At 47.5% G+C, this 72,089-nt stretch overlaps 1 protein-coding gene across 1 annotated transcript; it reads right to left on the bottom strand.

The window, feature by feature from the left end:
- Positions 1-42,745: 42,745 nt before the first annotated feature.
- Positions 42,746-67,232, bottom strand: LOC126109427 (nematocyst expressed protein 3-like). Its single transcript, XM_049914461.1, has 4 exons — positions 67,046-67,232; positions 60,796-61,105; positions 58,507-58,620; positions 42,746-42,881 (listed from the first exon to the last, which is right to left on the bottom strand). The coding sequence occupies exons 1-4, from the start codon at positions 67,230-67,232 to the stop codon at positions 42,746-42,748; spliced, it is 747 nt and encodes a 248-aa protein (XP_049770418.1).
- Between the last annotated feature and the right edge of the window lie 4,857 nt (positions 67,233-72,089).

The raw sequence follows: 72,089 nt of genomic DNA, 5'->3' as shown, positions 1-72,089 counted from the left end.
ATACTCTGCAATGAGGCAATGATGTCCGACTCCATGTCTGTTATTCATTGTTTCACCCTCCTTTAACTGCTTTCCATAAATGCTGACGACAGTAGGACGCAGACAGACGACCAGCTTCATCATGTTCGAGATGCTCTTTCCCAGGCGACGAACCACAACTGTCTCTCATTTGCCAACCTGTTTGCGTGAGTGGATTTTCCAGTTTTCAGCCCGTATTGCCACTAGAATGTCGCCCCATTCTCTACTCAGCATCATGTGCCCAGCGCCTCCAGACAGAATTCTAACTCATGCTGGGTAGTGGTCACAATGTTTTGAATCGTTAGTGTTATGTACACTACTGGTCATTAAAATTGCTACACTATGAAGATGACGTGCTACAGACGCGAAATTTAACCGACAGGAAGAAGATGCTGCGGTATGCAAATGATTAGCTTTTCAGAGCATTCACACAAGGCTGGCGCCGGTAGCGACACCTACAACGTGCTGACATGAGGAAAGTTTCCAACCGATTTCTCATACACAAACGGCAGCTGACCGGCGTTGCCTGCTTAAACGTTGTTGTGATGTCTCGTGTAAGGAGGAGGTATGTGTACCGTCACGTTTCCGACTTCGATACAGGTCGGATAGTAGCCTATCGCGATTGCGGTTAATCGTGTCGCGACACTGCTGCTCGCAATGGTCGAGAATCAATGACTGTTAGCAGAATATGGAATTGGTGGGTTCAGGAGGGTAATACGGAACGTCGTGCTGGATCCCAACGGCCTCGTATGACTAGCAGTCGAGATGACAGGCATCTTATCCGCACGGCTGTAAATGATCGTGCAGCCACGTCTCGATCCCTGAGTCAACATACGGGCACGTTTGCAAGACAACAACCATCTGCACGAACAGTTCGACGACGTTTGCAGCAGCATGGACTATCAGCTCGGAGACCACGGCTGCGGTTACCCTTGACGCTGCATCACAGACAGGAGCGCCTGCGATGGTGTACTCGACGACGAACCTGGGTGCACGAATGACAAAACGTCATTTTTTCGGATGAATCCAGGTTCTGTTTACAGCATCGTGATGGTCGCATCCGTGTTGGCTACAACGCGGTGAACGCATTTGTCATATTCATACTGGTGTATCACCCGGCGTGATGGTATGGGGTGCCATTGGTTACACGTCTCGGTCCCCTCTTGTTCGCATTGACGGCACTTTGAACAGTGGACGTTACATTTGAGATGTGTTACGACCCGTGGCTCTACCCTTAATTTGATCCCTGCGAAACCCTACATTTCAGCAGGATAATGCACGACCGCATGTTGTATGTCCTGTACGGGCCTTTCTGGATACAGAAAATGTTCGACTGGTGCCGTGGCCAGCACATTCTCCAGATCTCTCACCAATTGAAAACGTCTGGTCAATGGTGACCGAGCAAGTGGCTCGTCACAGTACGCCAGTCAGTACTCTTAATGAACTGTGGTATCGTGTTGAAGCTGCATGGGCAGCTGTACCTGTACACGGCATCCAAGATCTGTTTGACTCAATGCCCAGGCGTGACAAGGCCGTTATTACGGCCAGAGGTGGTTGTTCTGGGCACCGATTTCCCAGCATCTATGCACCCAAATTGTGTGAAAATGCAATCACATGTCAGTTACAGTATAATATATTTGTCCAATGAATACCTGTTTATCATCTGCATTGCTCCTTGGTGTAGCAATTTTAAAGGCCAGTAGTGTAGATCCAGATATGCTTGTGCCATGTTAGAGTCACCTCGGAACGGACGAAGGCGTCGAGTTGGGTGCGGACACGGCACTTGCCGTCTCCTGGAATCGCTTTGTCTGCCAACACTGACAACAGCGCCGGGAGTTGAGACTGGGGAACGCAGCGCGGACACCGTGATGTGAGTTAATCTCCGCCCCGCGATAACAACAGGACCGCCGGCGCCGCCCCCACGACTTCCTTCCCAGGAGCAGCGGCTGTATTGTTGCGCCGCGAGGCCACGGAGAGGGCAGACATTAGCCGGCGCCGCCACCGGCGGCTATCGCCAGGAAGGAAGGCGGAAGGATGGACGCCGCGATGCGACTTGGCGGGACTTGGGCGCCCTCCCACGAGATAAGGGAGCCGGCGGCCTCGTCTCGGAACGTCGCGGACGCCTTCTGGCTGCCGCCTGCGAGCATCGACTGCATCATCCCTGCTACTGTACGGCGTCTGTGTCAGGTACTGCAGCCACCGCCCTGTCGTAGTACTAGGGCGCATCCACAATGTAAGACACTGTGCTGGATGTAACCTCTGGCGTGCCACAGGGCACTCTTATGGGACCATTGCTTTTCACAATATATACACTACTGCGCCATTAAAATTGCTACACCAAGAGGAAATGCAGATGATAAAGGGGTATTCATTGGACAAATGTATTATACTAGAACTGACATGTGATTACATTTTCACACAATTTTGGTGCATAGATCCTGAGAAATCAGTACCCAGAACAACCATCTCCGGCCGTAATAACGCCCTTGATACGCCTCGGCATTCAGTCAAACAGAGCTTCGATGGAGTGTACAGGTACAGCTGCCCATGCAGCTTCAACACGATACCACAGTTCATCAAGAGTAGTGACTGGCGCATTGTGACGAGCCACTTGCTCGGCCACCATTGACCAGAGGTTTTCAATTGGTGAGAGATCTGGAGAATGTGCTGGCCAGGGCAGCAGTCGAACATTTTCTGCATCCAGAAAGACACGTACAGAACCTGCAAAATGCGGTCGTCCATTATCCTGTTGAAATGTAGGGTTTCCCAGGGATAGAATGAAGGCTAGAGCCACGGGTCGTAACACATCAGAAATGTAACGTCCACTGCTGAAAGTGCTGTCAATGCGAACAAGAGGTGACCGAGACGTGTAACCAATGGCACCCCATACCATCACGCCGGGAGATACGCCAGTATGGCGATCACCAATACACGCTTCCAATCTGCGTTCACCACGATGTCGCCAAACACGGATGCGACCATAATGATGCTGTAAACAGAACCTGGATACATCCTAAAAAATTACATTTTGCCATACGTGCAACCAGGTTTGTCGTCGAGTACACCATCGGAGGCGCTCCTGTCTGTGATGCGTCGTCAAGGTTAACTGCAGCCGTGGTCTCCGAGCTGATAGTCCGTGCTGCTGCAAACGTCGTCCGACTGTTCGTGCAGATGGTTGTTGTCTTGTAAACGTCCCCATGTGTTGACTCAGGGATCGAGACGTGGCTGCACGATACGTTACAGCCATGCGGATAAGATGCCTGTCATCTCGACTGCGAGTGATTCGAGGCCACAGGGATCCAGCACGGCGTTCCGTAATACCCTCCTGTACCCACCGATTCCATATTCTGGTAACAGTCATTGGATCTCGAACAACACGAGCGACAATGTCGCGATACAATAAACCGCAATCGCGATAGGCTACAATCCGACCTTTATCAAATTCGGAAACGTGACGGTACGCATTTCTCCTCCTCACACGAGGCATCACGACAACGTTTCACCAGACAACGCCGATCAACTGCTGTTTGTGTGTGAGAAATCGGTTTGAAACTTTCCTCATGTCAGCACGTTGCAGGTGTCGCCACCGGAGCCAAGCCTGTGTGAATGCTCTGAATAGCTAATCATTTGCATATTACAGCATCTTCTTCCTGTCGGTTAAATTTCGCGTATGTAGCATGTCATCTTCGTGGTGTAGCAATTTCAATGGCCAGTAGTGTATAAATGACCTAGTAGATAGTGTCGGAAGTTCCATGCGGCTTTTCGCGGATGAGCCTGTAGTATACAGAGAAGTTGCAGCATTAGAAAATTGCAGCGAAATGCAGGAAGATCTTCCGCGGATAGGCACTTTCTGCAGGGAGTGGCAACTGACCCTTAACATAGACAAATGTAACGTATTGCGAATACATAGAAAGAAGGATCCTTTATTGTATGATTATATGATAGCGGAACAAACACTGGTAGCAGTTACTTCTGTAAAATATCTGGGACTATGCGTACGGAACGATTTGAAGTGAGATGATCATACAAAATTAATTGTTGGTAAGGCGGGTGCCGGGTTGAATTTCATTGAGAGAGTCCTTGGAAAATGTAGTTAATCAAGAAAGGAGGTGGCTTACAAAACATTCGTTCGACCTATGCTTGAGTATTGCTCATCAGTGTGAGATCCGTACCTGGTGAGGTTGAGAGAGGAGATAGAGAAGATCCAAAGAAGAGCGGCGCGTTTCGTCACAGGGTTATTTGGTAAGCGTGATAGCGTTACGGATATGTTTAGCAAATTCAAGTGGCAGACTCTGCAAGAGAGGCGCTCTGCATCGCGGTGTAGCTTGGTGTCCAGGTTTCGAGTGGGTGCGTTTCTGGTTGAGGTATCGAACATATTGCTTCCCCTACTTATACCTCCCGAGGAGATCACGAATGTAAAATTACAGAGATTCGAGGGCGCACGGAGGCTTTCCGGCAGTCGTTCTTCCCGCGAACCATACGCGACTGGAACAGGAAATGGAGGTAATGACAGTGGCACGTAAAGTGCCCTCCGCCACACTCCGTTGGGTGGCTTGCGGAGTATAAATGTATATGTAGATGTACTTAAGGGGAGTATCATGTCAAACGGGCCGACTTGGAGCAGGAGAGGCACCACAGGGCATTTTAATCTGCACTGTCTATACTTTTACAAATGAATTCATAAAGCTTTTCCAGGATGACCAGGAAAAATTCGGCATTCACACTCATGCAGTTGAATTTCATAAACATAAGAAAATAATATTTTTTTACATGTGAAATTTCATCATCTTCTCACTTACTATTGGCTGCTTTTGTTGCTATCTAAGTAAGTGAGATTATTCGATGAAACTTGCCCAGAATACAAACCATACTTACACGTTTATGAAACTACTGAATTTATTTTATTTATGAAAATATGAATCATCTGTTACATTTTAAACTTCATGTTTAGAAAGAACACAAATTTTATAGTTAATTATCTCAGTTGTTAGCACAGTTTTTAATAATTTGTAAAATTCTGGAGGAATTGTTTGTATGCTGTGCTAATTTCATCGGAGAGTCTCTCTTACTTATGAAGAAAAGTGTACCTATAGCAACAAATGCAGCCAACAGTAAGTGAAGAAAAAATGGTTCAAATCGCTCTGAGCACTATGGGACTTAACATCTGAGGTCGTCAGTCCCCTATAACTTGGAACTACTTAAAGCTAACTAACCTAAGGACATCACACACATCCACGCCCGAGGCAGGATTCGAACCTGCGACCGCAGCGGTCACGCGGTTCCAGACTGAAGCGCCTAGAACCGCTCGGCCATACCGGCCGGCAGTAAGTGAAAAAGTGATGAAATTTCAGGTATTAAAAAAATTATTTTGTTACGTTTTTGAACTTCCACTGCTATGAGTGTGAATTCTGAATCCTTCCTGATCATGCAGACAAAGTTTTATGAATTTCCAGAACGAGATTTTCACTTTGCAGCGGAGTGTGCGCTGATATGAAACTTCCTGTCGGATTAAAAGTGTGTGCCGGACCGAGACTCGAACTCGGGACCTTTGCCTTTCGCGGGCAAGTGCTCTACCAAGGTGCTGGCAGAAGTAAAGCTGTGAGGACGGGGAGTGAGACGTGGTTGGGTAGCTCAGCTGGTAGAGCACTTGCCCGCGAAAGGCAAAGGTCCCGAGTTCGAGTTTCGGTCCGGCACACAGTTTTAATCTGACAGGAAGTTTTATGAATTTATTTGTAAAAGTATAGCCAGAAAAAATTAAAATGTGCCATGGTGCCTCTCCTGCTCCAAGTCGGTCGGTTTGACGTCCTACCCCTCTTAAATGTGTTACCTAGAGAAATGTATTCGCAAAAATATCATTACTTTAGGTTAATTATTTTTCGGTGATGCGATTTTTCGCCATGAGTGTACGTGCAAAGTGAACTGCTGTCTCACTGTCCTGGGGAATTTGTGTCGAAGACTTAATTGAATTGCACATACGTAGTGACGTTTGCTGTCACAAATGGTGCCCAATTGAACATCTGTAATATGAGTTAAGAATAGGGAGAGATATTTTATCCTTTGATATGTGTACTTTTTCTGTATGTCATGTAGTTTTTGTGCAGTTATCTTCCGAAACCGCGGAGGAACGTATGAACAATCCTGTATTCCATCTACCAGCGTATATCGACAGTGCGCCACGGGCTACAAATTCGCATTTCCGCTGCGCTCGTCGCAACCGACTGTTGATCCGAAGAAATTCTGGCGACCGACGACCGGAATCGAATTATACGCCCGAGACGACGTGTGTGTGGGCTGCGCGGAGACCCGGCAAATATGGCGACCCCGCCAGGAGCCCATAACTGTTCTTCAGCGCCGACATTTCGAAGGAGGCCCAGCAACAGCGGCATCCTCCCCCATCTGCGGTAATTCACCCGCCTCCGCCCCCTGCTACCCGCATCAGCCATTTTTCCGCCGAACTGCGCTCGCTAGGCGGCGGGGGTGGGGGTCCTGGTTATTAAGCCGTTGGCACCGCTTTCTGGCGCCGTCCCGCAGAAAAGCTAAACTAGGTGGCGCGTTAGTGGCTGCGTCTAGGCTAGTAAAAGACTGAGGGGGGGGGGGGGTAGGGGAGGGGAGGGAAGGAGGAATTGTTGCATGTAGACCGCCGCCGTATGCAGCAGTAGCCGGCCGCTTTTGATTATAATATCTTCTGGCGGTGAATGCAATGTCTGGCCGTCTGCAATTTCTCGCCGCGACAGACAAATTACCCTCCCAGGATAGCTACAGGGCCGAACTAGGCTGCCTAGCCAATAACTAGCGTAAGAGTGGGCGGGGCCGGGGTGGAGCGCACACAACAGGAAGCATCCGGTAATAAAAATCTTGGCTCCTCGTCATGGCTCGCTCGTAATAATAAGGCGCCTTCCGTGGGAAGAGTTTTCTGGCAGCCGTATCGAGGACTCCCCGCTATACCGCACCCCCCCCCTCCCCCCCCCCCCCGCTCAGCCCACTCTCGTACCGTGCTCCAGCCCGCGCGACTGCATCTGTCTCGTCGACGTCTTTGTTGATATCGCTGGCAGCACTTGGCACGGAGCGGGTACACGCCGAGAAATTGCCCCTCTCGGCCGGTTTTGTGCCGTGTCGGCGAAGCGGCGCATTGGTGTGCTCTGAATGGCCGTGTTTCTTGCCGCGAGATTGGTGGCGTTGGTACGGAGGTGGGGTGGATGATGCTAGACGCATGTATCGTCTGCGCCGTCGCGCGGCGTCGCTTGTGTTCCGTCTATTAACTTTGCTTTACGTGTCTGCCTCTCGGAGCGGCCCGAAGTCTGCTCGGGGTCGCAGGAATATTAACGGCGGCCGTAGATAAAAAGGAGGCGAAATAAGTGGAAAATGGTCGCCCGTCTCTCCCGCAAAGAGAGAGGGGCAGAAAATGATGAGGTCAGTCGTCGGAATTATATGCACACCAGCATGAACTGTGCTGACGCGTCTTGGCTATTTACGACACTTGCGCCCCAACCTCTTTCTCCCTCTGCGTCTAGTGCGCCTGCTCACCACCAGAATCTCTCCACCCACTCCTCCTCCTCCTCACCCTTTATTTATTTATTTTATTTCCTCGGCCTTGCGTCGCCCCAGTTCTTGTCCCCTCCCATTCCAAACAGGCCCATCGCCGTGGACAGTGCGTGCGGTAGTAAACAGACCGCGACGACGAGCTGTAAATTTGGCCGTAAAATGTTTCCGTCGGATAATACGGAGCCGCTATTAGGCGTTGTTGCTCTTCTTGTAAGCGGTCACTCGGGAACTTGTAGACGCGTGTACTGACCGCTGGGACCGCTTCCAAATGGCCTTCCAGTGTCCGGAGGGCAAACTTGCAGGCGCAGATTACGGCCGCTGTTGAGGCGGGCCTCCGGAAGGGGAAAAAATGTCTCGAGTTCTGTGGAATCGGACGCCACACTGATACGTTCACAACTATCAAGTTGCTTCAGCAGAGATGTGGATACCTGCGACTCAGTGCAGATACCACACTCTGTCCCCCTCTTTAATCGTTAATCAATGTCATGCGGCCATGAACTAAAGCACGGCCATTTTTTCTGTACTCATCATCATCATCATCATCATTTAAGACTGATTATGCCTTTCAGCGTTCAGTCTGGAGCATAGCCCCCCTTATACAGTTCCTCCATGATCCCCTATTCAGTGCTAACACTGGTGCCTCTTCTGATGTTAAACCTATTACTTCAAAATCATTCTTAACCCAATCCAGGTACCTTCTCCTCGGTCTGCCCCGACTCCTCATACCCTCTACTGCTGAACCCATGAGTCTCTTGGGTAACCTTGCTTCTCCCATGTGTGTAACATGACCCCACCATCTAAGCCTGTTCGCCCTGACTGCTACATCTATAGAGTTCATTCCCAGTTTTTCTTTGATTTCCTCATTGTGGACACCCTCCTGCCATTGTTCCCATCTACTAGTACCTGCAATCATCCTAGCTACTTTCATATCCGTAACCTCAACCTTGTTGATAAGGTAACCTGAATCCACCCAGCTTTCGCTCCCATACAACAAAGTTGGTCGAAAGATTGAACGGTGCACAGATAACTTAGTCTTGGTACTGACTTCCTTCTTGCAGAAGAGAGTAGATCGCAGCTGAGCGCCCACTGTATTAGCTTTGCTACACCTCGCTTCCAGTTCTTTCACTATGTTGCCATCCTGTGAGAATATGCATCCTAAGTACTTGAAACCGTCCACCTGTTCTAACTTTGTTCCTCCTATTTGGCACTCAATCCGTTTATATTTCTTTACCACTGACATTACTTTCGTTTTGGAGATGCTAATCTTCATACCATAGTCCTTACATTTCTGATCTAGCTCTGAAATATCACTTTGCAAACTTTCAATGGAATCTGCCATCACAACTAAGTCATCCGCATATGCAAGACTGCTTATTTTGTGTTCACATATCTTAATCTCACACAGCCAGTCTATTGTTTTCAACATATGATCCATAAATAATATGAACAACAGTGGAGACAGGTTGCAGCCTTGCCTTACCCCTGAAACTACTCTGAACCATGAACTCAATTTACCGTCAACTCTAACTGCTGCCTGACTATCCGTGTAAAGACCTTTAATTGCTTGTAAAAGTTTGCCTCCTATTCCATAATCTTGTAGAACAGACAATAACTTCCTCCTAGGTACTGCCTCCTGAAAATTTTAGAGATTGGAATCCCTTACTTCCGTGATGCTTTCAGTCCATCTCATCCTTTGCCGCCCTGTCCCCCTTGCGCCTTCGGTCTTTCATAGCAGGTATTTCCAAAGACTCAGGTCTTCTCGTGACATGGCAAAAGCAGGACAGATTTCTTTCCCCTAGTATCGACCTCTTCGTCCTCTTTCCAATCCCATGGAACTCTACGGAGTCTCCTCCAAGACCAAAACTCAACGGTGTTCATTATACGCCGTTCAGCAATCCCCGCGATCCAGGTCTCTCGTCCGTACATCACAATGGGAAAGACTGTAGTCCTTGCTGTACGCATCTTTGACATAAAGTCACGTCTCTATGGCTTGAAACATTGTCACTGTTGGAGATTGCCTTGGTGCCAAGTAACAAGTAACTCTCTGTTTCATTGCTGCAGTCACCACCACCAGAAATCTAGGAGGTGAGATAGTTTAAAATAGAAACTCGACCTCCTGCATGCTAACCCAAAACCTTATCCACTGCACCAATTGCAATACATCCCGACAGCGATAGTTACCATATATGTGGTTGCAGTGTTGCCAGATTGCCACTCTTTAAAATACTTTTTCACGAAATTTTGTGAAAGACATTTTTTTTTATAGTTGGCGTGTGAGGAGTCGCGCTGCGAAGCCCGAGTGCTCGAATTTCGCTTCACCCTGTATACTGGTAGGAGAGACATTGTTGGAAACCAGACTGCACATCTGAGGAGATGGTAGTACTTTTCGATATGGCTATATTCACGGTTTTGTTTGCAAAAACTAGTGTGCTTGTGCTCCCAAGGGCTGCTCTAGGCGAAGTGGTCAGCGCACTGAACTCGCATTCCGGAGGATGGAGTTTCAGATCCCCGTCCGGCCATAGAAGATTAAATTTTCTCGGGTTTCTGCATATCGCTTAAGGTGAATTCCAGGACGATTCCTGTGAAACTGCGATGCTTAATTGCTCCCCTGTCGTACCCAAACCCAGCTCTAACACTTCGCGGTCAACGGGACGTCAAATCCTAAGCTTTCGCCCGCTCTCTTCATGGCTAGTCACTTCCTGACGCTATTGATCACGAGTATTTTCCAAAGCTCGAGTTTAAACTAAAAAATTACGTGGCTCGAGCGCCGAGAAAATTTGAGCCAAAGGAACCTACTGATACTGCAAATCGGCTTCGTGCCATGGCATAATGATATTGTGGTATGTGCCGTTATACGTGCACATACAAAAAGAGAACAGAAAACTGATTGTTGAAGTGGGTCGAACATCAAGGAGATTCGGTTCAAAAGAATCTACCGATACCGCATATCGCCTTCTTCCCGTGTTGTTGTTGTTGTCGTCGTCGTCGTCGTGGTCTCTGATCCGTAGACTGGGTTGATGTAGTTATCGATGCTACCCTGTTCTGGACTGAATGTGTCCTACGCCTTCGTTTAGTCAAGCGGCGCATACAAATTTCATTTCTCATTAGTTATGTTCAGTATCTTTTCATTAGTTATATGAGCTACCTACGTAATCTTCAGCATTCTTATGTAGCAGCACATTTCAATAGCTTCTATTCCCTCCTTGTCTAAACTGTTTATCGTCCATGTTTCACCTGCATACGAGACTACACTGAAGACAAATACCCTCATCAATTTATGTTCGACGTTAGGAAAATTTCTCTTCTCCAGAAAAACTATTCTAGATTTTGCCAATCTACATTTTATATCCTCTCTACTCTGGCCATTATCAACAATTTTACTGCCAAAATAGCAAAGATAAATCTGCTACTTTTATTCTCCAACTTACTAATTCAAACGCTTTAGCGTTGCGTGATTTAATTCGACTACGTTCCACTACCTTTGTTTTGCTTTTCTTAAAGTTAATCTTATATCGTCCTTTCAAGACACTGTCCTTTACGTTCAACTGCTCCTGTAAGTCGTTTGCTGTCTCTGACGGAACTACAATGGCATCGTAAACCATAAAGTTTTTGTTTCTTCTCCCTAAATTTTAATTCCTTCTCCAAATTTTTCTTTAGTTTCATTTGCTTCTTGCTCAAAGTACAGGCTGAATAAGATGGAGGACAGGCTAGAACCTTGTCTTTCAACCGCTGCTTCCCTTTCGTGTCCCTCCACGCTTGTAACTTTCAAATCAAATGGCCCCAAGCACTGTAGGACTTAACATCTGAGGTCATCAGTCCCCTAGGGTTATAACTACTTAAATCTAACGAACCTAAGGATATCACACACATCCATGCCCGAGGCATGATTCGAACCTTCGACCGTAGCAGCAGCGCGGTTCCGGACTGAAGCGCCTAGAACCGCTCGGTCACAAAGGCCGGCGCTTATAACTTTCGTCTGGTTTCTGCACACGTTGTAAACAGATTTTCAGTACTTGTATTTTATCCCGACTACCTTCAGAATTTCAAACAGAGTATTCCAGTGAACATTTTCAAACGCTTTTCTAATTCTACAATCATGTTACTGTAGCTTTGCCTTTCCTTAATCTATCTTCTAAGATAAGTCGTAAGGTCAGTTGTCCTCGAGACTTCTATTTCTCCAGAACCCAAACTGATCCTCTCCGAGGTCGGCTTCTACCGCTTTTTGCATTCTGCAAATAACTCGCGTCAGTATTTTGCAATCGCGGCTTATTAAACTGATAGTTCTGTAATATTCACACCTGTCAGCACCTTCTTTTTGGTACTAGAATTATTACATTTGTCTTGAAGTCTGAAGGAATTTTCCCTGTGTGAAACATCTTACACATCAGGTGGAGTAGTTTTGTCAGTGGCTGGATCTCCGAAGAATATCGGTAGTCCTGACGAAATGTTCTACGGGCCAAGTTTCATCTTATGTTGTGCCATGATATTGTGGCTCCTGAAGTGACATTTGCACAAACAGAAAAAATTGACCATTTTCTTGCGACTGTGGTATTTTCTGTGATGAGCTGCAGCTCATCCGAAGATCTATGTTAGGTTCGAAGCTGACTGTTCGGCTATGAATCGGCGAAGTGCTATAAAATGCTTCACTTATTCCAGATACACTACTGGCCATTAAAATTGCTACACCAAGAAGAAATGCAGATGATAAAAGGGTATTCATTGGAGAATATATTATACTAGAACTGATATGTGATTACAATTCTCACGCAGTTTGGGTCCATACATCCTGAGAAATGAGTACCCAGAACAACCACCTCTGGCCGTAATAACGGCCTTGATACGGCTGGGCATTGAGTCAAACAGAGCTTGAATGGCGCGTACAGGTACAGCTGCCCATGCAGCTTCAACACGATACCGAAGTTCATCAAGAGTAGTGACTGGCGTATTATGACGAGCCAGTTGCTCGGTTACCACTGGCTAGACGTTTTCAATTGATGAGAGATCTGGAGAATGTGCTGACCAGGGCAGCAGTCGAACATTTTCTGTATCCAGAAAGGCCCCTACAGAACCTGCAACATGCGGTCGTGCATTATCCTGCTGAAATGTAGTGTTTCGCAGAGATCGAATGAAGGGTACAGCCACGGGTCGTAATACATCCGAAATGTAACGTCCACTGTTCGAAGTGCTGTCCATGAGAATAAGAGGTGACCGAGATGTGTAACCAATGGCACCCCATACCATCACGCCGGGTGATGAATACATGCTTCCAATGTGCGTTCACCGCGATGTTGCCGAACACGGATGCGACAATCATGATGCTGTAAACAGAACCTGGATTCATCCGAAAAAATGACGTTTTGCCATTCGTGCACCCCGGTTCGTCGTCGAGTACACCATAGCAACCGCTCCTGTCTGTGATGCAGCGTCAAGGGTAACCACAGCCACGGTCTCCGGGCTGATAGTCCCTGCTGCTGCAAACGTCGTCGAACTGTTCGGGCCCGCATCTCGTGGTCGTGCAGTAGCGTTCTCGCTTTCCGCGCCCGGGTTCCCGGGTTCGTTTCCCGGCGGGGTCAGGGATTTTCTCTGCCTCGTGATGACTGGGTGTTGTGTGCTGTCCTTAGGTTAGTTAGGTTTAAGTAGTTCTAAGTTCTAGGGGACTTATGACCAGAGCAGTTGAGTCCCATAGTGCTCAGAGCCATTTGAACCATTTTGAACTGTTCGCGCAGATGCTTGTTGTCTTGCAAACGTCCCCATCTGTTGACTCAGGGATCGAGACGTGGCTGCACGATCCGTTACAGCCGTGCGCATAAGATGCGTGTCATCTCGACTGCTAGTGGTACGAGGCCGTTGAGATCCAGCACGGCGTTCCGTATTATCCTCTCGAACCCACCGATTCCATATTCTGCTACCAGTCATTGGATCTCGACCAACACAAGCAGCAACGTCGCGATACGATAAACCGCAATCGTGATTTTAATCAGACCTTTATCTGAGTCGGAAACGTGATGGTACGCATTTCTCCTCCTTACACGAGGCGTCACAACAACGTTTCACCAGGCAACGCCGGTCAACTGCTGTTTGCGTATGAGAAATCGGTAGGAAACTTTCCTCTTGTCAGCACGTTGTAGGTGTCGGCAGCGGCGCCAGCCTTGTGTGAATGCTCTGAAAAGCTAATCATGTGCATATCACAGCAGCTTCTTCCTGTCTGTTACATTTCGCGTCTGTAGCACGTCATCTTCGTAGTATAGCTGTTTTAATGGCCAGTAGCGCGGAGGCGTGGCAGATACCAGGTGGCCGTCATCTGGTGTAACCGTACTGCGCAGTAACAGGGGAAGTGGCGGGACGGCGGCAGCTAGCAGCGAGCTCGTCCCACCCGCCTTCGCTCGCACTTTGCCGCGGCAGCAGCTGAGGAACAGCGAGGTCCATTTCCGGCGACTTGGCGCGGATGTCCTGGGGCGTCTATTTCTTAGCCGGGAGCTGCGGGGGCGGCGGCGGCGGCGGCGGCGGCGGCGGCGGCAGCTAACCGCGAAGGGGTTGAGGGCGGGACGGCGGACCAAGTTTGCCGGCGAGTCGCCGCCCCGGGCTGCAGTCCTCCAGACTCCAGACACGCACCGGAAATGGCGCCAGCGGCTCCAGCAGCGGCGGCTGGCGCCCTCCAGTCTGCACGAGGTGTCCGCCGGCCCGTGCTGGAGGCGGAGTCGCGGCGAGGTACTGGAGGCGGCGGCGGCGATGTGGTGGGCGGCGCACAGTAGTTCTCGCAGAGGAAGCGGCGGGCACCGTCAACAACTCTCGAGACGTTTGCTCTGTGTTTCCGACCACGTCTCTCATACTAACCACGCGCAACCTCCCCTGTTCCACTACGCTAGAGAGTTGGTGTGTAGATGCGTGAGTTTGACGACATACCGGCCGGCCGGTTGGTGGCCGAGCGGTTCTAGGCGCTTCAGTCTGGAACCGCGCGACCGCTACGGTCGCAGGTTCGAAACCTACCTCGGGCATGGATGTGTGTGATGTCCTTAGGTTAGTTAGGTTGAAGTAGTTCTAAGTCTAGGGCACTGGTGACATCAAAAATAAAGTCCCACAGTGCTCAGAGATGGTTCAAATGGCTCTGAGCACCATGGGACTTAACTTCTGAGGTCTTCAGTCCCCTAGAACTTAGAACTACTTAAACCTAACTAACCTAAGGACTTCACACACATCCATGCCCGATGCAGGATTCGAACCTGCGACCGTAGCGGTCGTGCGGTTCCAGACTGTAGCGCCTAGAACCGCTCGGCCACACCGGCCGGCAGTGCTCAGACATTTGAACCATTTAGAGTACAATGATACAGACACTGATAGATATACACAGCAATAACAGCATTAAGAGACGAAGAACAATGTGCACAACTAAACGCACTGACAAACAGTATTTCAAAAACAACACATGAAGAGTATATGCGGACACGACATTACGGACATGCCTACGTGCAATGTAACAGCAATCTCCAGAGTATGGACAGCGATACCCACAGTGACAGCGAAAATTGTGACAATGAGGAGGAACAGGAGGAAGAAGCTGAGATGTGACAGTAAGTAAGCAGAAGGTGCTGGCGATCTAGCCAAGAAATCACCAAATGCCGTACATGGATGGGCACCTAAAGTAGTTAATACATACGAGTAGTAATAAATAGGATAAGCAACACTATTTCTCTACTAATAACTATATTTGTGTGTGTGTGTGTGTGTGTGTGTGTGTGTGTGGCGGTCAACGGCTCGAAGAAACCATTCCGAGGTATTCACCGTCGGTCACATTCGGTGACGGTACTAACAAATCTCTCCTCTATCCCATCTTCTTATTATATTCTTCTTAAAAAACAACAAAATTTTATTTTCTTGCGGTTCTAGGCGCTGCAGTCCGGAACCGCGGGACTGCTCCGGTCGCAGGTTCGAATCCTGCCTCGGGCATGGATATGTGTGATGTCCTTAGGTTAGTTAGGTTTAAGTAGTTCTACGTTCTAGGGGACTGATGACCTAAGATGTTAAGTCCCATAGTGCTCAGAACCATTTGAACCATTTTTTGAAAATTTTATTTATATTTCAACCTTAAATTATTGTTATTGTGGAAAGTATCATACTTTGTAAATGTTGTAGATGAAATAAAAAAAAACTCTAAAAAGATGAAAAAACGAAAATTGTAAGATGTACGACCTGTTTTAAACAACTGGTAACAGGTCTATAATTTGGCAATAAATAAAAATACTACCCACGCGCTACATCCCCTGTTCCACTACGCTAGAGAGCTGGTGTGTCGAATGTATGAGTCGACATTCCATCTGACTTTCGGAAAAATATCATCCACACAATTTCGAAGACTGCAAGAGCTGACAAGTGCGAGAATTATCGAACAAATAGCTCAAAAGCTCACGCATCCAAGTTGCTGACAAGAATAATATACAGAAGAATGGAAAAGATAATTGAGGACGTGCTAGATGACGATCACTTTGGCTTTAGAAAAGGTAAAGGAACGAGAGAGGCAATTCTGCCATTGCGGCTGATAATGCAAGCAAGAAAAATCAAGACACGTTCATAGGATCTGTCTACCAGGATAAGGCCTTCGGCAATATAAAATGGTGCAAGATGTCCGAAATCAACGATCAAATACAGAGCTGCGAGGTACTGGTTAAAGGTGGGGACACTAGATAAGGTACACACAATAACCGGTGTGCCCACAGAGACGATACGTCACCTTAAAAGTTGGCGTTTGGATACATGGCAAGGTGAGTGGGATGTAAGTGATAAGGGACGTAGACTGCACGACTTCCTCCCTGACATAAGGGAGCGGTTGAGAATGAGACATATCGATCCCAGCCGCGGTATGGTACATTTCTTAACCGGGCACGGACCTTATCCCATGCACTTAAACCGCGTGAGTCTGAGGCAGACACCTACATGCACATGCGGGGAAGAAGGTTCCCCAGAACACACTGTCTTTTTCTGCGGGCAATACGCGAACAATAGACATACACTACACTTAGATTACACAGATACAGACATAGATATATACACAGCAATAAGGGACAAAGAACAATGGGCACAATTAAACGCACTGACAAACAGTATATCAAAAACAACACATGAAGAGTATATGCGGACACGACATCACAGACATGCCTATGTGCAGCGTAACAGAAATCTCCAGAGGATGGACAGCGATACCGACAGCGACAGCGAAAATAGTGACAATGAGGAGGAACAGGAGGAGGAAGCTGAGATGTGAATGTAAATAAACAAATTGCTGGCAATCTAGCCAAGAAAACACAAAATGCTGTACATGGATGGGCACCTAATGTAGTTAATACATAGGATTAGTAACAAACAGGATAAGAAAAATTATTTCTCTACTAATAACCATTTGTGTGTGTCTGTGTGACTGGCGGTCAACGGCTCGATGAAACCATTCCGAGGTATTCACCGTCAGTCACACTCGGTGATGCTACTAACAAATCTCTCATCTATCCTATCTTCTTTTTATATTCTTCTTAAAAACAACAAAATTTTATTTATATTTCAACCTCAAATTATTGTTATTTTGAATCATTCTTTGTAAATGTTGTAGATAAAACAAAAGGAAAGAAAACTGTAAAAAGATGAAAAACGAAAATTGTAAGATGTACGACCTGTTTTAAACATCAGGTAACAGGTCTATAATTTGGCAATAAGTAAATAAATAAATAATGTCGGGAATTGACATACACTACACAGAAGTGGCCGAGCGGTTCTAGGCGCTACAGTCTGGAACCGCGTGATCGCTACGGTCGCAGGTTCGATTCCTGCCACGGGCTTGGATGTGTGTGATGTCCTTAGGTTAGTTGGGTTTAAGTTGTTCTAAGTTCTAGGGGGACTGATGACCTCATAACTTAAGTCCCATTGTGCTCAGAGCCATTTGAACCGCTTACATACTTTTGTTACCGCGTGAAGTGGCAGCACCGTCGCCAGGCGGATCCAACTTTGCGCCAGGCTGTGGTCATAATGACTCGGTTGATCAGTGTATGTGATAACGGCACACTCGAGACAGCTGCGGGAACTGCGGCGATGGATACGCACTTTGAGCGTATGCGTCGGCAAAGAAAATAATGACAAACTGCCTATTGGCTTCTGTCTCGGGTTCTTCGGCCGACGTTCATCTAATGATTTTTCTGACGTTTCGCCAGCACGAGTGGCTGGCATTGTCAAAGCTTCACCCTCCATTGCCGGTGGTGAACTGGAGGCGAGCTCGCGGCCGCAGGCTATATGTACCTGGCGCGCCAACGTCCGACGGCTTCTCCGCGGTCATTTCCGGTGCGTTTCTCCTCTTGCTGCCTGCGACGGTCGTTCGCTGCAGTACGGGAAGCCAGGATCCGTTTACCTTAAGGCTTTCCTCTTTCTTGTTGAAGCTGTTCGCGTGTTTTTGGATTTCTACAGCTTCTCTGAACAAGCGCGTGTGATAGCGCTTCTCTACAGCCGGAACTTCCGTGTCGGCGAATTTTATTACGTGGTCGGTCTCATTCAGTGCGTGCTCTGCCACGGCCGATTTCTCCACCTGCCCCAACCTGCAATGTCGCTTATACTCTTTGATCCTGGTGTTAATGGATCGTCCAGTCATTCCGACATAAACTTTTCCGCATGTGCAAGGTATACGGTATATTCCCGACATTGCAAGTGGGTCTCTTTTCTCCTTCGCCGATCTAAGACACTCTTTGATCTTCCTTGTCGGTTTGAAAATCGTCTTTACGCCGTGTTTGCGCAATATACGGCCGATTCTGTCCGTCACTCTGGGAATGTATGGCAGAAAGGCCGTACCCGACATTTATTTTCCTGGTTCCTTACTTCGCCGAGTGTGAGGCTCTGTTACACTTCTAATGTAATTTGTGGAGTACCCATTGCTCCTCAGAACAGTTTCCAGGTGTTGCATTTCTCGTTTGAGGTGTTGAGGCTCACATATTCGTCCTGCTCTCGTTACGAGTGTACTAATCATGCCTCTTTTCTGGCTCGGGTGGTGGTTTGACAGTTTGTGCAAGGTATCGGTCCGTGTGAGTCGGTTTTCGATACACGCTGTGTCCCAGGTTTTCGCCGTGCCTTGTGACCAGCACATCTAGAAATGGCAGTTTCTTGTCCTTAAGAATTTTGTAAAGAAAGTAATGATAGAAGATGCCAGGAAGTGGATTCAGCATTAACATGTGCACTGAATCAATTTTTAAGAGGAAAGCCCAGGGTTATGGACTGTACAGTTACTGGGATGCGATGGAAGAGCATCGGGCTGCAGCTGCACTTATAGTTCTGTTGCCAGCAAAGAAAAACGTAAACGACCGTGCTCATGTGGGATGAGGGGGCGGAGTAGGAGGCGGCAGGATATTGGAGCATGCGGGAATCTCATTGTAGATTTGGTGACTGAAGAAATACCCTTCATAATTTGACCCCAAACTGCCGATCTAGATACTTTTTGACTAAATCCATTAGTGCTGGAGACAGGCTGCTGGTGAAACTAGTATTTCTAGCATCAGCTACGTTTATTCTCTTCAATATTTGGTAACGTAATAAATAACGTCACATCAGTTACACATTGATATCAGTAGTTCAAAATCCTAACCTGTCTGGTTGGAAAGTGTACATGTGAAGAAGGTAAACGCAAAACTGAACGAGACAATGCGCTGCATTACTGGTTCCATCAAATCAACCCCGTGCCACTGGTTACCTGTACCGAGTCACATCCCTCCACCTGACTTAAGGCGGGAAACAAGCTCTGCTGAGGGAGGCCAAGAAAATCTCTGCACCACCCTCTCTACCACTGCACCAGTAATTCTGTCATCCGCCACGGCGACGATTGCGATCAAGAAGACCAGCAAGTGTTATACAGGACAACGCATCGCAGATGGTTTTGATCTAAATGAAAGCTGGAAGCAATGGTCAACAAAAATATTGGGAACAAGAGCCCATCACCTTGATCCCACAAAGAAGCCAAAAGGTTTTGACCTACCGAGGAAACTCTTGTGCTGCTTCAACAGGTTAAGGACTGGACATGGTTGTTGCAGGTGCTTCAGGTACAAATGGGGCTGGACCAGTTCACCAATGTGTGAATGTAATCAAGAAGAGCAGACAACTTAACATCTAGTCCAACGCTGTCCACTTTATTCACACCCTGGAATTCCCGACGACTTGTTCACCCTCACACCCAACTTAATTATTTGGTTGAAAAAACACGGACTTTAAGGTTTAATCTTATCTTATGTCATGTGTATATTGTATAAAATCTGTGGTGTCACCGCCAGACACCACACTTGCTAGGTGGTAGCCTTTAAATCGGCCGCGGTCCGCTAGTATACGTCGGACACGCGTGTCGCCACTGTCAGTGATTGCAGACCGAGCGCCGCCACGCGGCAGGTCTAGAGCGACGTCCTAGCACTCGCCCCAGTTGTACAGCCGACTTTGCTAGCGATGCTAGACTGACAACTACGCTCTCATTTGCCGAGACGATAGTTAGCATAGCCTTCAGCTACGTCATTTGCTACGACCTAGCAAGGCGCCATTACCAGTTAATATTGAGATTGTAAAACCTGTACAGTTAAGAGCGATGCACACCAATTATGGATTAAAGTTAAGTATTCCAGCAGCACCGTACCTTATTGGCTATATTAATTACATTGTCATTTTCCAGACCTCACGCCCGCCTGCGTGAGCTTAAAAGCGTGCATTTCGGCCTCCTCTAGCAACACGGTGTTGGCTCTTCTGCCAACACAATAAAATCACTTGCTTATATCAACTGCATATTGTCTAAAATTACAATACGATTAAATAAACCGTACCCCTTGCTTCGCATGCAGAACTGCGACAGAAAAATCTCGCGGAAAGTGATCTCTCAGTTCTCAGAGACACACTCATCCTGCTGATCGTAAACGCTTGCGGCATTTGCTCTCGCGAGCCGAATCGAGACATCACCAATAATTCCTGCCCAAACGTTCACAGAAAATCTGTGTTGATGACGTGACTGCACAATTGCGTGCGGATTCTCGTCAGCCCACACATGCTGATTGTGAAAATTTACAAATTGATCATCAGAATCGGACGCTTACCGAGCGCACTCGCATGGTACTATCGGACAATAACTACAAATGGCTCTGAGCACTATGGGACTCAACTGCTGGGGTCACACGTCCCCTAACACTTAGAACTATTTAAATCTAACTAACCTAAGGACATCACACACATCCATGCCTGTGGCAGGACTCGCGCGGTTCCAGACTGTAGCGCCTAGAACCGCTCGGCCACTCCGGCCGGCGGACAATAACTACACATAAGCGCCGTAGAAACTGGTATAGGCATGCATATTCAAATACAGAAATATATAAACAGCCAAAATACGGCGCTGCGGTCGGCAACGCCTGTGTAAGACGAGTGTCAGGTGCATTTTTTAGATCGGTTACTGCTGCTAGAATGGCAGGTTATCAACATTTAAATAAGTTTGAACGTGGTGCTATAGTCGGCGCACGAGCAATGGATCACAACATCTCGGAGGTAGCGATGAACTGCGGATTTTCCCGTACGACCGTTTCACTAACGTACCGTGAATATCAGGAATCCGGTAAAACATCAGATCTCCGACATCGTGCGGCCGGAATAAAATCCCGCAACGATGACTGAACAGCATCGTCCAGCGTGACGGAAGTGGAACTCTTCCGAAAACTGGTGCAGATTTCAGTGCTGGGCCGTCAACAAACGTCAGCGTTCGAATCATTCATTCAACTAAACATAATCGACATGGGCTTTCAGAGCCGTAGACCCACTGGTGTACCCTTGATGACTGCACGACACAAAACTTTACTCCTCGCCTGGGCTCGTCAACACTGACATTGGACTTTTGATGACTGGAAACATGTTGCCTCGTCGGAGGAGTCTCGTTTCAAATTCTATTGAGCGGATGGACGTGTACGGGTATGGAGACAACCCCACGAATCCTTGGACGCTGCATGTCAGCAGGGGGCTGTTCAAACTGGTGGAGGCTCTGTAACGCTGTGGGTCGTGTGCAGTTGGAGTGATATGGGGCACCTGATACGTCTAGATACGACTCTGACAGGTGACACGTACGCATCCTGTCTTATCATCTGCATCCATTTATACTTATGTGGACATGGTGTCTGTTCTTTCGGACATGTCTGAAAGAACAGACACCATTTGTAACGCCGGAAATGCATATCCTCCTATTTCCATCTATTGTACTATAATTTTTTTCCTTGTTTTGTTACCTCAAGATATGACATTTCTGTCTCTTTATATATTGTAATTGTTTTACTGTTTGTATATATATATGCATTTATGTTGATGTATAATTGGTTTTTTTGTAAATATTATTTGTATTTTTACGCTGGGTCTTGCCTAGGGAAAACTATGCTATCGAACGAATACGTCAATAAGTCGTGTGGAGAACGAAAGTGTTTAGGATCTTCGGTAGTGTTAACTCTGCCGCGTGGAGCGCGGGCAGGGCAGAGAGAGTCTGGCTGCAGTAGCGAGTGGAGCAGGTGTGATGTGTGACGCTCCCGCGAGTTGCCGCGCTTTCGGGGTTTGTCAGCATGTAATTGCGCTCGACTTCCGATGATAGTTTCTGACATGGTGTCGCGGACGGGAAGCATTAGCTGGCGCACATCAAGAGCCCGTTTCGCCTGGTGACCGTGTCGAGAAGAAGGCGCGCCAACATCCAGCTTCTGCAACAGCGACGGCCGACAATGAGTGACTGTCGCCACCTCCTCGATCGACGGCTTCAAACCTTCAATCAACCAACAAGGAAGACTGGAAGCACGTAAAGTTTTAGAACTGTATGGCAGACCTCAGCTTTTCAAACTTTTAAAATTGTTGCATCACAAAATTACAGCAACTTAGCATGAACGTTTGTTGCTCATTGTCCCAATTGCATTACCAAGCAGGGTCCCTTCCTTTTCCGAAATGAACCCGAGTGTCGTTGAAATTCAGACGCCAGAATTAAAGTACAATCATTCGATGTCACTGCTTTAATTTCAATGTTCACTTAAGGTATTCATAGCTGGCCACAATATTTAGATTACACAAGCACAAATTAAGAGTGCGAGTTTTGTTACCGTATTTTAGCTTACCTGTGACTGCAGCTCAGCTTGGTACGTACTAAATTTTACTATTGTTAATTGTTCAGAATCATTTAATTCAAGTTCAAAGTTAAATCTCTTATTTCTAAATTGCGTAGATTCAAGTAGCTTTTGAAATGATTGTTGAGGTAGTCCAAGACTAACCGTATTTTACTGAATTTCGATGTGCTTCAGAAAGAAAGCTCACTATTAACTTCAGTCACTAAATTAACTTTCGATTTTCCGGTTTTATTAATTCTTTTGCTTAATTAAGTCAGAGTGTAGCGAAATTTATTACTTCTGACAAACTTTCAGTTTTCACACAACACGTGTCAACCTTCAGTTGCCACGCTTCTAGTGCTAATTATATGTGTAATAACCTTTCTTTTTCAGTTACTATAGTAATTGTCCTTAGGACTGGCGACCGTAATTTCCCCCAAATCTCAAATATCTAATTACCGCTGGTTAATTGTTAACGTAACGGCCGCACATTTACTTTCTTTATTAACTTTACCCCTTTTCAAAATTAATTTCCACCAATTTCATTTGCATTTTTCCTTTCATTTAGATGTAACCCTTTCCTCCCTATTTACCGACAAATTAACTTCGGTGACGATTGCTTTTCCCAAATTTCCATTAGGTGCACGCGGTTTAATTTTTCACTGTCATTAAGGTCGATAAGTGAGGGGGAGGTTACACATTGATGACCTGCAGCCGTCTAGAACGAAATTAGAATTATATTATTACCTTCAGCTGCTGACGAGCGTTGATTTATGTCAACGGGGACAGGTGAAAATGTGTGCCCCGACCGGGACTCCAACCCGGGATCTCCCGCTTACATGGGAGACGTTCTATCCATCTATCCCCGTTGAGATATATCAACCCCCGTCAGCAGCTGAAGATATTATTCTAATTTCTTTCTAGACGGCTGCAGGTCATCAATGGCGTCTGTTCTTTCGGAAATGTCCGAAAGAAGAGACACCATATCCTTATAAGCATATAGTTCTGGCAATACCGGCCATGACCTCCTCCTTCTGTGCAGATGCACACATATTACCCGAACTCTTACGGGACTTGGTAAGAATGTCTTCCACGAGTAGTGGGTGTGTTGTGGTGGGACACTACGAATGTAGTGTGTGGACATACAAGGTGAGAATGTGGGTCTAGTGGGAGGCGCGCAGGCGCACTATCCTCTGTGCCCTCGGTGGGTCAGATGGATAGAACGTCTGCCATGTAAGCAGGAGATGCCAGGTTGGAGTCCCGGTCGGGGCACACATTTTCACCTGTCCCCGTTGATATACAGGGTGTTACAAAAAGGTACGGCCAGACTTTCAGGAAACATTCCTCACACACAAAGAAAGAAAATGTGCTAGGTGGACATGTGTCCGGAAACGCTTACTTTCCATGTTAGAACTCATTTCATTACTTCTCTTCAAATCACATTAATCATGGAATGGAAACACACAGCAACAGATCGTACCAGCGTGACTTCAAACACTTTGTTACAGGAAATGTTCAAAATGTCCTCCGTTAGCGAGGATACATGCATCCACCCTCCGTCCCACGGAATCCCTGATGCGCTGATGCAGCCCTGGAGAATGGCGTATTCTATCACAGCCGTCCACAATACGAGCACGAAGTGTCTCTACATTTCGTACCGGGGTTGCGTAGACAAGAGTTTTTAAATGTCCCCATAAATGAAAGTCAAGAGGGTTGAGGTCAGGAGAGCGTGGAGGACATGGAATTGGTCCGCCTCTACCAATCTATCGGTCACCGAATCTGTCGTTGAGAAGCGTACGAACACTTGGACTGAAATGTGCAGGAGCTCCATCGTGCATGAACCACATGTTGTGTCGTACTTGTAAAGGTACATGTTCTAGGAGCACAGGTAGAGTATCCCGTATAACGTGCTCCATTGGGCGTAGGTGGAAGAACATGGGGCTCAGTCGAGACATCACCAACAATGCCTGCCCAAACGTTCACAGAAAATCTGTGTTGATGACGTGACTGCACAATTGCGTGCGGATTCTCGTCAACCCACACATGTTGATTGTGAAAATTTACAAATTGATCATCAGAATCGAGGAAGTACAGTACATACTGACGAAACTAAAATGAGCTCCAACACGGAAATTATGCGTTTCCGGACACATGTCCACATAACATCTCTTCTGTATTTGTGTGTGAGGAATGTTTCCTCAAAGTTTGGCCGTACCTTTTTGTAACACCCTGTATATCAACGACCGTCAGCAACTGGAGGTATTAGTATAATTCTATTTTCATGCATCCATTTATGTCCATTTCGCATTCCGACGGATTTGGGCAATTCCAGCAGGACAATGTGACACCCCACACGTCCAGAATTGCTACAGAGTTGCTCCACGAACACTCTTCCGAGTTTAAACACTTCAGATGACCACCAAACTCCCCAGACATGAACATTATTGAGCATATCTGGGCTGTCTGGCAACGTGCTGTTCTCCTAAAGATTCCCTGAAGGATTCACGGTGTCAGTTCCCTCCAGCACTACTTCAGACATTAGCAGAGTCCGTGCCACGTCGCGGTGCGGCACTTCTGCGTGCTCACGGTGGTCCTGCTCCATACTGGGCACGTGTACCAGTTTCTTTGACTCTACAGTGAATTAATATTCACCCACAGAGTAAACTACAGGGTGGTCCAAAAGTCCGGAAACACCCTTATAAAATTCAAATGGAGTAGCAGACAAGGAAGCAGAGTCCCTACACTCGAGGAACGGGAAGGGGGAAACTTTATAGGCTATGCCACCAACATGGCGGCCATCTTGAAAGCCGCCATCTTGGATTCAACTCCAAAGTTTTAAATGGGAATATGGTCATGTGACATATCAAACAGATAGAGAATTTCACCAGAAAAACAATGCCGTTGTTATTTTAGACATAGCGTTGTTCATTCTCGGGTTATAGCCAGTTACATGTGGCAGCGGTGGGACGCTCTGCAGCATGTGTGTTATGTGCCGAAGAGACATTACGCCGAAGTTACACAGTCCCGAGAGATCATCAACAGTCATAGGAATGGCTCGATATGTTGTCCATTATGTTGGCTTGTTAATGCTATCTTCCGAACCCAGTCCTGATGAACTTTGACGAACACATCTGGCTGAATTTGACCACACGCATCAACAATGCGCTGCTTTAGATGATGCAAATCCCGTATTTTCACAGAATAGACCATTGCTTTGACATGACTCCAAAGATAAAAATCCGGCGGAGTCAAATCTGGTGAATGTGGAAGCCACTCCCTATGACCAATCCACTTTTGAGGGAACTGCACATCCAGGTATGCTCGCACATTGTGCCCATAATGTGGTGGGGCTCCATCATGCTGGAAGAATTCCGGAAATGTCCCGTCCTCCGTTAACAACAAGTGAAACACTTCTTCATCCAATAACCTCAGATAACCGTTGATTAAAACGTTACCATGAATGAATGATACCTAACAGTTAAACACATGTAACATATCAGGCATGGGATAGTCACTTTGCACCGTTTCAGACTCCATTTTATGACTTCTCAGTACGTAATACTCACGCTGCCGAGCGTCCCACTGCTGCCGCAAGTAATTGGCTATAACCCGAGAATGAATAAAGCTATGTTTAAAATAACAACGGCATTGTTTTTCTGGTGAAATTCTCTATCTGTTTGGTATGTCACATGAGCACATTCCCATTTGAAATTTTGGAGTTGAATGCAAGATGGCGGCTTTCAAGATGGCCGCCATGTTGGTGGCATACCCTACAAAGTTTCCCCCTTCCCGTTCCTCGTGTGTAGGGACTCTGTTTCCTTGTTTGCTACTCCATTTGGATTTTATGAGGGTGTTTACGGACTTTGGACCACCCTGTATACTCCGAGTACCATCTGAGTATCTGAGGGTACCAAAGGGTCTGATACTGACAAGGGAACCTCCCCATCGCACCCCCCTCAGATTTAGTTATAAGTTGGCACAGTGGATAGGCCTTGAAAAACTGAACACAGACCATTCGAGAAAACAGGAAGAAGTTGTGTGGAACTATGAAAAAAATTAGTAAAATATACAAACTGAGTAGTCCATGCCAATATATGCAACATCAAGGACACTGGTAGTCAAGGAGCGCCGTGGTCCCATGGTTAGCGAGAGCAGCTACGGAACGAGAGGTCCTAGGTTCAAGTCTTCCCTCGAGTGAAAAGTTTAATTTTTCATTTTCAGTTTATGTGACCCTCTTATGTTTCCACGTCTTTTTCTGGAGAGATTATCACATCCACAAGAAAACCTAAATCGGTCAAGGTAGAATAATCTTTTTACCCATTCGCTAAGAGGACAAGTTATGTGGGTCGACAACATATTCCTGTCATATGACGCACATGCCGTCACCAGTGTCGTATACAATATATCAGACGTGTTTTCACGTGGAGGAATCGGTTGACCTATGACCTTGCGATCGAATATTTTGGTTCCCATTGGAGAGGCACGTCCTTTCGTCTACTAATCGCACGGTTTTGAGGTGCGGTCGCAAAACACAGACACTAAACTTATTGCAGTGAACAGAGACGTCAATGAACGGACAAATCATAGCTTTGCGAAAAAAAAGAAAGTAAAACTTTCAGTCGAGTGAAGACTTGAACCTAGTACCTCTCGTTCTGCAGCTACTCACGCTTACCACGGGACCACGGCGCTCCTGAGCTCACATACTCCTTGATGTTGCCTATCTTGCGCATGGACTACTCAGTTTGTATATTTAACTAATTTTTTTCGCGGTTCCACACAACTTCTTCCTGTTTTCTCGATTGATTTGTGTTCAGTTTTTCAAGGCCTTTCCACTGTGCCAACTTATAACTAAATCTGAGGGGGGTGCGATGGGGAGGTTCCCTTGTGAGAAACACTCACGCGTATCTCAGCGCTCTGAGTATCCTCGCTCCGACCACAGCGAGGCCTGTGGACGGCGCAGCAGCTCTGGTCGAGTTATCTGAGTGGCGACGCAGCCAGCTACTTGCGATGCGTCAGAGTTTTATCACCGCGCGAACTGGGCCACTGCGCCTCCATCTGGGCAGGCTCTCCTGGGGACGGCCGGAGAGACAGAGAGAGATGAACTCTCGGCGGCCGGGCCAGACGGGATGTTTTTCTCCGGCCCGCGTCTTCCTCTCCCCCCCCCCCCCCACCCGCGCCCCTACACCACCGTGCTGCCGGGCGTTGACAAGTGAACGCTGCCCGTCCAGCGGCGTCTCTCTAATATCTGACGACTATTAGCCGCGGCGCCTCGCCCTTATGGGCGTAATTTGTTAGCGCGCCGCCATCCGCCGCCCGCACCAGCCACTGGACGTGATTAACGCGTCGTCAACACGATAGCCGCAGCGAAATGATAATAATAATAGCGGCGGGCGAGGCGCGCACCGGACGGCGCCCGGAAAAATACGGCGGCGGCGGCGGCGGCGGCGGTGGAGGCGGCGTCGGCCGCGACACGCCGTGTTTTCATTCCTCTGGCAGGGCCGGATTTAGCGCTCACGTGTGGTCTGACAGCCCGGCCCTACTGTCCACACTCGCCTCTGCCCTCCTGTCACTTCCACCCTAAAGTCGTCCACCTTAGGCGCGGTCACATATGGGGTCAGGACAGTCTCGAAATAGCTGTTGCGCAGCGCATAAAAATTTTCTTAATTTCTAGTTATTCGGCCTCTGGTTCTCCAGATATCTAGCCTCGTACATTGCTGTTTAAGGGGACCAGGAGTCTTCTACCTCCGCCATCTTACACTGACTTAACCGACAGGAAGAAGATGTTGTGATATGCAAATGATTAGCTTTTCAGAGCATTCACACAAGGTTGGCGCCGGTGGCGACACCTCCAACGTGCTGACATGAGGAAAGTTTCCAAACGATTTCTCATACACAAACAGCAGTTGACCGGCATTGCCTGATGAAACTTTGTTGTGATGCCTCGTGTAAGGTGGACAGTCTGGCTCTGAGCACTATTGGACTTATCATCTGAGGACTTAGAACTACTTAAACCAAAGTAACCTAAGGACATCACACACATCCAAGCCCGAGGCAGGATTCCAACCTGCGACCGTAGCGGTCACGCGGTTCCAGACTGAAGCACCTAGAACCGCACGGCCACATCGGCCGGCTTAAGGTGGTGAAATACGTACCATCACGCTTCCGACTTTGATTAAGGTCGGATTGTAGCCTACCGCGATTGCGGTTTATCGTATCGCGACATTGCTCAAATGGTTCAAATGGCTCTGAGCACTATGCGACTTAACTTCTGAGGTCATCAGTCGCCTAGAACTTAGAACTAATTAAACCTAACTAACCTAAGGTCATCACACACAGCCATGCCCGAGGCAGGATTCGAACCTGCGACCGTAGCGGCGACACCGGCCGGCGCGACATTGCTGCTCGCGTTGGTCGAGGTCCAATGACTGTTAGCAGAATATGGAATCGGTGGGTTCAGAAGGGCAATACAAAACGCCGTGTTTGATCTAACGGCCTCGTATCACTAGTAGTCGAGGTGACAGGTATCTGCAGCCACGACTCGAACCCTGAGTCAACAGAGGGGGACGTTTGCAAGACAACAACCATCTGCACGAACAGTTCGACGAATTTTCCAGCAGCACGGACTATCAGCTCGGAGACCGTGGCTGCAGTTACCCTTGACGCTGCATCACAGACCGGAGTGCCTGCGATGGTCGACTCGACGACGAACCCGGTTGCACGAATGGCGAAACGTCATTTTTTCGGATGAATCCAGGTCCTATTTACAGCATCATCATGGTCGCATCCGTGTTTGGCGACATCGCGGTGAACGTACATTGGAATCGTGTATTCGTCATCGCCATACTGGCGTATCACCCGACGTGATGTTATGGCGTGCCACTGGTTACACATCTCGGTCACCTTTTGCTCGCATTGACGGCACTTTGAACAGTGGACGTTACATTTCAGATGCGTTACGACCTGTGGCTCTAGCCTTCATTCGATCCTTGCGAATCCTAGATTTCAGCAGGGTAATGGACGACCGCACGTAGCAGGTCCTGTACGGTCCTTTCTGGATACAGAAAATGTTCGACTGCTGTCCTGGCCAGCACATTCTCCAGATCTCTCACCAAATGAAACGGTCTGGTGAATGGTGCCCGAGCCACTGACTCTTCACAATACGCCAGTCACTACTCTTGATGAACTGTGGTATCGTGTTGAAGCTGCATGGGCAGCTGTACCTGTACACGCCATCCAAGCTCCGACTCAATGCTGAGGCGTTATTACGGCCAGAGGTGGTTGTCCTGGGTACTGGGTACTGATTTCTCAGGATCTATGCACCCAAATTGTGTGAAAATGTAATCACATATCAGTTCTAATATAATATATTAGTCCAATGAACACCCGTTTAATATCTGCATTTCTCCTTGGTGTAGCAATTTTAATGGCCAGTAGTGCAGAAACCGCTGAATACTTGCACTTCCGTGCTTTCCAGTAAAACAGTTCAGATAAATACTGGGATGGTTCCTTTGAAAATTGCGCAGTCGATTTCTCGCCGAGCCCTGCGCAGATGACGTCGTCTTGTATGGGACGCCAGACCCTGACTTTGCTCACAACGAGTGACAGGCAGAGCTGTGGAGCTGGTGGCGGCAACTGGGAGACGCCGCAGCAGACTGCCCGCTGTGCAGCGCGGGACAGCCGGCGTCGAGACGGAGGAACGGATGGCACGGCGAGGGAAATTTGCGGCAGGGTCAGGAGAGGAGGGCGGGAGGGGGAGGTCTAAAACACTGCGCGGGGGGGGGGGAGGGGGGGCTAAAGGACATCCCGAAGTTTATCCGCGCTCCGGCAGCTCGCAGCAGCGCCTTGCGGTTGCCGCTATCTGGAGCCGCCGGGACACAGTGAAATACAGCCCCGCCACCTCCGGAGGAGCTGGATGGCTGGATGGCTGGCCGTAGTCGCGCCGCCGCTCCAGTGAAATACGTCAGCACCGGCGGCTGCGACAGCTGCGGGCCAGCTCTGCCGGACCCAACGCTGGACCACACACAGAAGCCGCTGGAGAGGCGTCACCTGCTACAAAGTGTGTGGTGACGTCACATATTGGTGACCACCTGTCAATAGGCTGAATGACCACCTTCTGTAGCGCGGACAAGCAGGAAGAGGATCACTGAGTTTCTGGAAGGTACCAATAGGGACGTGGAGCCATGGCGACTGCAGAATCGTGGCCAGCTTGCCTCGGTTCCTCCGTTGAGGATACACTGATGATGTCTACGTTTATGACAGGAATGTCGCTATCTATGTTTATTTTAGGGAACAGTTGCAATAAGAAATCGAAAACCGGTTACTTCTGAGACCAGTTATTTTGAGCGGTTTTAATAGTGAAAGTAACATGCAGTTCAAGAAAAAGAAGAATGGTATAGCCGGAAACCGGTTGTTTCAGCTATAACCACCATCCTTAACACGAGTCTATACTGACTTCAACATATTTTCTGTACGGAGGCCAATATTACGAGCAGACGGAAGGGATGGCCACGGCTCCCCATGATTCCGGCGGTTGCCAATCCATTCACTAAGAAATATGAGGAGGTAGGCTTACAGTCAGCCACATATGAATCCACATGTTTTCAGGTACGTGTCAATGAGTTTATGGCACATGTTAACTCATGGCACCCAGGTATAAAGTTCAGCATGGAACTTGAGGAAGGCGGTCAGCTGCCGTTTCTGGATGTACTGATCAAAAGCAGAGCAGGATGGATCTCATAACCACGCTGCGTGTCGCAAACCAAGTAAAACTGATAAACACCTGCACTCTAGCAGGCCGGCCGGAGTGGCCGAGCGGTTCTAGGCGCTACAGTCTGGAACCGCGCGACCGCTGCGGTCGCAGGTTCGAATCGTGCCTCAGGCATGGATGTGTGTGATGTCCTTAGGTTAGTTAGGTTAAGTAGTTCTAAGTTCTAGGGGACTGATGACCACAGTAGTTAAGTCCCATAGTGCTCAGACCCATTTGGACCATTTTTTCGCACTCTAGTAGCTGTCATCACCCAGCGCAAAAGAGTAGAGCTCTCGAGACTTCGCTCCATAGGACACACACCTTGTCAGGGCAAGCTAGTTTAACATCAGAAACAGAGTATATACCCTCAGTATTCTGCAAAAACGGAAATACTCTTAAGCAGATTCATAAGGCCTCTCAAGCAGCCACTCTGCCACACGACAGAAGAGCAGGATGAAGCTAAGACACTGGCTTACTGATCCTGTGTAGGATCTGTTTCCGCCAACATCGTTCTGGTGTACTTCGCAACAGCTGTCGCGTTACATACACTATGTGATCAAACGTATACGTACAACCCCAAAAACATACGTTTTTCATATTCGATGCATTCTGATCCCACCTACTGCCAGCTACTCCATATCAGCGACCTCAGTAACCATTAGGCATCGTGAGAGAGCAGAATGGGGCGCTCCGCGGAACTCACGGACTTCGAAAGTGGTCAGGTGATTGGGTGTCACTTGTGTCATACGTCTGTACGCGAGATTTCCACACTCCTGAACATCCCTAGGTCCACTGTTTCCGATGTGATAGTGAAGTGGAAATGTGAAGGGACTCGTGCAGCACAAAAGCGTACAGGCCGACCTCGTCTGTTGACTGACAGAGACTGCCGACAGTTGAAGAGGACCGTGATGTGTAACAGGCCGACATGTACCCAGACCATCACACAGGAATTCCCAACTGTATCAGGATCCACTGCAAGTACTATGACAGTTGGGCGGGAGGTGAGAAAACTTTGATTTCATGGTCGAGCGGCTTGTCATAAGCCATACATCACGTGGGTAAATGGCAAACGACGCCTCGCTTGGTGTAAGGAGCGTAAACATTGAACGATTGAACACTGGGAAAACGTTGTCTGAAGTGACGAATCACGGCGCACAATGTGGCGATCCGATGGCAGGGTGTGGGTATGGCGAATTGCCGGTGAACGTCATCTGCCAGCGCGTGTAGTGCCAACAGTAAAATTCGGAGGCGGCGGTGTCATGGTGTGGTCGTGTTTTTCACGGAAGGGGTTTGCACGCCTGTTGTTTTGCGTGGCAGTATCACAGCACAGGTCTACATTAATGTTTTAAGCGCCTTCTTGCTCCCTACTGTTGAAGAGCAATTCGGGGATGGCGGTTGTACATTTCAAAACGATCGAGCACCTGTTCGTAATGCACGGCCTGTGGCGGAGTGTTTACACGACAATAACATCCCTGTAATGGACTCTCCTACACAGAGTCCTGACCTGAATCCTATAGAACGCTGTCGGGATTTTTTTGGAACGCCGACTTCTTGCCAGGCCTCACCAATTGACATCGATACCTCTCCTCAGTGCAGCACTCCGTAAAGAATGGGCTGCCACTCCCTAAGAAATCTTCCAGCATATGATTGGACGTATGTCTGCGAGAGATGAAGTTGTCATCAAGGCTAAATGTAGGTCAACACCATACTGAATTCCAGCATTACCGACGGAGGGCGCCACGAACTTTTAAGCCATTATCATGCAGCTGTACAGATACTTTTGATCACATAGTGTTATGACTGTCTGGCGTGTGTTAAGAAAACGGATGCATCTCCGCCATCCGGCATTTCATAAACGTTCGTTTCCCAGGTAAGTGAACAAACCGAGGTGCTCCAATTGCGTAGTCTCCTGTTATACCCGACGCCGACACATCTGGGCTTTTTATTTTGGAGATTCATCAGAGATACTGTTTTTGTTCCACCCTTACCGGCTTCTCTTCGAGACTCAGAGACAGAATTTACCTCAGAACTGAACAGGTCACGCCTCGCGTGTTACAGCAAGTTTCGTAAGAAACCGATTTCACATGGGATATGTGCCGCACAGCCAATAGAAGTCACAGTGAACCTCTTATAGATCGAAGGTAAAAAAAAAGTGATGTATTTTGCTATAAAATTACGCCAAAACTATATTTTTAAGTTAAGTGAATGAATCAATATGCGTTTTCAAGGTTGTAATGTCCTCCTTATACACCCCATATAGCGTGACTCTCCTTGGCAACGAACGCTATCGGATTCGTCAATAGAAGTCTCCGCAATGCACAAGGGCTCTCTAGCGACTCTGACAGTGACGTTTGTTGATGGTTTCTATGTTGCTCTAGCCTCCTACTGAACGGTCCCATAAAGAAACGCGCCAGTCTGCTTTGTACCTTCGCTGTCTCCCCTATTACATCTGAATAAGCGCACCAAACTGACGAGTAACGCTCTGTAATCGATCGAACAACTGTTCTGAAAGCCACTGCTTTCGTGAATCAATCACATTACATCAAGATTATTCGAATCAATCTCAGCCTGCAGTCTGTTTTTCTACAGTTATTTGTGTCTACTCTTTGCCCCCTGCTGTTCAGTCTATACATCAAAGTAGCAATGACGGAAATAACGAAGTTGCAAGAAGGTGATTACAATTTAGGGTGAACGGATATCAATGAGGAGATCGTCAGTGAAAGTGAAGAAGAATTACAGGATGTGCTGAATAGAATGAACAATCTAGTCATACAGGATTGAGGGTAAAGCGAAAAAAGACGACAGGAATGAGAAGTGGCAGAAATGAGATTAGCGGTAAACTTAGCCTCATGAAAACTGGTGACAACAAAGTATACGAAGTAAAAAAAAATTCTCCTGAATACTGACTGTTATTTGCGTCTTAATTAGAGGTCATTTACGTTATTTTTATAAATTTCATTTCTTCTTAGGTATAGTTGTAGTTGTCAATTATATGGCATCCAGATGCCACTGTGACAGTGTTATGAAATATTATTATTACAATCGTAAGTTTTTATAATATGAAATCTTTGTCATGATCATTTGACAGCTGTGTAAGAGTTGTGATCCTTAATGCTGTATGTTTAGAGATTAAGATATCATGTCGTTAAAAATTTATGTGTATGCGTTGCCTGTGATTTCAAGATCTCAATCAAGAAAAGCCAAAATCTCAGAATTTTCGAACCCAGGAATGCACAAAGTTTATTGTGATAATTGCACGAAAGCTACATCGGACAAACAGGAAGAAATATCAACATTAGATTCAAGGCACATACGAGGGCATGCCAAGAGAAGTCATCTTTCTAACTACATCCTAAAAGTGAAAAATCACAGAATAGAAAACACTGAAAACACCGTGTGAATCTAACGCAAAATATCTGAAGAACATACTATGAGTACTTTGGAAGAATTGGAGATACATATACGAGAACTTTCCCGAACGGCTAACTCAGTGAGCAAATTGACCTGAAACACGTGCCCTACTTAGATAATTTTATTGAAGTTTTCGACCATGGCAAAGCGTGAGCATATGTAATTTCAGAAAACACATACACAAAAACTTTTAACGAAATAATATCTATGCAACGAATATGCCATCCCTGACTACCGAATGCGAAAAATCTGTGTATATACAGCATCTAAGGATCCAAACTGTGAACTAGTTATCACGAAAAATTTCATATTATAAATGTTGCATGATTATAATAATAATACACTCCTGGAAATTGAAATAAGAACACCGTGAATTCATTGTCCCAGGTAGGGGACACTTTATTGACACATTCCTGGGGTCAGATACATCACATGATCACACTGACAGACCCACAGGCACATAGACACAGGCAACAGAGCATGCACAATGTCGGCACTAGTACAGTGTATATCCACCTTTCGCAGCAATGCAGGCTGCTATTCTCCCATGGAGACGATCGTAGAGATGCTGGATGTAGTCCTGTGGAACGGCTTGCCATGCCATTTCCACCTGGCGCCTCAGTTGGACCAGCGTTCGTGCTGGACGTGCAGACCGCGTGAGACGACGCTTCATCCAGTCCCAAACATGCTCAATGGGGGACAGATCCGGAGATCTTGCTGGCCAGGGTAGTTGACTTACACCTTCTAGAGCACGTTGGGTGGCACGGGATACATGCGGACGTGCATTGTCCTGTTGGAACAGCAAGTTCCCTTGCCGGTCTAGGAATGGTAGAACGATGGGTTCGATGACGGTTTGGATGTACCGTGCACTATTCAGTGTCCCCTCGACGATCACCAGTGGTGTACGGCCAGTGTTGGAGATCGCTCCCCACACCATGATGCCGGGTGTTGACCCTGTGTGCCTCGGTCGTATGCAGTCCTGATTGTGGCGCTCACCTGCACGGCGCCAAACACGCATACGACCATCATTGGCACCAAGGCAGAAGCGACTCTCATCGCTGAAGACGACACGTCTCCATTCGTCCCTCCATTCACGCCTGTCGCGACACCACTGGAGGCGGGCTGCACGATGTTGGGGCGTGAGCGGAAGACGGCCTAACGGTGTGCGGGACCGTAGCCCAGCTTCATGGAGACGGTTGCGAATGGTCCTCGCCGATACCCCAGGAGCAACAGTGTCCCTAATTTGCTGGGAAGTGGCGGTGCGGTCCCCTACGGCACTGCGTAGGATCCTACGGTCTTGGCGTGCATCCGTGCGTCGCTGCGGTCCGGTCCCAGGTCGACGGGCACGTGCACCTTCCGCCGACCACTGGCGACAACATCGATGTACTGTGGAGACCTCACGCCCCACGTGTTGAGCAATTCGGCGGTACGTCCACCCGGCCTCCCGCATGCCCACTATACGCCCTCGCTCAAAGTCCGTCAACTGCACATACGGTTCACGTCCACGCTGTCGCGGCATGCTACCAGTGTTAAAGACTGCGATGGAGCTCCGTATGCCACGGCAAACTGGCTGACACTGACGGCGGCGGTGCACAAATGCTGCGCAGCTAGCGCCATTCGACGGCCAACACCGCGGTTCCTGGTGTGTCCGCTGTGCCGTGCGTGTGATCATTGCTTGTACAGCCCTCTCGCAGTGTCCGGAGCAAGTATGGTGGGTCTGACACACCGGTGTCAATGTGTTCTTTTTTCCATTTCCAGGAGTGTATTTCGTAATAGCCAGGTCATAGTTGGCCATATGATCGACAACTACACCTAGAAGTAAATAAGTATTTAATGTACAAAAATAGCTTTATTCATCATAAGTAAGACGTAAATAAGGTTAATTATTCAAAAAACCTACAGGGGGACGAGAAAGTTGCATTGTAATCCATAACGGTCAAGCTTGCACAGGAATCCCTAAACACAAGCAAATAACGATTATGTTGCATCTACTGGAACTGATTTCTTATAAATTGCGACAGGAAAAAATCGTTTTACTTTATGGCAGAATTTGGTGTTACTACTTGCCACCTTTTCTGCTATTTTTCCCTGTCTATTTGATGCCATCCACAAATTACTTGTTATGTTTTTGCCTAATTTGGTTCAAAATGGGTCTGAGCACTATGAGACTTAACATCTGAGGTCATCAGTCCCCTAGAACTTAGAACTACTTACACCTAACTAACCTAAGGACATCACACACATCCATGCCCGAGGCAGGATACGAACCTGCGACCGCAGCGCCTAGAACCGCTCGGCCACACCGGCCGGCGGCCTAATTTGGTGTTAATCTTTTTGGCAAATAATGTGTTTTTTTTGTCACATTCTGTGTCTTCTTTGTGAAGTTGTTGCAGAAGTCGACATTAATCTTCCAAAATTTGGAATCAGTTTTTGACTAATTCGGTAACGTTTTTGCCAAATTCGTTAACATTTTCTGTCAGATTCAATCTTATTCTTTGCCAAATTCAGTGATGTTTTCTCCCACATTCCGTCTTATTTGTTCCCAACTTACGTTGTGAAAAATTTGGTGTAATTTTTTGCCGATTCGGTGACTTTTTTGACAGATTTAGTGTTTTTTGCGGCATTCGGTGTTATCTTTCTGCCATATTTTTCGTTATTTTTGCCATATTTAGTGTATTTTGCGAAGTGCTGTGCCCCGTTTTTGCTAAATTTGAGTTCCTTTTTGGCCAAATTCGATGTTTCCTTTACAATTTCAGTGCTATTTTAGTCGTCGCAGCAAAGTCTGATAAGCAGGAAATAAAATGTTAGTTTAAGATTATACACGAACCTAAGCTTTGAGATTAGAAGTCAAAGTGCAATTTTAACATTCCATAGCGATCAGTTACGAACAATTAGTAAACTGCCGATCTCAGATTTCAAAAATGGTTCAGATGGCTCTAAGCACGATGGGACTTAACATCTGAGGTCATCAGTCCCCTAAAACTTAGAACTACTTACACCTAACTAATCTAAGGACATCCCACACACCCATGCCCGAGGCAGGATTCGAACCTGCGACCGTAGCAGCAGCGCGGTTCCGGGCTGAAGCGCCTAGAACCGCTCGACCACAGTGGCCGGCTTCTCAGACTTACAACCTTTTTACACTAGTACGAAAATATTACAAATTTCGCGATGTCTCGTAAAAATGCCGATTTCGCGTTATTTCGCTAAAAACTGCTCATTTCTCGTTATTTTTCACATTATCGTTGACGCGGACTTTTTCTGTCCCTACTTGTAAAGTATCGATTGTTTTCCTGATGTCAAAGAGCACGTCCGCAGCTCGTGGTCTAGGGGCTGACGTTGCTGCCTCTGGATCACGGGGACCCGTGTACGATTCCTGGTCGGGTTGGGGATTTTCTCTGTCCGGGGGCTGGGTGTCATCATCTACATCTACATCTATATCTACATGTACATCTACATCTACATCCATACTCCGCAAGCCACCTGACGGTGTGTGGCGGAGGGTACCTTGAGTACCTCTATCGGTTCTCCCTTCTATTCCAGTCTCGTATTGTTGGTGGAAAGAAAGATTGTCGGTATGCATCTGTGTGGGCTCTGATCGCTCTGATTTTATCCTCAAGGTCTCTTCTCGAGATGGAGGGAGCAATACACTGCTTGACTCCTCGGTGAAGGTATGTTCTCGAAACTTCAACAAAAGCCAGTATCGAGCTGCTGAGCGTCTCTCCTGCAGAGTCTTCCACTGGAGTTTATCTATCATCTCCGTAACGCTTTCGCGATAGTGGCCATGTTGGATTGTGTAAAAATTGAGTCTTTGTACGGGCGTTGATGATCGCCCAGTTGAGTGCACCACAAACCAAACATCACCACCATCAAAGAGCACGGTGACTATCTGTGATACGCAGTCTACGGCGCCCTAGATCTCGTGAACAAACAGAGCGAATTCAGCTAATTTTTTTGTCCGGTGGTCGCGACTGTGTTAATACCCAGCAGGCAAACTACACAGCTCCGGCGAGACGGCACGTAATGTGCCGTCGCTTCTGTTTCTCTCCCGCAGCAGTCTCCATCCTGAGGACAGTAATTTTTAGTGCGCCGCGCGCCCTCCCGCCGCCTCCGAGACGCCACAAGACTGATGGACCGCCTGCCCCGGACGGACACTGGCTGCCAGCCACTAATAGCCCGCCCCCGCCATCCCCCGGGCCGCCCCCGCACCGCCGCCACACTCGTCGCGCCGCCTCCGGCTGTAATTGCTAGCGACAGCGATTCCGGGGCTTTGGCGGTGACCGATGGACGTCCGTGTCGGCATATCAGACTCTGTTCTCTCCTATCCTATCAGCTGCTGAAGACCCCGATACAGACGCGGCAAGTGAACCGAATGAGAGACTTGCTCAGAACAGGAGAAGAAGGGTGCTGGGAACACATCAGTGTGAGAGCTGGGGCACTTACTTCTGAAACGGGAATAGGTATAAAGGTACGGTTTGCACTATAGTGCTCACACACACAAACCAAAATTTATTGTATTTTATTTTTTATTTACAATCTTTTCACGTTAGTTAATGAGGAATATGGTCACCCACCAGCAGACGGCACAGTATGTGGAATGGTGGATGGAGACCAAATCTACACTACTTGCTACTAAAATTGCTACACCAAGACAAAATGCAGATGATAAACGGGTATTCATTGGACAAATATATTATACTAGAACTGACATGTGATTATATTTTCACGCAATTTGGGTGGATAGATCCTGAGAAATCAGTACCCAGAACAACCACCTCTGGCCGTAGTAACAGCCTTGATACGCGTGGGCATTGAGTCAAACAGAGCTTGGATGGCGGTTACAGGTACAGCTGCCCATGGAGCTTCAACATGGTACCACAGTTAAGCAAGAGTAGTGACTGGCGTATTGTGACGAGCCAGTTGCTCGGCCACCATTGACCAGACGTTTTCAGTTGGTGAGAGATCTGGAGAATGTGCTGGCCAGTGCAGCAGTCGAACATTTTCTGCATCCAGAAAGGCCCGTACAGGACCTACAACATGCGCTCTTGCAATATCCTGCTGAAATGTAGGGTTTCGCAGGGATCGAATGAAGGGTAGAGCCACGGGTCGTAAGACATCTGAAATGTAACGTCCACTGTTCAAAGTGCCGTCAATGCGAACAAGAGGTGACCGAGACGTGTAACCAATGCCACCCCAACCATCACGTCGGGTGATACCCCAGTATGGCGATGACGAATACACGCTACCAGTGTGCCTTCACCGCGATGTCGCCAAACACGGATGCGACCATCATGATACTGTAAACAGAACGTGGATTCATCCGAAAAAAAGACTTTTGCTATTCGTCATTGAGTACACCATTGCAGGCGCTCCTGTCTCTGATGCAGCGTCAAGAAAAACTACAGCCACTGTCTCCGAGCTTATAGTCCGTGCTGCTGCAAACGTCGTCGAACTGTTGTAGTCTTGCAAAAGTCCCCATCTGTTGACTGAGGGATCGAGACGTGGCTGCACGATCCGTTACAGCCATGCGGATAAGATGCCTGTCATCTCGACTGCTAGTGATACGAGGCGGTCGGGATCCAGCACGGCGTTCCATATTACCCTCCTGAAGCCACCGATTGCATATTCAGCTAACAGTCATTGGATCTCGACCAGCGCGAGCAGCAATGTCGCGATACGATAAACCGCGATAGGCAACAATCCGACCTTTATCAAAGTCGGAAACGTGATGGTACGCATTTCTCCTCCTTACACGAGGCATCGCAACGACGTTTCACCAGACAACGCCGGTCGACTGCTGTTCGTGTGTGAGAAATCGGTTGGAAACTTTCCTGATGTCAGCACGTTGTAGGTGTCGCCACTGGCGCCAACCTTCTGCGAATGCTCTGAAAAGCTAATCATTTGCATATCGCAGCACCTTCTTCCTGTAGGTTAAATTTCGCGCCTGTAGCACGTCATCTTCGTGGTGCAGCAATTTTAATGGCCAGTAGTTTAACACCCAGGATTAGTGGAACTTCAAGTCACGTCTCAGAAGCACACTGACCTCCAGTCAGTGGTACCCAAGCTTCGAGGGATCCTGGAATGTACTGAAGAGGGCGAGTTCTGGGTGTCTGTGCACGACTGTTGCCAACATGAACTTATGTCGAGCCCAACCAAATCGATGCGTCAAGTGTCTCGACAGTTGCATCAACTGCCAACTACTGTACACAGGGTGCTACACAAGACACTGAAGCTCACGCCTACAACGTGTGGCTCCTGCGTTCACCACAACCTGTTGGTGGACCAGTGTACAAAACATTTGCAACTGATATTCTGAGAGCTTTTGATAATGTTGACTGGAATACTCTCTTTCAAATTCTGAAGGTGGCAGGGGGAAAATACAGGGAGCTCTATACAATTTGTACAGAAACCAGATGGCAGTTATAAGAGTCGAGGGGCGTGAAAGGGAAGCAGTGGTTGGGAAGGGAGTGAGACAGGGTTGTGGCCTCTCCCAGATGCTATTCAATCTGTATATTGATCAAGCAGTAAAGGAGTAGGTATCAGGTATTAAAATCCATAGAGAAGAAATAAAAACTTTGAGGTTCGCCGATGACATTGTAATTGTGTCAGAGACAGCAAAGGACTTGGAAGAGCAGTCGAACGGAATGGACAGTGTCTTTAAAGGAGGATATAAGATGAACATCAACAAAACCAAAACGAGGATAATGGAATGTAGTCGAATTAAGTCGGGTGATGCTGAGGGAATTAGATTAGGAAAAGAGACATTTAAACTAGTAACAGAGTTATCCTATTTGGGGAGCAAAATAACTGATGATGGTCGAAGTGGAGAGGATATGAAATGTAGACTGGCAATGGCAAGGAAAGCGTTTCTGAAGAAGAGAAATTTGTTAACATCGAGTATAGATTTAAGTGTCAGGAAGTCGTTTCTGAAAGTATTTGTATGGAGTGAAACATGGACGATAAATAGTTTAGACAAGAAGAGAATAGAAGCTTTCGAAATGTGGTGCTACAAAAGCGTGCTGAATATTAGATGGGTAGATCACATAACTAATGAGGAGGTATTGAACAGAATCGGGGAGGAGTTTGTGGCAGAACTTGACTAGAAGAAGGGATCGGTTGGTAGGACATATTCTGAGGCATCAAGGGATCTCCAATTTAGTACTGCAGGGCAGCGTGGAGGGTAAAAATCGTAGAGGGGGACCAAGAGATGAATACACTAAGCAGATTCAGAAGTAGGTTGCAGTAGGTACTGGGAGACGAAGAAGCTTGCACAGAATATAGTAGCATGGAGAGCTGCATCAAACCAGCCTCAGGACTGAAGACCACAACAACAACAACCATGCTGTTTTCAAAAACGTTAACTACATTTCAACTTTTGCATGAAATGCATTTACTTTTGTTTATCATGGATTCGAAGCTACACCGTCTGAACGTAATATTCCAAATTGCCTTTCAGGGTGGATTTTAGCGTTAAAGGTGCAACTGGGCAAAAGCGAAAAATTGCGCATTGTATTAGTTTGATCCCTGTACATTCTTGATTTGATTGATCGAAATAATTTATTTACACCTGAGAATGTTAGAGTGTTCCCTTGTTAGCAGCTGTTCCCGTGTGGTGTTTTCTTTTTTTTTTTTTTTTTTCAGAGTAACTTCCTATCCAACATCGGCGTAGTGTAGCAGCCGCAGTGGGTGCAGTCCGATGGAAGCAAGCGGCTTTGCTCGCAAACTCTCCCTAGCGCCCCGCCGGAGCGGTGGAGATGTACAGTGCTTGTTTGGCTGTGTGAGGCGGCGCGCCGCTCTTGATCCCGCGGCTGCGAAGTTAACCGGCGGTGGCGCTGCGAGATGTCAAAGGTGAGAGTGAGGAGGCGTGGGGCGGCGTGCCAGCCCGCGGCTTAGCGGTGGCGGGGGGCGGGGGGCGGAGGGCGCCTTAAAAGCAAAGCGTGGTCGCGGCGGCGGGCGCCGGGGCGCGGCCCGCGTCCTCAGGAGCGTCGCTGAGCGATGGCGCCGCCGTGACGGACGACGCCGGGCGTCGCCGCGCATCCCAACGCGCCCCGCAGCGCTGTCTGCCGGCGCGGGGCACGTGCGTGCTCTGCGTGCTCCAGTGTGTGCAGCAAGTGGGCGTTAGGAGCCGTCCAGCACTTGCTCACCGACTGCTGTACCTGAATAATACCTATCTCTCTCTACGCACATCGATTGTAACTCTTAAGTGTCCGTATCGGAGCACACTTCGCGTGAAATGGCTCTGAGCACTATGCGACTTAACTTCTGAGGTCATCAGTCGCCTAGAACTTAGAACTAATTAAACCTAGCTAACCTAAGACATCACACACATCCATGCCCGAGGCAGGATTCGAACCTGCGACCGTAGCGGTCACGCGGTTCCAGACTGCAGCGCCTTTAACCGCACGGCCACACCAGCCGGCACACTTCGCGTCAAAGTCGATGTAGCCGAACATGGTTTTGCGTAATGCAGAATGAGATTTTTACTCTGCGCTGATGTGAAAATTCCTGGCAGATTAAAACTGTGTGCCCGCCCGAGACTCAAACTCGGGACCTTTGCCTTTCCTGGGCATCTGCCAGGAAGTTTCATATCAGCGCACAATCGCCTGCAGAGTGAAAATCTCATTCTGGAAACATCCCCCAGGCTGTGGTTAAGGCATGTCTCCGCAATATCCTTTCTTTCAGGAGTGCTTAAGTTCCGCAGGAGAGATTCTGTAAAGTTTGGAAGGTAGGAGACGAGATACTGGCAGAAGTAAAGCTGTGGGGACCGGGCGTGAGTCGTGCTTCGGTAGCTCAGATGGTAGAGCACTTGCCCGCGAAGGCAAAGGTCCAGAGTTCGAGTCTCGGTCGGGCACACAGTTTTAATCTGACAGGATGTTTCATGTTTTTGCATCCTAGTGAACTATACTACACTTAAAATGCAAAGAAATTGATAGAGGTATGGCGCGGGATTAGCTGAGCGGTCTCAGGCGCTGCAGTCATGGACTGTGCGTCTGGTCCCGGCGCAGGTTCAAGTCCTCCCTTGGGCTCCTCCCTCCTTAGGAGAATTTAGGTTACGTAGTGTGTAAGCTTAGGGATTGATGACCTTAGCAGTTAAGTCCCATAAGATTTCACACACATTTCAACATTTGATAGAGGTTCAAAAATGGCTCTGAGCACTATGGGACTCAACATCTTAGGTCGTAAGTCCCCTAGAACTTAGAACTACTTAAACCTAACTAACCTAAGGACATCACACACACCCATGCCCGAGGCACGATTCGAACCTGCGACCGTAGCAGTCCCGCGGTTCCTGACTGCAGCGCCAGAACCGCACGGCCACCTCGGCCGGCTTTGATAGAGGTATGCGTATCCAAATACAGAGATATGCAAACATGAAGAACACGGCGCTGCGGTCGGCAACGCCTATATAAGACAACAAGTGTCTGGCGCAGCTGTTAGATCGGTTATTGCTGCTACAGTGGCAGGTTGTCAAGATTTAAGTGAGTCTGAACGTGGTGTCAGGCTAGGCGCGCACAGGCGACTTTTCACTCGGCGCGACTTAACGATCGCTGTCGCGGAAGTACATTGTGGTGCACACACAGCGGCAGGAAAATCGCAACTACTCTCAGTACCAGCATGGATTTCATCGAAACAGCTTGTTTGGTGGCGCTTTTACTGCGAAGAAGAGCGAGAAAACAGCGCAAATGTCGTTAATGGGAGCATCCGATTGTAAGTCAAAGACTAGTGAGCCTGTAGGAATAAGAGCTGATGCATGTGGTATGCAGATAAGGGATTATTTTGCAAACTACTTTGTGACTCCACAATGATCAGTATCTTGGCAATATGAAAAAAATTTAAATTGTTGTAACTGTGATATCTACATGAATGAATAAAATAAGTGAACCATGAAATACCTTTGTTAGTCTTTTCTGGTCCAGGCAGTTCAGTCCAGTTCCGAATTAGGCTGCAGCATACTTCTCCCCATAGTTTCTCTTTCAAAGTGCGATCACTGTATTCTTTTAATTTCCTGTTGCAGAGAGCTGGTCGCTTTTCTACTTCTGCAATTAGTCTTTCTGAATCGACATCACAACTTACAATGTCATCCGTAGTGCAAATCCCGTTATCAGACATGCTGCTGGCGCACTGAACTTGTGTGTCTGCAACACAGAGCGACAGCGACTGACACAAATCGCGTCGCTAGTGCGCGCGGGCCCATGCCAGTGCCTGTGAATCATTCCACACCTGCGACAATCGCGTCGCGCATGAAATAGGGCCGGTTGCGTCTTTTAAATCGCCGCTACTTTTTTGTCGCATGTGCGCGCGCTCCTATTCAAGCCACTGTGTTTCATTCTTGCGACAAATAAATCGCGCGACGGAAAATCGCCAGTGCGCGCCTAGCCTTATAGTAAGCGCACGAGCGATGGGATGCAGCATCGCTCAGGTAGCCATTTTTCCAGACGACCATTTCACGAGTGTACCGTAAATATCAGGAATCCGGTAAAACATGAAGTCACGGACATTGCTGCGGCTGGAAAAAGGTCCTGCAACAACGGGACGAACGACGACTGATGAGAATCGCTCAAGGTGATAGAAGTGGAAACCTTCCGCAAACTGCTGCAGATGTCAATGCTGGGGCATCAACAAGTGTCAGCGTGCGAACCATTCAACGGAACATCGTCAATATGGGTTTTCGAAGCCAACGCCAACTTGTGTACCGTTGATAACAGCACGACACAAAGCTTTGTACGACGTCTGTGACCGTCAACGCCAGCCGGAGTGGCCGAGCGGTTCTAGGCGCTTCAGTTTGGAACCGCGCGACCGCTACGGTCGCAGGTTCGAATTCTGCCTCGGGACGGATGTGTGTGATGTCCTTAGGTTAGTTAGGTTTAAGTAGTTCTACCTTCTAGGGGACTGGTGACCACAGATGTTAAGTCCCATAGAGCCATTTGAACCATTTGTCCATCAACACGCACATTGGACTTTTGGTGACTGGAAACTAGATGCCTGGTTCGGCGAGTCTCGTTTCAAACTGTATCGAGCGGATGGATGTATACGGGTATGTAGACAACCTCATGAATCCATGGACTGTGCATGTCAGGAGGGGACTGTTCAAGCTGATGAACTCTCTTTAATGCTGCGGTGCTTGTACAGTTGGAGTGGTATTGGACCCCAGACACGTCTAGATGCGACTCTGACAGGTCTAATTCCTGCTTCCTTTCATGTCCTCAGTGAATTCCGACGGACTTGTGCAATTCTAGCAGGACAGTCCGACACCCCACACGATCAGTAACGCTAGAGTGTACCTCCAGGAACACTCTTCGGAGTTTAAACACTTCCCCTCAACACCAAACTCCACAGAAATGAACATTATTGAGCATATCAGGGATCCATTGCAACGTGCAGTTCAGAAGAGATCTACATCCCCCATACATTTAACGGATTTACGGACACCCCTACTGGATTCACGGCGTCACTTCCCTCCACCACTACTTCAGACATTAGCCGAATCCATGCCACGTCGTGTTGTGGCACTTCTGCTCTTCAGTTTATGACATGTAATCATACTAGAATGAGATTTTCACTCTGCAGCGGAGTGTGCGCTGATATGAAACTTCCTGGCAGGTTAAAACTGTGTGCCGGACCGAGACTGGAACTCGGGACCTTTGCCTTGAGCAGGCAAGTGCTCTACCAACTGAGCTACCCGAGCACGACTCACGCCCCGTTCTCACAGATTTACTTCCGCCAGTACCTCGCCTCCTACCTTCCAAACTTTACAGAATCTCTCCTTTTGTAATCATACTGCCTACCTTCACTTCTCTTACATGGGTCGAACAACAACAAGCAAGCGATAACTGCATGTTTGAACACAGAAGCAGATGGTAGCCAAGCCTGCAGGTTGCGTTGTTCTATTTGACCAGGAACGGCAGCTGTGCAACGTCAACAATACGTTGCGTGTGTCACTGGTTGTCAGAACAGTGTTCTGTGGACTTGTGAGTAGAGATGGGGGATCCGCTCCTGAACTGATTCATAGAGTTGAATCTTTCAAAGGAGTGAACAATCAGTGATTCAGAAAAAAAGAACGGTAGCTCCAAACATTTCCCACGGCAGAGAGAGAGAGAGAGAGAGAGACGGAGCATATCAGCAGCGCCTCTGCTGGTCACAGCACTGTGCACGCCACACAACACAGCCAGCGCCGGCCTCTGCCCTGCTTCTACCTTGGCTGCCTGCATTGTGCAGTGCCCCATTGGATTTTGTGTTTCACATATGCTGTGCCGTCTCTGTGCGTCGTCTGCCGCGTGCAGTGTCTGGCGCAGCTTAACTTCGCATCGCACTCTGTCGGCGATCGTTTCAGTCGCACGTCCTGCCCTCTGGGCAGTTGATGCGAGCAACAGGAAAGCTGCCACCTAGCGGATAACATAGGAACTACTTGCAACAACCTGCTCGCAAGGGAACGGACGATTTGTCTCGGAGTGGGTGACTGGTGGCCGTTCACCGCTCCCCCCACCCTCGGAACTCGCCCGCTCAACGCTCACCCCACCGTTCTCGACTGTAGCCAGAGCATTGAGCAAAGCAACTCAGGTGTCACTCTGGTCTCTGCGGTCTTAGCTCACGCAGTAATACAGCTTGCGGCTCGACCTGCTCGACTCAGTGCTTCTGCATCGGAGTTCGTCTCTACTGGATATTGTTCTTCGTAGTAATACCGCTATGTATATTACATTATTATGTTATGTATACATCATCTGTTTTTATTTTATTTTTATTTGTTTAAAGTGATCAGATTAGGTTCCTGACGACTCCTCTTACTATAGGATTTTTATTATGGACACTCGAATTTACACTTCAATTATGAGCGAACCGATAAACATATCGCAAAATGTGATACACCAATATTTTCCTTGTTTTATTCTGCGTAAGGCTATATGCAGCACTTTCGTTTTACAGTCAAATTTATATTTTTTTTTCTTATTCTGGTACGGATTTTGCGATTTTAGGCGTCTCCGGAAGGAAACGTTAACTTTAAAAATATATGGCTTGCGATGTATTTGTACGTGGTTAATGAAATTTTAATACATTATTGCCAAATATATTGTTAATGTAAATCTCAAGTTACAACATTTTCCGATCACCCAAAAAACCACGACAGTGCAAAATAAATCAATAATCAAAACCTTTGTAATATCGTGGAAATTTCAATAAACAATACAAAATTCTTACTCATTATCTGTGTTACTTCAAAATAGGATCAAATAAGATCAAAATACAGCTATAGTACTGGAATAAACCAAGTTTAAAGGGCAATGTGCCTTCCACTTATTTTCTATTGTAAATGAGTGGTGAGTCATGAAAAAGAGCTAATTCATTTCAGGGAGTGAACAGTTCTGATCCAATCTCTGAAAAGAACAGTTTTGCCCATCTCTAGTTGTGAGAGCATTATCTCGGAGTTACGTGAATTCAAACGTGAGTAAATTGTTGGTGCTGATATGCTGGATTCTTGAGTAACTAGGGAGCCGCAGTGTTTCGTGTTTCAGGAGGCACCAATCCGAAGATTTATACTGCATACAGGGAAGGCGGAAAATCATCATATGCTAGGTCGTAACACTGGTGAAAATAGGTTTGAGTGATCGTGAGGAGCGGTGACTGAAGATGATTGTGACGAAAAGTTGGAAGATGATAGCTGCAAAAGTCACTGCAGGTACGAATCTCGCACTCGCGAACTGTGTCAGAACCAAAACAACACGCGAGGGGCTCTATAAGCGTTGAACTGCAGGGCGAACCGTAATTCCAAAGAAGCTCACTAATGACACAAACGGTTGTAACAGTAAACATGAAGCCAAAACTACAGAACCTTGACTACAGAGCAGCTGAAAAAAAAAATCATTTAGTCAGATGAGTCTTGTTTCATACTTTTTCTAACTTCAAAAAATGGCTCTAAGCACTATAGGACTTAACGTCTCAGGTTATCAGTGGCCTAGATGTAGAACTTCTGAAACCTAACTAACCTAAGACCGAGCGGGGTGGCGCAGTGCTTAGACACTGGACTCGCATTCGGGAGGACGACGGTTCAATCCCGGGTCCGGCCATCATGATTTAGGTATTCTGTGTTCTGTGATTTCCCTATATCACTCCAGCAAATGCCGGGATGGTTCCTTTGAAAGGGCACGGCTGACTTCCTTCCCCGTCCTTCCTTAATCCGATGAGACCGATGACCTCGCTGTCTGGTCTCCTTCCCCCAACCAACCAACCAAACAACCTAACTATCCTAAGCACGTCACACACACCCATGCCCGAGGCAGGATTCGAACCTGCGACCGTAGCAGCCGCGTGGTTCCAGACTGAAGCGCCTAGAACCGCTCGGCCACAGTGGCTTTCTAACCTATGGACGAGTTTGTACCCAAAGAGCAAAACATGGCTGGATTTCAGTCATTACTTGGACAGGCATATCGTGGTATTCCGTGAGGCCATGGTTACTCTGCAACGTTGAATTTACTGCAAAGGATTATGAGCCCATTTTGGTTGATCAGGTCCACCTGATATTTTTCCCAAATGTTGGTGATGTGTTCCATATTGACAGGGATCATGTTTGCCAAAGACTGCTTTTTTGAGTACAAGGATGACTTCTCGCATCCCCGCTGACCACCAGAATCACCAGCTGTCAATATTATGGAGCCTTTCTAGTCTACTTGGGATAGGAGGGTGCGTGATCGCAATCCATCGGCTTGAACGCTACCAGATTGTGACACTATGTTGCAGAAGGAATAAAGGAATAACAGAAAGGTATAAGGTTCCATTGTAAACCGAACAACCGAACTTGAACTAACTCACGCTAAGGACGAGACACACACACACACACACAAACACACACACACACACACACACACACACACACAGGCCCATGCCCGAGTGAGGACTCGAAACTCCGACCAGTGGAGGGGGGGGGGGGACCCGCGCGAACCATGGCAAGGTGCCCAAGACAGTGCGGCTACCTCGCGCGGTATGTACGACCTGCATTTATCCATTCCAAAACGACTGGAAGCTGTTTTGAATGCCGACGGGTTTGGTGCGCCGTATTAGGCATGTTAATGTGTTGGATTTTTTGTGTTTCGATGTTTTTGTCCAAGCGTTCTATCTCTTAATGCATGTATGACGCTGGCTGTCTGACATTGGTGAAATAATTATAAATGTGATACAGTACAGCCACTACACACTGCTCTTCCCTATTGTTATGGTTGTAACGCTTTGCTGTTCGCATGGAGCTACATTGTTTTAGTTTCATCGAATAAGGCGTGAACCTGTCATTGACTGGAAATGGTTGAGTTCGACTGCTCAGGGACCATCTGCAATCATTCAAGGAGTTCGTGTTCCCAAACAACGGTGGAATTTTTATCCATGACAATGTGCCATGTCACCGGGCCATACTTGTCGCCTACTGGTTTGGAGGAGAATCTGGACAATTTGAGCGAACACTTTGACCACCCAGATAGCCCGACATGAACCCATCGGACATAAATGGGACACAATCTAAAGGTCGGTTCATGCGCAAAATCCTGCACCGGCACACTTCCGCAATTATGGACGGCTATAGAGTCAGCGTGGCTCAGCATTTCTACAGGGACACCCAACGACTTGTTGAATATATGCCACGTCGAGTTGCTGAACTACGTCGGGAAAAAGGAGGCCCGACAAGGTATTTGGAGGTATCCCTTGACTTTTCTCAGCTCCGCGAAGAAATATTTACTCTATCCAGACGTCTGCCGGCCGCTGTGGCCGAGCGGTTCTAGGCGCTTCAATCAGGTACCGCGCGCCTCCTACGGTCGCAGGTTCGAATCCTGCCCTGGGTATGGATGTGTGTGATGTCCTTAGGTTAGTTAGGTTTAAGGGGCTCCGGAAAGGCTCAAAATCATGAAAAGTTCAATTTTTACTTTTTTGCGTTTTCTGAATCTGCAGACTATTACCTTTTAATAGATATATAATTTATTCAATTCCGAAGACTACAACTACTTTTAAATTTTTTTTTGAAATGTGTTCTACATGGGCGTGACCCACTGTGGCGTTGTTAAACTGCTGTCAAATGGTGTTATTATTAACGTCCGTGTTCATCAGGTACTTTTTAGTGATGTGAGATAAAGTATGTGTTGTGGCTAACCTGTGATGGTTCAATATATATCGCTGGTGTGATTGTCGATTGTTTCATGTTTATTTACTCTGTCGTTATGTCGAAAATATTCCTAATTAATTCTGTTTCTTGAGTCTCTGTTTTGTTGAAGTATAATAATGAGTAAAAGTGAAGTCGCTGTTGCGACTTTCAATGATGGCAACATTGTAAGGTGCAAGGTATTTAGAAATATGGGAATGAAGATAGGTTCTAACATGGTACGAGCAATGCTTGCTTTAGACAAGGAACACCTTCGGGCTGCAGACAGGGCTGTAAAGAGTCTAGAAATACAAGCAAGAGTAAACAGGAGGAGGAACAAGAGGAAGCTGGAGGAGGAGTTTGCAGAGGATGAAGATAATCCATCCTATGGACCTGGAATGCACTAAAAAGTTAATCCAATCATTGTCGCTCGATTCCCAAAACTTTTATTTTCTCATACTAATTACATGTTTTTTAAGGATCTTCCAAACATATTTGTTTCAGACTTTCAGTAAATGTTACACAATACCTTCTGCATAATTTAAGACAGCCTTTTTCTAAAAAACTGTATATTTGTGAATATATAAATAAAAAATTGCAAGAAAATGTTGTGAATTTTCATTACAATTGAAAAAAAATCATCTTTAATAACTGAACTAAAATTTTGTAAAATCCCTGTGTTAAGTTGTAGCCCATATTTCAATAAATAATCTGTAAAAAGTTCAACTTCCTACCTCAAATACTTTGTGAGGAAAGATGTAATTTATAAGCGTTATTTTAACATTGCAAGTATAGGGCGTTCCGGAGCCCCTTTAGTAGTTCTACGTCTAGGGGACTGATGACCTCAGATGTTGAGTCCCGTAGTGCTGAGAGCCATTTGAATCATTTTTTATTCAGATGTCTGATGACGATCTCATGTAACAACGAAATCAATTGCAAATTGAATGAGCGCAAATGAATACAGATGAATGTGCCATTTCTACTGCACTGAAATATAGTGACAGCAGTCGTCAAATGGAATATCAGCTGTAAAGAGATTCCGTTCAACTGCTCTTTCAAATCATTTGCTGTCTCTGACAGAGCTGCAATGTCACTGGGAAACCTGAGAGTCTCTTTTTCTTCTCCTCGAAGTTTAATTTCCTCTCCAGATTTGACCTCCTGCACTGCTTGCCTTATTTACAGACTGAATGACATTGGACTATATGTCTGTCTCACTTCCTCTCAACTACCACTTCGGTTTTATGTCCTTCGACACATATAACGGGTGTTTGTTTCTGTACAAGCCGTCTATAGCCTGTCACCCACTGTATTTTATCGTTGCTGACTTCAGAACTTCCAAGAGGGTATTCCAATCAACATTGTGAAAAGCTTTTTCTAAATGCAAACAAGTATAAACATAGTTTGGCTTTCTTCAGCCTATATCCTAAGATAATCCACAGCCTAAGTATTGCCTGGCGTGTTCCTAAATTTCTACGCAACCGTAACTGATCTTCCTTGATGTCGGCTTCTATCAGTCCTTGAATTCTTTTGTAAATAGTTCTTGTCACTATTTATTAAACTGTTTGTTCCCCAAGCGTCGTCTGACTTATTCTGACTGCATTCCTCTCACATTTTGCAGATGTTCATTCTTCGATAGTTACAGGGTTGGTTGTATTATATTTACACCTGCCTTCTTTGAAACTGTAATTATTGCATTTTCTTCAAGACTCAGGGTATTTCGCTTGTCGTAAGAGTCGTCAGCCCAATTTTCTGTTTTTATTTCGGCATGTATTTATAATTTTTCTTTTGCCCACTTGTAGCTGGAGTCAGCCCAAGTTAATACTGCGCACGAAGTGTTTCATGCGACAGCCAGTGTCGATGGAAAGCGTCGATTCGTTTCCAGTTACGAATAAAACTACACTCATGCTCATAAATTAAGGATAAAGCCGATACATGGTGAAACAGCGCTCTGGTGGGCGGATTGAGGGTTTAAATCACCTCGGGGTATGAGCATGCGGTGCATTTCACCTGTGGTCGTCGCACAGTGGCGCTGGCGGCAGTCCACATATTCAGAGGTGTGTTCGTGCAGAGCCGCGCGGGATTAGCCGAGCGGTCTAGGGCGCTGCAGTCATGGACTGTGCGGTTGGGCCCGGCGGAGGTTCGAGTCCTTCCTCGGGCATGGGTGTGTGTCTGTGTGTGTGTGTGTGTGTGTGTGTGTGTGTGTGTGTGTGTGTTTGTCCTTGGGATAATTTAGGTTAAGTAGTGTGTAAGCTTAGGGTGCTTCACAGATACAAACGGAAGTGACCAGAGAGGCAGCTTTCTATACCAACATCACAAGGGATGGACAGGACCATACTAAGAATAGAAACCTCTTTGCTTTTAGAAAGCGTTGCTACCTGTTCCGACGTTGGTCCTACTGTTCTCTAGCAGACAGGCTTGTCTGCTACCATCAAGCATGCAACTAGAAATACATTTGGTAATTCATCCTTTCACACAGAAGGGAAGGGGGATGACAGTATCTTATCATATACAGTATATGAAAGAAAGCGGATGTAGGTTCCGTATGAGACTGTGTGACATGAATTGCATATTAACTGTGTTTTAAGGTGTAGTAGTGTGACAGATCGTTCCTGTTTATGTGTAAAAGTAACGCGTTCCACTGCTCAGTCTCCTCCCAGATAGAGTCAGAAACCCCACAGCAAATTTAGAAGTGGAGTGCATGCCGTAAATGACAACAGATTTAAGAAATCAACATGAAATGAATCCAACAGAGACCTTTCAAGTGGAATGGTTCCGTGTAGGCAGGCTTGGTAGATTAGAAAGACGTAAGTGTGGAGGATGGTACAGTGATCTAGGGCGCCGCTGTCTGGCTGCTCCGCGATTGGTCGCGGCGGGAGGAGCCGTGTGGGGGGAAACAATAAGGTGGAATCAAGCGCCACGGGGAGAAACGAAGAAGAGAAAAAATAAAATAAAATAAAGCAATCGGGCAATTTCCAAAGCCGCGACAGATGAGGGAGTCAAGCTCGGGCGTAAATAAAGGAGGCATTCAGGGAGTCCGCAGCAGCGGAGAGTGTCTCCCAAATAAAAATAAACTGCCCTGTGAGGGGGCGGGCGGGGGTGGGATGGGGCGCGCCGCCGGTCGGTTTGTTACCGCTGTTAACAAGACGAGGGACCCATTAAGGGAGGGCGACTCGCAGCCCCCCAATTATAAGGAGGCCCACGCTCCGGTTTTTATTTCGGTATTTCGCCGTCGCACTGGCGTCTTTCTTTCCATTTTTTTTTCTCCTGCCCTGGCCTCAAGACTTTATAAGGCACTAGTTGGGGACGCGATAGAGCAAGGGAGGGAGGAAGGGTTCGGCTTGTCTGTTACGGCGGTGACGCGGCCGGGGAAAGAAGGACGGCCCGGCGCGGATTGATGCGGCCTCTTTGCTCCGAACACTGTGGCTGCCGGGACGTTTATATATCGGCCGCACTAATTGCTTTCAATTAAGAGGCCCGGCGTCTCGCTCTTTTCTTCCCTCCTGACACGCTGTGTGTGGCTGGGCGGTCCCGCCCTTGAGCCCTTCTTCCAGCGCAGGCTAAGGGATTCGGCAGTCACAGCGCGGCCGCCGCTGCCGTAAATGGAGCGATAAACAGAAATAATTGCCTCTGCTAGCGAGGAGAGACTCATTCCACTGCGGGGGGCATTCCGCTTAGAAGCGTCGCCATTGGTCTGTGCCGGCGGTCATGTGACGTATCACCGCTCCGGTGGCTGTCTTACTGCGGCAATCAGACAGCGGAGCAGAAACGTCAGGATTACGAATCGAGACAATGTACAGTAAGGCAGGGACTGTTATTACTGATGTAAGGTCTACCATCCCCCAACTCATCCCAGAAAATATGATTCGACATGAGAAATTGGATGGACGAGCTGAGTGTAGACCACGTCCATGGGTTGCAGATAATTACTCCAACAACCAGTATCTGATCAGAAGTATGTCGACACTTGTTAGTGGACATTAATATGGGCCGGCCAGCGTGGCCGAGCGGTTCTAGGCGCTACAGTCTAGAACAGCGCGACCGCTACGGTCTCAGGTTCGAATACTGCCTCGGGCATTGATGTTTGTGATGTCCTTAGGTTAGTTAGGTTCAAGTAGTTCTAAGTTCTAGGGGACTGATGACCTCAGAAGTTAGGTCCCATAGTACTGAGAGCTATTTGATACATTTGAACATTAATATGGGACATGTGTACGCTTGGCCTTTGTGACGGCTTAGAGACACGTTCAGTGATGCGTCTGAATGTGTGTGGAGGAATGACAATGCGATCTTCCTCAAGGGTCAAGACCAGATACGGTAGTGATGTTCAATACGGCGGTTTCGTGGATGATGATGATGATGATGATGATGATGATGATGATGACGTTTGGTTTGTGGGACGCTCAACTGCGCAGTTATAAGCGCTAGTACAAATTCCCAAACTTTGTTCAGTCCAATCTTGCCACTTTCATGAATGATGATGAAATGATCAGGACAACACTAACACCCGGTCATCTCGAGGCAGGTGAAAATCCCTGACCCCACCGGGTATCGAACCCGGGACCCCGTGCTCGAGAAGGGGCATTCGAGGAGGAGGATGAGGAGGAAGAGGAGGAGGAGGAGGAGGTTGGTGTCCAACACCTGGTCGACAGTGAGGTTATTAGAGACGGAGCACAAACTCGCGATGTGTCAAGGATGGCGAAGAAAATGGACCGTGCCCCTTCAAACGAAACATCCCGGCATTTGCCTGAAGCGATTTAGGGTAATCATGCGAAACCTATATCAGCATGGCCGGTCGCGGGATTGAACCGTCGTCCTCCCGAATGCGAGTACAATGTGCTAACCACGGCGCCACCTGGCTCGTTTACAATAATAATTCGCTGAAGAAACTAGGCAATTGGTGTGTAAGGTTTTTTGTGGTAGGCAAGTCGGCTGGGTGTGTCATTTGCAGACTGAAAGACACCACAGATTCTCTGAAATGACCGCCGTCAAAACCGGAACATTGGCACCGGTGGGTTTCTGCGAGTATGAAGTACATCGAGTCCGCCCCCGGTAGCTGAGTGGTCAGCGCGACAGAATGTCAGTCCTAAGGGTCCGGATTCGATTCCTGGCTGGGTCGGAGATTTTCTCCGCTCAGGAACTGGGTGTTGTGTTGTCCTAATCATCGTGATTTCATCCCCATCGACGTGCAAGTCACCGAAGTGGTGTCAAATCGAAAAACTTGCACCCGGCGAACGGCCTACCTTACAGGAGGCCCTAGTCACACGACATTTTTTAAGTACTTCTAACGGTACTCTCAGGCTACGTTGCGCGCCAAATAGTGTCTGAGAAAATCACAGATCAGAGGTAATTAGAATATTGCACCAATAGTAAATACTAAGTTTAGAAAGGTAAAAAAGCAGCTTACAACAGGAAGAAGTTTGAGAGAGAAGCTTAATAAAAGCAAGTGCTGAAAAGTAATAGCAACAGTGGACAGAGAGGTGGGTCGGACCCCGCCGCCTGTTGTTGGCTGGCGCTCGCTAAGAAATGCTGGCCTAGCAGAACGTGACGCCTGCCCAGCATTCTCTCTCACTTCCCTGATACTTTTGAGATTGAATAAAACACTATTAAAATCAATGCTTTGCGATGCCTCCCATGTAGCAGTGTATGCTTGGTACTAATTTAAATCCGTGCTGTCGCATATGCTTCTACTCTCTGACTCCCATTTGCTAGAGGTAGACGAAAAAATCATCATTCTCTCTTGAACCATTATAGTAACAAGACGCGAATATTTGTTACGGCTAATCAAGTCACTATTATATGTTTGGAGACAATAAAGAACCAGATTCTGGTGAACATTACAAAGAGTCTGACATTATTATCTCTTTATCCTAGACACCACTGTCAGTGAATATTTATGTTGACAGCTGTATTTTTATTGGTTGCCAAGGAAATCTGTTTCTAAATCAATCACAAACCGACTTTCCATATCTTGCACTTCTGCGAGTCTTACGATGCAGTTTACTTTTTTTTTTTATTTTACAAAAGATGAAATTTCGCGTTTTCAATTCACAGTGTAATCAGGCCCACAGTGTAGTCAGGCAATATTACCACACAGAAAGAATTACCAAAGTCTCAAGAGACGTGGTAAAGTTCAGTTCTAGTGGTGACTTGATGGCTTTAACTTCTAGTGTCGACTTGGCTAACTGAAGAAGGCTGGAGTGGTAAGCTGTATTGTTAATTGCTAGTGGTTTTGGAACTACATTGTACAACATAATTGAAAGCTCACTTTTTCAAAGTCCATTATTTTCCCAAATTGCGATGTATAGGTACATGTACAGAAACTATCATCTCTTCGATCTCTAGGTGACTGTGGGCAGGCAACCCCTCTACTGCCCCTCCAGGACAGCACACCTGCAAGTAGGCGATGCAGTGGAAGTGTGTCCAGGGTTAGCCTACCCACAGGCGCCTAGAGGCTGAAACGTCCGTAGTCTCTGTATAGATACATTTTTAATGTTCTCAGCTAAGGTGCATAGGTGATCTCGATGGTGTTTCCAAACTCGAGGATATTACAGGAATCCTTGTCGTTTTATTCACATACTTACCAGTGTTTTGTCCCCCTGGTGATCACTCCAGGGAAGGGTAAGAAACAGGATGACTAAAAAAGCATTAATAGCCTTTGCTGCATTGGAGCACGTTCAGATTTTGTGGAACGTTTTTTAACAGTCCCTAATGGCTCCTCTTTGTACACCTGAGCAGAAACTACAGTCGCACTGCACTCGAAAGGGGTCACATATCATTCATGGGAGTTGCAACCACACCTTGTCCTTAGACAAGGGTTGAATAGTGCGGGGGCATCGGCAGTCTGAAAAATTGTTAAACACGTCGTTCTGTCGCACATCCTACTACAAACAGCCGTTTTTAACTGCGAATACGTGTAAAGGAATATCCCCTTTATGCCACCCCTCGAGAGCTTCTGGTACCGATTCTGAGCGACGGCTTGGCTGAAAGATTTTCCTTGGCCGTCCATAAGAAACCCGTGTGATTTCAACGCTGGGGGTGGCAATTCCGACCTTCATTACATACGCATCAAAAGAATGGGGGTGTTGTGAATAAGAAAGGGTGTGACGATCTTTTCATCATGTGACACATCCATGGCTGCGTCGGGCAGAATTCTCGTGAATGTGGTGCCAATGTGACGTCATTACCGCTTCTTACACCTCACATGAACTTATGAGCTCTGCGCTGTAACATCGTACAACTTTTGCGCCTTTACAGAGGTAGACACGGGTTTCGAAAAACCTGAGTTTTTAGTTCTGCACTGTAGTCCTATGCACCGCTGCTGCTCCTGGCAGCTAGTGATAACGCTGCGGCTAGTTAAGAAAGCAAGCGAGCAGGCGGGCGGGCAGAGAGTGCGGTACTCACCGGTAGCGCTCTCGGCGTCGGCGCGGGCGGCCGCGGTCTCGGGTTCGGCACCCGGCTCGGGCACCGGCTCGGGGAAGATGACGGCGGTGTCGGCGCGCTGCAGGTACTCGGCGATGCGCGCGCGCTCCTCGCCGCCCCAGCAGCCGGCGGCGGCCACCGCGGCGGCGGCGGCGGACGCGGAGGCGGAGGAGGCCGGCCCCGAGCCGCCCCCGCTCTCGGGGGTCACCGCCCCCGCGCCCGGCGGGTCGGGCGACGCGGCGATGGCCGCCGCTGCCACGAGTGCGCGGACCCTGCACAGCAACAGCAAAGGTTCGTCTAGCCTGTTGTGACTGCGTTACTTTAGTATAAACCGCAAGATTAGATTAGATTCCGTTTTCGTTCCAAAAATGAGACGATTCTCGTGTGTGTGAAACATGTCACATAAAAATATAAAACATTTGGATATACACTACTGGCCATTAAAATTGCTACACCACGAAGATGACGTGCTACAGACGCGAAGTTTAACCGACTGGAAGATAATGCTGTGATATGCGAATGATTAGCTTTTCAGAACATTCACAAAAGGTTGGCACCGGTGGCGACACCTACAATGTGCTGAAGTGAGGAAAGTTTCCAACTGATTTCTCATACACAAACAGCAGTTGACCGGCGTTGCCTGGTGAAACGTTGTTGTGATGCCTCGTGTAAGGAGGAGAAATGCGTACCATCACGTTTCCGACTTTGATAAAGGTCGGATTGTAGCCTATAGCGATTGTGGTTAATCGTATCGCGACATTGGTGCTCGCGTTGGTCGTGATCCAACGACTGTTAGCAGAATATGGAATCGTTGGGTTAAGGAGGGTAATACGGAACGCCGTGTGGATCCCAACGGCCTCGTATCACTAGCAGTCGTGATGACAGGCATTTATTCGCATGGCTGTAACGGATCGTGCAGCCACGTTTCGATCCCTGAGTCAACAGATGGGGACGTTTGCAAGACGACAACCATCTGAACTACGACGACGTTTGCAGCAGCATGGATATCAGCTCGGAGACCGTGGCTGCGGTTACCCTTGACGCTGCATCACAGACAAGAGCGGCTGCAATGGTGTACTCGACGACGAACCTGGGTGCACGATTGGCAAAACGTCATTTTTTCGGATGAATCCAGGTTCTGTTTACAGCATCGTGTTGGTCGCATCCGTGTTTGGTGACAATGCGGGGAACGCACATTGAATGCGTGTATTCGTCATCGCCATACTGGCGTATCACCTGGCGTGATGGTATGGGGTGGCACTGGTTACACGTCTTGTTCGCATTGACGGCACTTTCAACAGTGGACGTTACATGTCAGACGTGTTACGACCCGTGGATGTACCCTTCATTCGATCCCTGCGAAACCCTACATTTCAGCAGGATAATGCACGACCGCATGTTGCATGTCCCGAACGGGCTTTTCTGGATACAGAAAATATTCGACTGCTGCCCTGGCCAGCACATTCTCCAGATCTCTCACCAACTGACAACGTCTGGTCAACGGTGACTGAGCAACTGGCTCGTTACAATAAGCCAGTCACTACTCTTGGTGAACTGTGGTATCGTGTTGAAGCTGCATGGGCAGCTGTACCTGTACACGCCATCCAAGCTCTGTTTAACTCAATGCCCAGGCGTATCAAGGCCGTTATTATGGGAAGAGGTGGTTGTTCTTGGTACTGTTTTCTTAGGATCTATGCACCCAAACTGCGTGAAAATGTAATCACAAGTCAGTTCTAGTATAATATATTTATCCAATGAATACCCGTTTATCATGTGCATTTCTTCTTGGTGTAGCAATTTTAATGGCCAGTAGTGTACTATCACCCCTCAAAGCATGTACCTTTCCTCCTGACTCCCCCTGTATAAAGTCATATATGTTATAAACAATGACAAAATATTGTTACCAAAAATCTCAAAATTATATTTCTGCTGGGTACTTTAATAATCATTTAGACACACGTAGACTACATATTTCTTAATATATATTTGAAACGTTGTTTGAAATCAGCAAAGTTTTATTAATAGTTTATTGGCTTATGTTCAGAATCTGGAAATCCAATAACATCATAAAAAGGCTCAGGGTCAAACAGAGGGAGGAAAAGGAAATGGACGGAAGAGTGAGAGGAAATAGACAGAGAAAATGGGAAGGAGGAGCTGGACAGAGAGAGGAGGCGGAAGGAGATGGAGAGAGAGGTTTGTGGACAGAGAAAGTGGGAGGAGGTGATAGATAGAAAGAACGGGAAGGAGGAGAAGACGGACAGAGAAGGGAGATGGACAGAGACAGGGGAGAGAAGGAGATTAGGACCTATACCCAGTTTCCATACAGATTACAAACGTGTGCTTCCTATTTTCTCTCTTTTACATTTAAGCAGACTGAGCCAGATGACAGCTTGCCTGGGTTCAGCTAGTACTTGATATATGAGGCCGGAGGGGTATGACGTCCTCACCTGAGCAGTCCCTGAAGGCCCAGCGTGGCGGCCACCGCCGGGGGGCTATCGTCGGAGGCGGCGCAGAGGGCGGGGTCTGTCTGGACGGGGCCGCCGCCGCCTCCGTCGCTGCTCCGCCCCCGCTCTTCGTCGGAGGCGGAACACGAGGACGTAGAAGAAGGCACCGTTGCGGAGGCGGAGGCGTCGGGCGCGAGGTGCTCCGGCTCGGGGGCGGGGGACGGCGAGTCTGCGCCCGGCGTCGGCGCCGCGGAGGCGGACACGGGCGCCGCGACGTCAGCCGCCGCCGGCGACCGCGCCTCCTCCAGCTCCACTGCACAGGCAAAGGAGGCGTCGTGTCAGCACAGCAGTGGGGAACAGGTGCGAGGCAAGCAGGGGAAACAAAAACATTACGTGTACATACAGGAGATAAGCTACGGTCAAGATACTTCCAGCTCCGCTGCCACTACAAAAGGTGGCAGTGCGTCAGCACTCCACGGGCGTGGCAAAGTACTATGGAACAGGTGCAAGGCGCCGGCCGAAGTGGCCGTGCGGTTCTAGGCGCTGCAGTCTAGAACCGCGAGACCGCTACAGTCGCAGGTTCGAATACTGCCTCGGGCATGGATGTGTGTGATGTCCTTAGGTTAGTTAGGTTTAAGTAGTTCTAAGTTCTAGGGGACTAATGACCTCAGAAGTTGAGTCCCATAGTGCTCAGAGCCATGTGAACCAAGGTGCAAGGCAAGCAGTGAAAACACCAAGACTACTATTACATACAGGAGATAAGCTAAAGTCAAGATTCCTTCAGCTTTGCCATCCCATGCAAAATGGCACTCCGTCATTGTGTCACAGGTAGAGCAGAAGATGCGCGAAAAAGGAGGGAAAACATATACGTTTCACTTTCATACAGGAGATAAGCTACAGTCAACAGAGTTGTCCGTCAGCACATGAGGACTGTTCAAAAAATTCGGGAAGATTCGTAATTTCGCGCCAATGATGTGCTGGAGCAAAATGTGGTTGGCCTGTGCTTAGTGTGTAACTGCCGAAAGTTTCACTGTTGTATGTCTGTTAGTAGTTGTTCAGTGCTGTACTGAGTAGAATATTGTGTCGCATAGTTTGCGAATTTCGATGACGGTGATATTGATGATGTTTGGCTTGTGGTGCGCTCAATTGCGCGGATCCGTTCCCGTACAAATTCCCAATCTTTCCTCAATCCAATCTCGCCATTTTCATGAATGATGGTGAAATTATGATGACAACACAAACACCCAGCCATCTCGAAGCAGGTGAAAATCCCTGAGGCCGCCCGGTGTGACCGAGCGGTTCTAGGCGCTTCAGTCTGGAACCGCGCGAACGCTACGGTCGCAGATTCGGATCCTGGCTCGGGCATGGATGTGTGTGATGTCCTTAGGTTAGTTAGCTTTAAGTAGTTCTAAGTCTAGGGCACTGATGAGCTCAGACGTTAAGTCCCATAGTGCTCAGAGCCATTTGAAATTCCCTGACCCCACACGGATTGCGACTTTCGAGATGGCAGTTTTAGAGAAGTGTCTGCATTAAAGTTTACGTGAAACTCCAAAAAACCTTTACAGAGGAGCACCAATTCATGCAGAAAGCCTAATGTGACGAGTGCTTCAGTCATACTCGGTGTTACGAATGTTTCAAACGCTTTAAAAATGGCCGGACGGAAATTTAAAGATGAGCCTCATTCAGAACGCCGACGCCCATGTTAGGAACGTCAACGAAGTTGTGCGTGACGATCGAAGGCTGAGTGTCAGAGAGATTGCAGAAGAACGCAACATTTCAGTTGGATCGTGACATGACATCCTGACACAGCATCGTGGAATGCATCGTTTTGCTGCCAAGTTCCTACCACGGCCCTTGGGTCGAGACCAGAAAGACCTTCGCGTCGCGAACTGTGAAGAGCTTTTGGATCGTGCAAATGAGGACGAGGTGTTCCTTCAGAGAATCGTAACTGGTGATGATAAGTGGGTCTACGATTGTGATGTTGAGACCAGGGTTCAATCTTCACAATGGGTCGAGAAAGGTACTCCAGCTCAGGTCAAATGTGGAAGGCGTGCTGATAATTTTCTTTGACTTTGTAGGAATAGTTCATCATGAACTCGTCCTGCAGAGACAAATTGTTAATCAATGCTACGAGGAGCGTTTGAAAAGTCCGTGCTAAAAAATCTACTTACGTAAATAAGTTATACAGAACTGCAACCAGTCACTTATTATTATTATTTTTTTTTTTTTGACTAATGAGTCTTTATTCCATGAACCGGTTTTCGAACCTTTTCAGGTTCATTTTCAGATGGTGTCGGGAGGATCCAGGAAGTTACATCATTACTGGTAGTAGCATAATGCTGGGTGCTGGTTCTATGGCAGAAAGATGGGTCACACTTTAGTGTATCGCCGTGACTATAGCTTATCTGTCGATATGGATGTAAATTTAGTTTTTATTTACTGCGACAGTATAGGCTATACTGTTACTGTCACAGTAAATAAAAACTAAATTTACATCCATATCGACACATAAGCTATAGGCGATACATTAAAGTGTGACCCATCTTTCTGCCATAGAACCAGCACCCAGCATTATGCTACTACCAGTAATGATCTAACTTCCCGGATCCTCCCGACACCATCTGAGGATGAACATGAAAAGGTTCGAAAACCGGTTCATGGAATATGGAATAAACAATCATTATAAAAAAAAGGTGACTGGTTGCAGTACTGTATAATTATTTACATTCAATATACAGCCACGGTTCTAAAATATCCGTAATGGATAAGCATAACCTAGTTACCTGTTTGAGGGACACCTCTTTTTTTTTTCGACAGTCTCTTTTTAGACTTATACACTTCGTCCAACGTTGTTCTAATTTGTTGATCCTTTCCGAATAACAGGAATTGTCCAAGCCTGCAATATAGCAATTAGTTGCTACAATCACCTCCTCGTTTGAATAAAATCTTTGGCCCGCCAGCCATTTCTTCAAATTGGGGAACAAATAGTAGTCCGAGGGAGCCAAGTCTGGAGAATGGGGGGGGGGAGATGTCTGACGAGTTGGAATCCCATTTCCAATAATTTTGCGACCACAACTGTTGAGGTGTGTGCTGGTGCATTGTCGTGACGGAAAAGGGCTTTCTTGCGGCCCAATCGCCGGCGTTTTCCTTGCAGATCGGTTTTCAAACGGTCCAATAACGATGAATAATATGAATCTATCATAGTTTTAACCTTTTCCAGATAGTCGATCAAGATTATCCCTTGCGAATCGCAGAAGACAGTCGCCATAACCTTTCCGGCTGAAGGAATCGTCTTGGCCTTTTTTGGTGCAGATTCTCCCTTGGTAACGCATTGTTTAGATTGTTGTTTGGTCTCAGGAGTATAGTAATGTATCCATGTTTCATCCACAGTGACGAAACGATGCTTGAAGTCCTACCAAATCTTCCTGAACAGCTGCAAACAATCCTTGCAACACTTCACACAATTCCGTTTTTGGTCAAGCGTGAGCGATCGCGGAACCCATCTTGCGGATAGCTTTCTCATGTCCAAATGTTTATGTAAAATATTATGTACTCGTTCATTGGAGATGCTCACAGCATTAGAAATCTCACGCACCTTAACTATTCTGTCATCCATCACCATTTCATGGATTTTATCAATGATTTCTGGAGTCGTAGCCTCCACAGGGTGACCAGAACGTTCAGCATCACTTGTGCCTATATGGCCACTCCGAAAATTTTGGAACCACTTATTAACTGTTCTAATCGAAGTTGCAGAGTCATCGTAATGACTCTGTAGTCTCCTGAGGCGTTTTGCCTTTCGTAAAGTAATGTTTAATCACCACAGGATATTCTTTTCGTCCATTTTTTGACAATCACTTGACTTCCTTGACTCATACGAATGCCAAACACAAAGAAATAGGCTAATATGGCTGAAACTTCGTGTGCGTTCTTTCCGAAGATGCTTATAACTAAACATGACCTCGATTTACGCCAGCGGTGCCATCTCTCGGACTTTGCATAATGGTTCAAATGGCTTTGAGCACTATGGGACTTAACATCTATCGTCATCAGTCCTCTAGAACTTAGAACTACTTAAACCTATCTAACCTAAGGACATCACACACATCCATGCCCGAGGCAGGATTCGAACCTGGGACCGTAGCCGCAGCGCAGTTCCAGACTGAAGCGCCTAGAGCCACTCGGCCATTGGGAGCAGTGTATCAACTGTGGAAGAGAGTATTGCAAAATAAGTAAAAGGTATAAGCATACAAAAATTTTGTGGACAAAGTTCCGGAATCGAGTTCTGCCTGACTTGCCTTAGTTGTGGTTGTTCCTTCACGTTTCCACCTTACAATGCGTCACAACAGCGGACTTGGGCAGCTTAAGCTTTGACGTGTACGTGATTTAAGTGTCCCTCGTACTGAATCGTCCATGTTGATAGTAACTGACCTGATGGATTTGGTACACCGGTGACGACCAATGACTAGGCTAAATTCAAGGCCACTTAGCTTTCCTGACCGATCGATTCTGCACTTACTGCTTCCCTACTGACAATACATGTAATACTTTTGATCAGAGAGTGTACAAGTGCCTCCAACCTTTAGTTATCGAAGATGTGCCAACTGACAACGTGACTCATGAACAAGTGTGGCTTGTGGCCTCTTTATTCTGCAGCGGTAAGTTTTCGATCAGGATCAAATGTGGTTGACGTTTTTAAGAGGGTGAGTCAAATGAAAACCTTAAATTTGTAATAACAAATCCAGTAAGTTGGTAAGCGTGCTACGAACAGCGTGCAGAATGGCGTGTAGATGGCAGCATAGTGCAGATGCACACATACCGTCGTAGTATCAGTATAAAGAAGGCCGCCCCACTTGCGAGTTGCACCAGGGAGGAACAGCGTTCTGTTATTCGGTTTTTGCGTAGTGAAGGTGTGAAACCTATTGAAATTCATCGACGAATGAAGGTTCAGTACGGTGATGCGTGTTTGTCACAGCAGCAAGTCTACAAATGGAGTAGGATGTTCGAAAATGGTGTGATTTCAGTGGAAGATGCTCCTCGTCCAGGTCAGGCACAACGAGTTGCAACACTGCAGCAGTTGAAGCCATAGTGAAGCAAAACCGCCGAGTGACACTGAATGACATTGCAGCGTATTTACAGATTTGTCATGGGTCAGCACACCACACTGTGCACGATGTGCTCCAGTTTCACAAAGTGTCTGCAAGATGGCTGCCGCGGCAGCTGACTCCTGAATTGAGAGAACGACGTGTTGATGCTCGTGAAGAACTTCTTCGGCGCTTTGAATGAGAAGGTGATGGCTTCCTCGCAAGAATCGTTACTGGGGACGACACCTGGGTTCACTTCCACCAACAGGAAACGGAGAGAGCGAGCAAGGAATGGCGCCATTCCTCATCACCAAAACCAAAAAAGTTTCGAACGGAACCATCAGCAGGGAAGGTTATGCTGTCTCTCTTTTGGGGCGAAAAAGGCGTCATTTTGGAGCATTACATGCCAAGAGGGACCACTGTCACCAGTGCATCATACACAGATCTCCTAAAAAAAAAATCATCTGCGGCCTGCAATCAAATCAAAGAGACGTGGATTGCTGTCAGCTGGTGTTCTTTTGCAACATGAAAATGCAAGGCCTCACACTGCCCGTACAACAGTTGCAACAATCACAGACGTGCATTTTGAGTGTCTTCCGCATCCACCATACTCACCAGACCTTGCCTCAAGAGATTTCCATACGTTTGGACCACTCAAAGACGCAATGGGAGGAAAGAAGTTCCGTTCTGATGAAGAGGTACGCCACGCGGTGCATGAGTGGTTGCGCTGACTACCGAAAGAATTTTTTCTAAAGGAATTTATGCACTCTGTAAGCGCTGGAGGATTTGCATTGAACGTGGGGGCGATAATGTTGAAAAGTGATACAGCTTTGTACCACTTCTGCACAATATATAATATTTAAAAAAATATTTAAGGTTTTCATTTGACTCTCCCTCGTATTTTGTGGCGACAAGTGTGTAAGGAGAAATGTTGCCTACCGACAGTCCTGTCGCCGCGAAACATTTCACATGACGGCACAGCAGAGGGACGAGGGGACCCTGCAGTTCCGAAGCCGTGTCCGCTGTTTACTGGACCGCGAAGCCATCGCGTTGGCGCCATACGGGCCGCGATTGTGGCGTTGTCGGTGGGCAAAACCGGTCGCAAATAAAAAAAGAAAATAAAAAAAAGGTAAATTATATATTTCGGCGCATCGCGGCGCGGTTCTGGCCTGGATGAGTGTTTATTGTAATAGGAAGTGTGTTGTCGGGGCACCGGGCGCGCAGACAGCTACAACCGCCCCCGGGGCTTGTCAACGAATAAAATTTGCGTTTGTTTTTCGCTTTGGCGCTGTTTGAAGCACCCGCCCCCGCGCACCGGGCCACTTTTCGGCCGCGCCCGCACGCGCCGTGTGCCATGTTTTTGTACTAGTTTTCTTTTTTTTTTTGGCGGGAGGGGGAGGAGGGAGGGGCTGGTTCACATGTGAAGGGGTGGTGGCGGTGGTGTGCGGGGGTGGAATAAATAAATGTTGAGAGAGGGGATGGATGCCGTTGTAGCGACAGGGGCGATGTTTTTTGAAGGGCCCTGCACGGCGACATTACACCGGCTGTCGCTGCCGCGGGCCCGTCGATGTGCGCGTCGCTGGCGTGCGGTCTCCGGCCGAGAGCCCTCAGTGGGATGTGGTGTGACGTCACGCGAGCGGCCGCAAAGTTCCCCTGTTAGGTGAGCTGAGAGCGGCGACTGTAAAGTGTGCACGCAACAAGCAATACAGAGAGGGCGTGGCAGCGTGGAAAAACCCTGTCACTCTAGACACAGCCATCGAAGAGTGAATGTAACGTCATATTGGCCGATATTTTTCGCGGTTCCGGTGTTTGTGTGCTTTTCTGATCAGATACCTTCAGCAATGGTTCAAATGGCTCTGAGCACTATGGGACTCAACATCTTAGGTCATAAGTCCCCTAGAACTTAGAACTACTTAAACCTAACTAACCGAAGGACATCACACACACACCAATGCCCGAGGCAGGATTCGAACCAGCGACCGTAGCAGTCCCGCGGTTCCGGACTGCAGCGCCAGAACCGCACGGCCACCGCGGCCGGCTTACCTTGAGCAATACCTCGGTCAATATCTCCGCACATTTTTTGGTGTCTAAACTACAGACTTTAAGAAAGTGAAGGTCACTTAGCACCTCCTACGCAGTTCCGTCTCTGATTTCCAAGTTAGTGAATCCCGAAATCTTGAGCAACCGTGTGGAACATAGGGTACCCAGCCTTAGTGGGTGAGCGGAGAGGAGAACGGGACCGTTGCTATTCACAATATACATAAATGACCTGGTGGATGACATCGGAAGTTCACTGAGGCTTTTTGCGGATTATGCTGTGGTATATCGAGAGGTTGTAACAATGGAAAATAGTACTGATATGCAGGAGGATCTGCAGCGAATTGACGCATGGTGCAGGGAATAGCAACTGAATCTCAATGTAGACAAGTGTAATGTGCTGCGAATACATAGAAAGAAAGATCCCTTATCATTTAGCTACAATACAGCAGGTCAGCAACTGAAGGCAGTTAATTCCATAAATTATCTGGGAGTACGCATTAGGAATGATTTAAAATGGAATGATCATATAAAGTTGATCGTCGGTAAAGCAGATGCCAGACTGAGATTCATTGGAAGGATCCCAAGGAAATGCAATCCGAAAACAAAGGAAGTAGGTTACAGTACGCTTGTTCGTCCACTGCTTGAATACTGCTCAGCAGTGTGGGATCCGTACCAGATAGGGTTGATAGAAGAGATAGGGAAGATCCAACGGAGAGCAGCGCGCTTCGTTACAGGATCATTTAGTAATCGCGAAAGCGTTACAGAGATGATAAATTCCAGTGAAAGACTGCAGGAGAGACGCTCAGTAGCTCGGTACGGGCTTTTGTTGAAGTTTCGAGAACATACCTTCACTGAGGAGTCAAGCAGTATATTGCTCCTTTCCACGTATATCTCGCGAAGAGACCATGAGGATAAAATCAGAGAGATTAGAGAGCCCACACAGAGGCATACCGACAATCCTTCTTTCCACGAGGAATACGAGACTGGAATAGAAGGGAGAACCGATAGAGGTACACAAGGTACCCTCCGCCACACACCGTCAGGTGGCTTGCGGAGTATGGATGTAGATGTAGAAATTATCCTCTGGGCTATGGTCTGATAACCCATACCTGGAAAAAGTCTTATTACGGAAGCTCAAGGAAATTCAGCCGGTTGGACCTTAAGGCAAGTAACAAGGAATATGGCAACTGGATCGTGGAACGTCACATTGGCTGATATGGTTCACGGTTCCCGTGTCTGTCTCCTTTTTTGAATAGAGACCTTCTGCAATACCTCGGTCAGTATCCTCGCTCATTTATGGGCATCTAAAGTACAGACTTCCGTCTCTCACCTTCGTGTTGATGAACCCCGAAAATCTGAGCAACCATCTGGAAGATTGGGTACCCATCCTTAGTGGGAAACACGGTGAGCGACAGCACTAGAGAAGCACAGCTCAAACACTACATGCACAACATGCAACAGAATGTTGCAGTTTATTATTGTAAGAACAGAAGTAGCTGCTAAAAATATATATATGGGGCACTAGTGGTAGCAGCAATAGAAATGGGATTGGAAGTGAACACCAGTAAAACCAAATACACGAGAATAATACGACCAGAACTAAATACAATGTTAGAAATTGACCAGGTGCAAATAAAACCTATTAGTGAATTTCTCTGTCTGGGAAAGCTGGTAACACCACGGAATGATATTAGCATGGAAATAATGCGGCGCATCCACCTAACTAACAGATGTTATTATGGGCTGGATCCATACCTTAAGTCCAGATATACGTCCAAAAGAACAAAGTGTCATCTGAATAAAATTTTAATATGTCTAGTATTAACATATGGGTCAGAAACCTCGACACTGACATCAGTGTGAAGGGATAATAGGATGTTTCGAACGAAAGATGTTGCGCAAAATCTATGGTGTACTTAATGAAGATGGAGCATGGCGTAGAAGATATAATTTTGAAGTTTACACATCGTGTACAGATCTTGAAATCATGAAGTCCTTTAAAAACATCCGCCTGAAATGGGTCGGCCATGTTTTTCGCATGGCACACGAGAACCCAACAAAAATACACTCCTGGAAATTGAAATAAGAACACCGTGAATTCATTGTCCCAGGAAGGGGAAACTTTATTGACACATTCCTGGGGTCAGATACATCACATGATCACACTGACAGAACCACAGGCACATAGACACAGGCAACAGAGCATGCACAATGTCGGCACTAGTACAGTGTATATCCACCTTTCGCAGCAATGCAGGCTGCTATTCTCCCATGGAGACGATCGTAGAGATGCTGCATGTAGTCCTGTGGAACGGCTTGCCATGCCATTTCCACCTGGCGCCTCAGTTGGACCAGCGTTCGTGCTGGACGTGCAGACCGCGTGAGACGACGCTTCATCCAGTCCCAAACATGCTCAATGGGGGACAGATCCGGAGATCTTGCTGGCCAGGGTAGTTGACTTACACCTTCTAGAGCACGTTGGGTGGCACGGGATACATGCGGACGTGCATTGTCCTGTTGGAACAGCAAGTTCCCTTGCCGGTCTAGGAATGGTAGAACGATGGGTTCGATGACGGTTTGGATGTACCGTGCACTATTCAGTGTCCCCTCGACGATCACCAGTGGTGTACGGCCAGTGTAGGAGATCGCTCCCCACACCATGATGCCGGGTGTTGGCCCTGTGTGCCTCGGTCGTATGCAGTCCTGATTGTGGCGCTCACCTGCACGGCGCCAAACACGCATACGACCATCATTGGCACCAAGGCAGAAGCGACTCTCATCGCTGAAGACGACACGTCTCCATTCGTCCCTCCATTCACGCCTGTCGCGACACCACTGGAGGCGGGCTGCACGATGTTGGGGCGTGAGCGGAAGACGGCCTAACGGTGTGCGGGACCGTAGCCCAGCTTCATGGAGACGGTTGCGAATGGTCCTCGCCGATACCCCAGGAGCAACAGTGTCCCTAATTTGCTGGGAAGTGGCGGTGCGGTCCCCTACGGCACTGCGTAGGATCCTACGGTCTTGGCGTGCATCCGTGCGTCGCTGCGGTCCGGTCCCAGGTCGACGGGCACGTGCACCTTCCGCCGACCACTGGCGACAACATCGATGTACTGTGGAGACCTCACGCCCCACGTGTTGAGCAATTCGGCGGTACGTCCACCCGGCCTCCCGCATGCCCACTATACGCCCTCGCTCAAAGTCCGTCAACTGCACATACGGTTCACGTCCACGCTGTCGCGGCATGCTACCAGTGTTAAAGACTGCGATGGAGCTCCGTATGCCACGGCAAACTGGCTGACACTGACGGCGGCGGTGCACAAATGCTGCGCAGCTAGCGCCATTCGACGGCCAACACCGCGGTTCCTGGTGTGTCCGCTGTGCCGTGCGTGTGATCATTGCTTGTACAGCCCTCTCGCAGTGTCCGGAGCAAGTATGGTGGGTCTGACACACCGGTGTCAATGTGTTCTTTTTTCCATTTCCAGGAGTGTAGATCTGCTGCAAAACCCAGTCGGACGAAGAAGCTGGGGTAGACGAAGACTTCGATACTTGGATGACGCACAACAAGATTTAAAAATTATTGGTGTCAGAGGATGGGGACGCAAGACGCTGGATAGGGACGAATGGAATGATGTCCCAGAGCAGGCTAAGGCCCATCAAGGGCTGTAGGGCCAGGGAGAAGAAGAAAACTACAGGGCGTTGGGAAATTCCCATTACAAACTTGCAGGAGTGAGTGCATAATATTTCAGGTACGAACGCATGTCCGGAAATGTACATGTTTGAAAACATGTTTGCCACGTAAGTATGCAACAGGGTTGTTACGTCGTATCGTTTTTTTGTCCATCTGTCTGTTTGTCTGTGTGACTCTCTGTCTGTCTGTCTGTCCGACTGTTACAAAACCTTTTTTTAGGAACCGGAGGACATATCATGTTCACATTTATGTCACATGTTGAGGTCTATGGTTCCTTGGCAATGTAAAAATTTTAAGATTCTATATCAATAGAGCCAAAAGATACTGACAATACATGACATACGTTGACTCTCGAAAACTCACCCATCAAATATGACCTTTCCTTCGTGGGTGACTATAGTCACATAGAATGTTTTGAAAGAAATGTCCGCCATTTGACTCTTAATTGTTCATATATTGTACACAACCATGATTTCCGCTTTGTA

Source organism: Schistocerca cancellata, chromosome 12 (assembly GCF_023864275.1).
Source record: "Schistocerca cancellata isolate TAMUIC-IGC-003103 chromosome 12, iqSchCanc2.1, whole genome shotgun sequence".
Lineage (NCBI taxonomy): Eukaryota > Metazoa > Arthropoda > Insecta > Orthoptera > Acrididae > Schistocerca > Schistocerca cancellata.
This window is presented reverse-complemented; position numbering and strand designations above follow the sequence as displayed.

Coding starts and splice junctions, on each gene's coding strand:
- LOC126109427 (XM_049914461.1), bottom strand. CDS start 67,232: ATGGCACACGGCGCGTGCGGGCGCGGCCGAAAAGTGGCCCGGTGCGCG. Junction 58,621..60,795: donor GGCCTTCAGGGACTGCTCAG/GTGAGGACGTCA, acceptor GTTGCTGTGCAG/GGTCCGCGCACTCGTGGCAG. Junction 42,882..58,506: donor CCGGCCTCCTCCGCCTCCGC/GTCCGCCGCCGC, acceptor CCGCGCCGGCAG/ACAGCGCTGCGGGGCGCGTT.